The 71,142-nt window shown below is 44.8% G+C and overlaps 3 protein-coding genes and 1 pseudogene across 10 annotated transcripts; 2 read left to right on the forward strand and 2 right to left on the reverse strand.

Annotated features, from left to right (window-relative positions):
• Window positions 1–6,706: 6,706 nt before the first annotated feature.
• Window positions 6,707–18,290, forward strand: ZNF667 (zinc finger protein 667). Its single transcript, XM_066372612.1, is given in 5 exon segments — window positions 6,707–6,739; window positions 8,796–8,922; window positions 12,490–12,582; window positions 16,724–17,893; window positions 17,896–18,290. Coding segments are annotated over 5 exon segments (1,818 nt in total).
• Window positions 18,291–24,103: 5,813 nt separating this feature from the next.
• LOC136399462 (zinc finger protein 583) lies at window positions 24,104–38,336 on the reverse strand. Of its 7 annotated transcripts, none has more exons than XM_066374646.1 (5): window positions 38,198–38,336; window positions 36,184–36,284; window positions 29,341–29,430; window positions 28,195–28,290; window positions 24,104–25,758 (listed from the first exon to the last, which is right to left on the reverse strand). In XM_066374646.1, the coding sequence occupies exons 3-5, from the start codon at window positions 29,375–29,377 to the stop codon at window positions 24,281–24,283; spliced, it is 1,611 nt and encodes a 536-aa protein (XP_066230743.1). In that variant the 5' UTR covers window positions 29,378–29,430; window positions 36,184–36,284; window positions 38,198–38,336; the 3' UTR covers window positions 24,104–24,280. The 7 variants fall into 7 exon arrangements, with proteins under 7 accessions (XP_066230743.1, XP_066230738.1, XP_066230741.1 ...); XM_066374641.1 differs by having other exon boundaries at window positions 28,195–28,293; window positions 29,304–29,430; XM_066374644.1 differs by having other exon boundaries at window positions 28,195–28,293; window positions 29,304–29,430; window positions 38,294–38,335.
• Window positions 38,337–55,358: 17,022 nt separating this feature from the next.
• Window positions 55,359–66,643, forward strand: ZNF582 (zinc finger protein 582). 2 transcript variants are annotated; one of them, XM_066374666.1, is made up of 5 exons: window positions 55,359–55,385; window positions 57,332–57,420; window positions 58,757–58,883; window positions 59,141–59,236; window positions 63,288–66,643. In XM_066374666.1, exons 2-5 carry the CDS (start codon window positions 57,412–57,414, stop codon window positions 64,607–64,609), a joined length of 1,554 nt encoding a protein of 517 aa, XP_066230763.1. In that variant the 5' UTR covers window positions 55,359–55,385; window positions 57,332–57,411; the 3' UTR covers window positions 64,610–66,643. The 2 variants fall into 2 exon arrangements, with proteins under 2 accessions (XP_066230763.1, XP_066230764.1); XM_066374667.1 differs by lacking the exon at window positions 55,359–55,385 and having other exon boundaries at window positions 57,329–57,437.
• Window positions 61,482–62,230, reverse strand: LOC136397195 (solute carrier family 25 member 36 pseudogene; annotated as a pseudogene).
• Window positions 66,644–71,142: the final 4,499 nt, after the last annotated feature.

Here is a 71,142-nt window from a genome sequence, read left to right on the forward strand (position 1 = left end):
GACTGTAAAGTTATATCACCTGAAAGAAAGTCAATTTTGGGGAGCAGGTTCTTTGGAGCTACTAGTCCGGCATGCTTTGCTGACTTTTAATAAAATCTCTTTACCTCTAATAAAGTGATCTGAGAGGCTATCCTCTGTCTGGCCGCTTCCCGCTACACAATAAGGACACTTGACCACAAACACGGGGTCACACGCGTTCACAATCACAAACACACACACACACACACACACACACACACACACGCCTCCACACAGTAGTCAACCCAGGCGTCACCATGAAAACGCGTCGCAGGGTCTCCTGGGAAATGGAGTCTGGGGCGCCGCCAAGGCTCCACGGAGCAAAGGGCTCTAGGGCTCCTCGTTTGATGAAGGTGAGAGTGAGATTCCACTCCTGGGCTGAGTACCGTCCCTCCGCTTCCCTCGAGCATCACTTAGTCAGTGTCAGTGTCACAGACTGGGTGGGGTGGCCGTGCCACCCAGTGTCGGTGGATTTGCAGTTGCGAGTGTGTCATTGTGCTATCCTGGCATGCATATCTCTGCCTGTCACTGCAAAAAGGGGGGGGGCTCGGGATAGGCAGCAGGTGTGCTATTATGAGAGGCTTGCGTCTCGGGTGAAATAGGATGGTGACAGCACTTGCCTGGGTGACAGGTGAGACACACCCAACAGAGAGCCGGCCCTTGCTAAGCACTGGGTCGGTGGGAGAGGTCACTTAGATCCGCTGTCCTCGGTTTCACGCGCAGAATGGACATGCTAGTGCCAACAATCCCCCCCCCCCAGGCTTGCGGTGAGCCCGAAGAGGAACTGTCACCCATGTAAGTAAGCAATGCATCAATAGACTATTGCTTTTAATATGGCATCGTAACCACAAGGATACCCAGAGAATCAAATCCACAGGAAGAAAAGCAAAAAAGTGCAGCCCTCCCCCTCCCCCAGAGGAAAGGTTTCAGGACAGAGAGAGAATACAACCTGAAAGTCTTAGGTTGGAGCTCAGATTCAGAATTTTCTAGTTGTGATGTTGGGACCGCAGGAGCAGGGTGGGGAAGGGGAAACCAGGATGGGAGAGAAGGTCTTCTTGGATGCAGATGTCCCTAGGGAGCTTGTGGCAGGGTGGTGTGTGGGGGGGGGATGACCTGAGTTAGGAAGTGGCAGGGTGTCGGGAGCCGATCAACGACTGCTGGCTGACAAAGTCACAGCAGAGAAGACCCACAACTGCTGGCTGACAAGGTCACAGCAGGAGAAGACCCACAACTGCTGGCTGACAAGGTCACAGCAGAAGAAGATCAAAAGCTGCTGGTTGACAAAGTCACCGCAGTGAAGACCAATGGCTGCCAATGGCTGCAGGTTGACAAAGTCACCGCAAAGGAAAGGCACAACGATACTTCCCCCTTTGACCTTTTTGAATTAATCTGGCCTTATATCCCCCCTTTTCTGGGTGTGTGCTATTATTTATGGCACAGGGATAATAGTACCATGCTTTCCCTATAGATTCGTAGTAATTTCTTTGAAAATGAGACAGAGGGTGTGAGTTCCACAGAAAAGCTTGTAAGCCCCTTGAACTGGGCTCATAAACATAAGAGGCTGGCTATGATATCCTTCGTAAAGGGTTAAGTTTGTAGGAGAATTTCTTCTTATTAATCATGTTAGAAAGAATAGATTGTGACTTGTGAATGGGTAGGAGGCAGTGGCTGTGCACAGAGCACCTTTCGGCCTTCACTTAATTCATCATTTTTCCTCCCTAGCCTTTTCATGTGATAGAGAAACTTTCCTTTCTTCTTGCTTACCTGACCTGCAGATGGTGGAACACTCTGAGAAGAATATAGTTAGAACTTAACTAGTGTGTGAATATAGTAAATAAATAAAATTTGACTAGACAATAGAATCTTAGATAAGGTGTAATGGAATGGCCCATTGCGTGGCCTAGGATGGGAACGCAGTCGGCAAGAAAAGAATGTTTTGCTAAAAGACTTGTTTTATGACTGAAGGCAGTTGCTGGGCTTTCTCAGTGAGACATTCTCATGAGATTTATGTACTTTCCAAGATTTTTCCTTCAGATAATGAGAGAAATGTGGGGGGATCCATAGAAGCAATAGCAATTAATGTCTTCTGAAATTATGTTGCTACTAAGCTATCTTGCAAGTGCACTCTATATATCTTTAAGTAAAAGTTACTCTTAATGTTCTGTCAATTTCTTAATGGGCAAGCCTTTTGAAATCTTGTGAGAAAAATTAGGACACTGCATAAACTCAAGGCCATTTGCCTGAGCAAGAGGTGGTCCTTTGCTAGTCCTTAATGATTTCGTCTAATCTCTCTCTGCCCCTTGACTCACAACAACAGTAAAGTTGAGTTATTAGTTAGAACTAATCCTTTAAAAGCTTTTACCAATGTTGTTATCGCTATTCAAGTTATTTTAGAGTTGTACTTTGAGTGATTTGCCACCTGATTTGTAGTTTATAGATATAAATTAACTGTTATCTAGAAATATGTAAACATAGTGAAACAAAAGCAATGATTAATACCATGTAATTGTAACTTAGTGTGTGTGTATAAAAAAGAAGCTATACTAGCATTTGGCAGAGATGCCTGGCAGTAAATGCTAACTAGAGAATAAAGAGAAAGAAAAGAATTCGGCTCTCTCACTCAATTTCACCAACGCCGTCTCTTCCTGTGGGACCCCTGGATTCCCCCAGGGGCTGGACCCCGGCAGCAGGGCCCAGGGGAGAGGGGTGTCCCCATAACACAGGCTGGAGATGGATCTCTAGACCAATTTTATCCTCTTCGCTATGGATACTTTGGGTCAAATAATTGGGGGTGAGGGTCTTCTGTATTGTAAGATATGTGTCATCATCCCTGGCCTCTACCCTACTAGACACCAGGACCACATGCCCTGCCACAGTTGTGAAACCAGAAATGCTCAGACACTGCCAGATGTCCTCCAGATGGCCAGATCATCCCAGTGAAGAATCACTGGTGGACGGGACCCTGATTAGGGCACACCATGGGAGGTCCCAAGATGTGAAGGAAAAGGAAGAGAGTGAAGGGGCAGGCGGGCGGAGAGAGGTGATAAAGGGATAATGTCCCAAGATGAGAAGACAGGGTGTCTGTGGCCTGCAGCCTGGGTAGGCTCTAAGCTGCCCTCAACGCATTCATTGGTCACGTGCCTGCAATGGGCCAGGTACATGTGCTGGTCAGCTGACAAGACAGACAAGGTTCCGGCTTGTCTGGAGCTTGCATTCAGTAGGGAGACCACAATTAGATTTAAAACAGGTAGATATGAGTGTTTTGAAATGTAAAATTAGGTGAAGGGAGGGTGGAAAGACAACAGGTGTTGTTTTCAGATTTAACATGCAGGCTTCCCATGAGCATCTCAGTAAACCCCGAAGCCAGGAGAGGCCGCCATCAATGACTATGTATGTAATCCCTTGAGTTTATCCGTCTTTTCTCTTCCAACGTTGAAGTACAGGCTTCAGCAGGAAGAGGTCAGGTCTCTGGCCCCACCCTTGAGGCTCAAAGACTGGGGGCTTTATATAAGCTTCACCTTGGGAAGCTTAAAAAAAAGAGAGTCTCAGATTCAGTCCCCAGAGATTCTGATTTAATTGGTCTGGTATGGGGCACAGTTTGACCCAAAGTATCCATAGCGAAGAGGATAAAATTGGTCTAGAGATCCATCTCCAGCCTGTGTTATGGGGACACCCCTCTCCCTTGGGCCCTGCCACTTCCTAACTCAGGTCAGGAGATTCTGATTTAATTGGTCTGGTATGGGGCACCACCCCATCACTATTTATTAAAAAGCTCTCAAGAGCCTGACCAAGAAGTGTGGTGCAGTGGATAGAACATTGGACTGGGACACAGGACCCAGGTTTGAAACCCTGAGGTCGCCAGCTTGAGCGCGGTGGGCTCATCTGGCTTGAGTGTGGGCTCACCAGCTTGAGCATAGGATTGCTGGCTTGAAGCCTAAGGTCGCTGGCTTGAGCAAGGGGTCACTCGCTCTGCTGTAGCCCCCTAGTCAAGTAGGAGAAAGCAATCAATGAACAACTAAGGAGCCTCAGTGAAGAATTGATGCCTCTCATCTCTCTCCCTTCCTGTCTGTCTGTCCCTATCTGCCCCTCTCTTTGTCTATCTCACTGTCTCTGTCAAAAAAAAAAAAAAAAAGCTCCCTAGAGATTCTCATGTACAAGTGGGGCTCAGAGCTACAGCTCTGAGAGCTCACAGGCTCCTCTAAAGCTTCTAGAAGGAAAAGAAATTACTGTGGTGATGCAGGGAGAAGATGTGTGACCAGAGCTTTCAACGTCTCAGCGAAGGCGTTCCTGACAGCTGTGCTTCCCTGAAATGGGGACATTCGCAGCCCCGTCCTGCAAGTGAGGAAGTCTCTTCCCATGCAAAGAAGAGAAATGGCGAGGTCTGCATTCATGGTGTACAGGCGTGTTTTCTGTTGTAGCTGGACTTGAGTCTTTAGAGAGAGTGTCTTTGGATGTCACTGGCCTCTGGGGCTGGCAGGTTCAGAGAAGGGGTGGTCTTTGAATATCTGATAGGCTCTGATGGAAAGGAAGCAGGGAAAAGGAGAGAGAGAAAGAGAGAGAGAGAGAGACTGTCCATGCATTAAACAGCTGGCTTTCCAGTGTCAGGACCCCTCATCCCGGGTCTCTTCATGACTGTCGATCGTACAGCAACGACACAGCTGTGTGCTACAGGTTTCTGCTCATTCGGTCACAATAGTTCTGCGGAGTCGTTGTCATTGGATCCATGTTACAGTTAAGAAAGTTGAGGCTCAGAGGACACAGAGAACGTGAGGTCACCTAGAGTAGGTGGTGGAGTGTGAACCCAGACAGCCGAGCTCCAGGCACCTGCCCCTCACGGCGGGCTCATCCCGCCTCTTCCTACAAACCGTGCCGGTCTGTCATGTTACACAGTGCGAGGGCATCTGAAGATAAATGCCAGAAACCGGGTTGCTGGGTCAAGGAGTCTGAGCACCTTCAGACGTGGAGCAGTGGCCGAATCGCCCTCCTTTGAGGCAGTGCTGCTTTCTCTCAAGCCAACACCGAATGAGCACTCAACCAAAGCCTTTGAGTGCTTGCTCCCAGTCTGCCTCTGCTTTGGGGGGCTTGGTTTATACTGACTCAAAAAAGTAAAAGGATGGCCCTGGCCAGTTGGCTCAGCAGTAGTGTTGGCCCGGTGTGTGGAAGTCCCAGGTTCGATTCCTGGCCAGGGCACACAGGAGAAGTGACCATTTGCTTCTCTACCCTTCCCTCTCTACTTTCTCTCTCTCTCTTTCCCTCCCACAGCCAAGGCTCCACTGGAGCAAAGTTGGCCCCGACACTGAGGATGGCTCCATGGCCTCTGCTTCAGGTGCTAGAATGGCTCCCATGAAATGGAGCAATGCCCCAGATGGGCAGAGCATCACCCCCTGGTGAGCATGCTGCATGGATCCTGGCCAGGCACATGCGGAGTCTGTCTGTCTGCCTCCCATCTTCTAACTTCGGAAAAATACAAAAAAATAAAATAAAGTGACACAACTACTAGTTAATGCTGCTCTTCTTTCTCCCTTCCTGCTCTCTTTCTCTCTCTCGCAAAAAAATAAAGAAAAAACTAAAGTAATCATTAAAGTTAATTTTGATAATACATTTTATTTTATTACAGAGACAAAGAGAGAGTCACAGTGAGGGATAGACAGGGACAGACAGACAGGAACGGAGAGATGAGAAGCATCAATCATTAGTTTTTCATTGCGCATTGTGACACCTTAGTTGTTCATTGATTGCTTTCTCATATGTGCCTTGACCGTGGGCCTTCAGCAGACTGAATAACCCCTTGCTCGAGCCAGCGACCTTGGGTCCAAGCTGGCGAGCTTTTTGCTCAAGCCAGATGAGCCCACGCTCAAACTGGCAACCTCCGGGTCTCGAACCTGGGTCTTCCATATCCCAGTCTGACGCTCTGTCCACTGCGCCACCGCCTGGTCAGGCTTCATAATACATTTTATTTAACTCAATGAATGTGAAACATTACAGTTTCGGCTTCTACTTCAAGCCAGAGACCTTTGGGCTCAAGCCAGCAACCATGGGGTCATGTCTATGATCCCACGCTCAAGCCCGCGACCCCGCTCCCAAGCCAACGAGCCTGTGCTCAAGCTGGCATCCCCAGAATCTCGAACCTGGGTCCTCCACGTCCCAGTCCGGCGCTCCATCCACTGCGCCACTGCCTGGTCAGACCTTTTTTTCTCTGTATCATAACGATCTCAGTTAACACTGTTCCGTGTAAACTTATCTCCCCTGCTGGAGTGCGGTGCGCCGGGAGCTGGACTTACCCGCTCTAACCCACTACTGTCCCCCAGCACCCAGGACAGCGCCCGGCACCCAGTCGGCGCTCCGTGCGCACTTGTCAAGTGGATGCACCAGCGTCCCGGCAATTGCCTTCTGATCCAGGGCCTTCTGTGATCGTAGCAGCAGGTAGCATTGGCTGTGTGGCCCCTCCCTGCCCAGGAAAAGGAGCAGGAATGTTCCAGATGATATTCTGACCCCCTCCCCCTCTGTGTGTCTGCATGTATGCAAGCACGTGTATGTCCAGGGGCTGGGGCTCTGGGGTTCTTACCCTAAAGACTCCAGGATCCCACTCCCAGAATGCCAGTCAGCCTCCTGACTTCTTTCCCCCCACAACATCCCCTTCCTAGCGCGCTGCGCTCCCCACATGCGACCTTTCAACCCGGAGGAAGCGATGCCTGCCGAGGGAGAGAAGTCCAGGGCCAAGGTAAGCGACCATTCCTCTTCCTTCACGAACGTTCCATCTTGTAAGACTCGGACCATTTGCGTAAGACTCGGACCATTTGCGTAAGACTCGGACCATTTGCTCTCTCTTCACGGATACTTCCTGCGCAACAGAAACTCAACCGGGGCCCAGGGCCCCTGGGTCCCTCCCCTGGCCGCTGAGGGTAGGAGCATGAGAAGGCCCCCCTCTCCTGTTTCTCAGCATGCGCATGACCTCCCCCCTGTTCGTGCAGCACCTCGAGGGGCTCTGCCCGCCTGGGGAGAAAGCCCCCCACCTCGAGAGACAATGACAGCTGCTGCTTTGTCGCTGTGGAGACGCACACCCGGTTGAGGCCTGAGGTGGCAGGGGGGACCCTGTGCTGCGCCCCGGAGCTGATCTCCTGATGTCGCTCCGTTTCTGCTTGTGCACCCCGTTTTATGAGGAGGGATCCTCTCCAACTTGAGTGACTGCTCAATTGACTTTGTGGCAACCTGGCCATGGAGTGGTAATGTCAGCCTTCTGCGATGAGACATGCCTGCTCCTGGTGTTTTTTGACCTGTTCACACATGCCGACTAGTGAAAACAGGAGAATTCTTTCTGGGACCGCCAAGGCAGAAATTGCCCTGACATAAGTGACTAAAGCCATTGTGTCTGTATTCATCATACAGCGTCAGGGTGGTGAACTCTTTCGCAGCACAAAATGTCTGGGTGCACCAGTTCATGGGCTGGCGGTTAAAAACATGACTCTAGTCTAGACCATCAAGTTATTTTCTCCAACATGCATATTTTTGTATTTTTCTGAAGTGAGAGGTGGGGAGGCAAAGAGACAGACTCCCACATGCACCCTACCAGGATCCACCTAGCATGCCCACCAGGGGCAATACTCTGCCCATCTGGGGCGTTGTTCTGTTGCAACCAGAGCCATTCTAGCGCCTGAGGTGGAGGCCATGGAGCCATCCTCAGCACCCGGGCCAACTTTGCTCCAATGGAGCCTTGGCTGTGGGAGGGGAAGAGAGAGACAGAGAGGAAGGAGAGGGGGAGGGGTGGAGAAGCAGATGGGCACTTCTACTGTGTGCCGTGACCGGAAGTCAAACCCGGGACTTCCACACGCTGAGCCAATGCTCTACCACTGAGCCAACCAGCCGAGGTCCAACATGCATTTTGAAGTTAATTTCTCATAACAAACAGCTTCGTCCTCTGAGTCATGTGTGGTCACTCCCTGTTACTGTCACAACGTAACTTGGCCAAGTTATCATCCGGGTTGGAGCTCCAGCATGGCATGACTTAGCTGGGGCCTCTGGTTTGGGTCTCACAAGGCTCAAATTGAGGTGTTGGCCTGTGTCACCTTCATTCATTCCTGCTCCTGTTTTTCATTTGGCCCCATCCTCTTCCATCTTCACATCCAGCTCATGCCTCCGATCTCCTCAATTTCCCTTTCTCTCCTCTTCTGCCCACCAGCTGGAGAAGTGTCTGCTCTTATGGAATCCTCTGGTCCCTGCAGGCCCACCTAGAAATTTTCAACAAGCTCCCTGTTCCAAGGTCCACAGATTAGCAAAACCTTTGATGACATCTGCAAAGAGCCATTTGCTACGTGGGTTCTATTCATGGGCCCTGTGAGTGAGCAGGTCCTTGGAGGATGCGGCATGGGGGACCCAGTTCCTCTATTCAGGAGCTTCAAGAATGTCAGCAGGTCCCCTTACCTCACGGTCGTCTATCACAGCGCTAGGATCCTGTCAACGGGGTCCCGGTCCCTGCTCACATGAGCACTGAATGGACCAGTACACACAGGTGCTTAGGAAAATGCCTGAGGCTCTGTCAGCACCCAGTAAGTCCCAGTCAATATGCTTTTCATATAACACAGTCTTGAAGATCATGTCGCCCTGCGTTTTATTTATGTTAGTACCCCCCTTCCCCTTTTGGCCCCAGAGCACCAGATGTTTCCTGAGGACATTCCTGGCAGCTTGTTTGTCCCGTGTGTGAGGGGACAAGTCCACTCTGTGCTCCAGCAGTGTGGAAACATGAGCCTACTGTGACTGGAGGTGCGATTCTCCCGTTTCAGGCACTGGTGACGTTCGGGGATGTGGCCTTCTACTTCTCCCAGGAGGAGTGGGAGTGACTGAGCCCCACGCAGCAGAATCTGTACAAAAAGGTCATGTTGGAGAATGACCGGCATCTGGTCTTTCTCGGTTCGGCCCTCTCCTTATCCTCCCCTGACAGCAGGCCCTTTGAGGGGATGGGAATCAGTCTGGGCAGGAAGACAGAAGCCACTCCAGTTTGGATTTTTGTTTTTAACAGTGTTATTGAAATATACACTGCTCAAAAAAAATGAGGGGATATCTCATTGCTTTCTATTCATTTTGAAATATCCCCTAACACTAGTGGCTCACAAAAATTAGGGCATATATCAGGGGTCAGGAACCTGTGGCTCTTTTGATGGCTGCATCTGGCTCGCAGACAAATCTTTAATAAAAAAAAATAATAACGTTAAAAATATAAAACATTCTCATGTATTACAATTCATTCATTTCCTACTGCTCATGTTCATGGTTGCGGGTGGCTGGAGCCAATCACAGCTGTCCTCTGGGACAACACCAAATTTTTATTGGATAATGCATAACGTACATGGGTCGTTGTGAGGTCAGGAAGTAAACTTCCCTCCTCTTAATCAAGTAGTCAGCTCGCTAATTGCAGAAACCCTTTAGATCAAGGGTCTCAAACTCAACTCAGCATGTGGTCCGCAGAGCAAGATCACAGCCATTCGGTGGGCCACACTAGGTCTACAAAAGGCAACTGTTATGCAACACTTTTCTCACTGCAATTGAAAACAAAAAAAAATCAGTACAACATTGTTCGGCGGGCCACATGCGGCCCGCAGGCCGCGAGTTTGAGACCCCTGCTTTAGATGAAGAAGATGGCTAAAAGAAAAAAAGATGAGGAGTATCCTACTTTTCAGCAGGAATGGACAGAGGAATTTGCCTTTGTGGAGAGAGCAGGTTCTGCAGTGTGTCTAATATGCAATGATAAAATTGCATCGACGAAACAGTCAAATATAAAGTGGCACTTCGACACAAGCCATACTACATTTGCATAGAAATATCCAGCGGAGGACAGCAGGAAGAAGACATGTTAAGAGCTACTGTGCAGAGTGCAAGCTAGTCAGCAGCAACTCTGTGTTTAGACCCAACAAGGTGACTGGAATTCGGCTAGCTTTGCTGGTGCTTTAGCAATTGTGAGAAATGGAAAGCCATTCATAGATGAAAAGTATGCCAAAACGTTCGTGCTTGACGTTGCCAATGAACTTTTTGACGACTTTTTGGATAAAGACAAGATAATCAAATGAATAAAAGACATGCCTCTGTAGGCAAGAACTGTTCACAATCGTACCATCATGATGGCAAATCAGATTGAGGCAACACAAGTGAAGGACATAAATGCAATACCATTTTTTTCACTCGCTTTGAATGAGTCAACAGTTGTAAGCCATTTATCCCAGTTCAGCGTGATTGCAAGGTATGCTGTTGGTGACACACTACATGAGGAAAGTCTTGCTGTTTTGCCTATGAAAGAGACAACAAGAGGGGAGGATTTATTCAAGTCTTTCACTGAGTTTGCTAAAGAAAAAAATCTACTGATGGATAAACTTATTTCGGTGTGTACTGATGGTGCTCCGTGCATGGTGGGGAAAAACAGGATTCATAGCGCTTCTTCGTGAACATGAAAAGAGACCCATCCTAAGTTTTCACTGCATCCTACATCAGGAGGCGCTTTGTGCTCAGATGTGTGGCAAGCAGCTTGGTGAGGTGATGCCGCTGGTCATTCAGGTGGTCAACTTTATTGTAGCCTGAGCTTGAAATGATCGCCAGTTTAAAACACTGCTGGATGAAGTTGGGAATAATTATCCTGGTCTGCTTCTGCACAGCAATGTGCGTTGGTTGTTGAGAGGAAAGGTGCTCAGCCGTTTTGCGGCTTGTCTGAGCGAAATCCGGACTTTTCTTGAAATGAAAAACATCGAACATCCTGAGTTAGCTAACCCTGAGTGGCTCCTGAATTTCTACTATCTTGTGGACATGACTGAACATCTGAACCAGCTCAATGTGAAAACGCAAGGCGTTGGAAATACAGTCTTATCCCTTCAACAAGCAGTGTTTGCATTTGAAAACAAGCTGGAACTCTTCATCACCGACATTGAAACAGATCGTTTACTACACTTTGAAAAACTGGGAGAGTTTAAAGATGCATGCACAGCAAGTGACCTTGCTTAACATCTTGATCTCCAGCAGCTAGTGGGCTTCCCATCTAATCTCCCGCAGTCATTCAACGCACACTTTGAAGAATTTCGTGAGCGCATTCGTCTTTTTAAGTTCGTCACCCATCCACACGAGTGTGCAGTGGACAGCGTCAACCTGAGTTACATCACCAGTGTCTCCGTCAGAGATTTTGAGCTACAAGCTGCTGGCCTGAAGGCCTCAGACATGTGGGTGAATAAGTTCAAGTCACTGAATGAAGATTTGGAAAGACTTGAACGACAGCAAGCAGAGTTGGCGAGCAAACACAAGTGGGGAGAAATGAAAAAACTTCAACCCGCGAACCAACTGATTGTCAAAACTTGTAACATGCTTCCCGTCACATACCACACACTGCAGCTTGTGAGTATTGCTGTACTGACAATGTTTGGCTCTACATATGCATGTGAGCAGTCTTTCTCACATCTAAGGAATGTTAAGACCAACCTACGATCACGTTTAATGGATGGAAGTCTCAACGCCTGCATGAAGCTTAACTTCACCACGTATCAACCAGACTACAAAGCCATCAGCAAAACCATGCAGCACCAGAAGTCGCATTAATGGTAAGAAGTACTTTATTCAGCATTGGTTAGCAATAGCATAACAACATTATTAAAAAGAATTCAGAGATTTATTGTACTTTAAAAGTGTTGGTCTTACATAAAATGCACACAATTACTTGTATTTAGTGTTAAACATATTGTATGGTTTTCACGGAATTATATATATATATATATTTATATATATATTTATATATATTTATTTATTTATTTTGTATTTTTCTGAAGTGAGAAGCAGGGAGGCAGAGAGACAGACTCCCACATGCGCCCAACCGGGATACACCCGGCATGTCCACCAGGGGGCAATGCTCTGTCCATCTGAGGTGTTGCTCTGTTACAGCTAGAACCATTCTAGCGCCTGAGGTGGAGGCCTCAGGTTGGCAGTTTGGTCCTAGTGTCCTCAACACCCGAGCCAACTTTGCTCCAATGGAGCCTTGGCTGTGGGAGGGGATGAGAGAGATTGAGAGGAAGGAGAGAGGAAGAGTAGAGAAGCAGATGGACGCTTCTCTGGGACTTCCACACACCAAGCCGACGCTCTACTGCTGAACCACCAGCCAGGGCCTGTAACTGAATTTTTTAAAAACATTTTTTTATTTATTGAAAGAGAGAGACAGACAGACATTTATTTGTTGTTCTACTTATTTATACATTCATTGGTTGATTTCTCGTATGTGCCCTGACCAGGGATTGAACCCACAACCTTGGCGTGTCGGGGACGACGGTCTCACCAGCTAAGTGACTTAGCCAGGTCTGCCACTGAATTTCCTTGCTGCTCATTCTCTACCTGCCGTCAAGTCCCACACACTCCCTCTGTGCCGATCAATCCCCCTGGCCGTTGACACAAGGCTGGGCTTTCCACCTTGTGCCGTCCACATCATGCTCAATTCCAACGTGTTGCTCTCTGCAGAACTTTCCTGTCAGAGGCCTAATGTGATCACCCTGTTGGAGAAACAGAAAGCACCCTGGACGGTGGAACCGGCAAGAGGCCACGGGGGCCCGGGTGAGTGACAGGACCAGGGCTTAGAAGTTGGCAGTTTGGTCCTAGTGTGAAAGCACTCTCCATCTGTGAGAGGGAAACCCCTGGGAGATAGCACTCAAGAGCCACTTTTCCACCCGAAAGACCCTAGGCTTGTGTGGAGAATTCAGTTCCCTTTGGTAAGACCCCCACCCCACCACCACCCCCAAAAGAAAATAACCAACTTCCTCTAAGCCCCTTACTGGGTATCAGACACTTCTCAATACAGGTTTCTCCCTACAACGCTGTGCTGTCCGTACCCGGTTCCTAGGAGGAAACAGTACCAGTGTACTTGAGTGACTGTCCCAGGCCTCCCAGCCAGGAGGTGGGGGTTCAAACCCCAGCTTTTAGTCTCACAAGCTCAGGTCTTCCACCCTCATTTCCACCCCCCCCATTTCCCTGCCTCTGCTTCTGTGTTTCCCTTCAGAGAAGGTACATTCTGACTTCTTCCGTGACAACACATACCCACCTGCATCATTTTCTTCATTCCTTAACAAGAATTTAAAATCTTTTCCGTAACTGTTCATTTTAACTTCTCTGGAAGAACTCGTTCTCTTTTCTAATAGATTCCTCTTTGATTCTCTCAAGTGTGTGTGTTTGTTTATACTTCTATGAAGTTTATTCATTGCGGTGCAAAAGTACAGCATGAACTATCCGACCTTAACCATTTTTAAACGTGCAGTGAAGTGTAAGCACATTGTTATGCAGAAGGTCTCTAGGACTTTCTCAATTGCAGTAATGAAAGTAGGTGCCTTCTCAATATTCAATACTGGCCCCCTTTACCTCCCCCAGCCCCTGGTAACCACCCCTCTGCTCTCTCTTGCTGTGATTCTGATTACTGTGGATACTTCATATGAATAGAATCAGACAGCATTTGACTTTTCTGATGAGATTGGGCGCGTTCAGGGTGGTATGGCCGTAGACCATTTGACCTTTTCTGACTGGCTTTGGTTACTCAGTCCTTGAAGCCCAAGGTTGCTAGCTTGAGCAAGAGGTCACTGGCTATGCTGTAGCCTCCCTGGTCAAGGCACATTTGAGAAAGCAATCAATGAACAACAAAGGAGCCACAACAAAGAACTGATGCTTCTCATCTCTCTCCCTCCTGTCTGTCTGTCCCTATCTGTCCCTCTCTCTGTCTCTGTCAAAAAAAAAGTTTACAGGAGGATGTGTATAGCTTATTGCAAATACAGTGTCATTTTATCATATATAGGAGACCTGAGCATCCATGGATTTAGTATCCATGGGGGTCCTGGAACGGATCCCCCAAGGACACTGAGGATGGCTGTACCACGTTTTTAAAAATCCATTCCTCTTTAGATGGACATTTGGGTTGCTTCTACCCCTCAGCTACTGTGAATAATACTGCAATGAATATGTGAGTGCAGCTCTCTCTTTCAGATCCTAATTTCTATTTCTTTGGATATGTACCCAGAAGTGGGATCATGAGAGCAAATGATAGATCTAGTTTTAGTTTTCTGAGAAGGCTCCATACTGTTTTCCACAGTGGCTGCTCTGTTTCTCTTCCTCACCAATGGTGCATGAGGATTCCAATTTCTCATCTTGCCAACAGTTGTTACTTTCTTTCTTTCTTTTTTTATTTTATTTACTTTTTCTTTCTGTATTTTTCTGAAGTGAGAAGCAGGAAGGCAGAGAGACAGACTCCTGCATGTGCCTGGCCGGGATTCACCCAGTATGCCCACTAGGGGGCGATGTTCTGCCCATCTGGGGTGTTGCTCCATTGCAACTGGAGCCATTCTAGTGCCTGAGGCAGAGGCCATGGAGCCATCCTCAGCGCCTGGGCCAACTTTATTCCAATGGAGCCTTGGCTGCAGAAGGGGAAGAAAGAGATAGAGGAAACGGAGAGAGGGAAGAGTGGAGAAGCAGATGGGCACTTCTCCTGTGTGCCCTGGTTGGAAATCAAACCTGGGACTTCCACACGCCGGGCCGATGCTCTACTGCTGAGCCAACTGGCCAGGGCATGGTTTGTGGTTTTTGATCCATGCTGTCAATGTTTTTTAATTGGTGCATTAAGACCATTTACACTGATAGTGATTATTGACATAGTTGATAGATAATATCAGAAATGAATATGGAGTAACCATATTTGTTACTGTTCTCTACTTGTTGCCTTTACTATTGGTTCTTATTTTTGCCTGCCACTCCTTTTCTGCCTTTTTTGGGGTTATTATTTTTTCTATTAAAAAATATTTTTTTCATTTCTCATGATTTTACTTTCTGTCTTTCTTAGCATATCAATTATACTCTTTTTTTAACTTACTTTAGTGAATGTCCTAGGGTTTCCAATATACATTTACAACTAATCCAAACCCGCTTTCAAATAACACTGTACCACTTCATGGGTAGCATGAGTACCTTATAATAACAAAATGAGGCTAATTCCTTCCTTTTGTTCCCAGTATCGTTGCTGTCATTCACTTCCTTTAAGATAAATGCATAAGGGCCCTGGCCGGTTGGCTCAGTGGTAGAGCGTCAGCCTAGTGTGCGGATGTCCTGATCTGATTCCCAGTCAGAGCACACAGGAGAAGTGCCCATCTGCTTCTCCACACCTCCCCATTTTTTCTCTTTCTCGCTTTCTTTTTTTCTCTCTTTCTCCCCCTCCTGTAGCTATGGCTCAATTGTTTAGAGCACATTAGCCCCAGGCACTGAGGATGGCTCCATGGAGTTTCCACATCAGGTGCTAAAAAAGCTCTGCTGCGAACATGACCCCATATGGGCAGAGCATCAGCCCCAGACAGGGGTTGCCAGGTGGATCCTGGTTGGGGTGCATATGAGAATCTGTTTCTCTATCTCCTCTCCTCTCATGTGGAAAAGAAAAAATAAATAAATAAATAAATAAATAAATAAATATATATATATATATATATATATATATATATATATGCATAAGCACACATAATCAAATACGTTGTTGTATTATTATTTTGAACAAACTGTTATCTGTTGGATCAATAAAGAATAAGAAAAATAAGGGGTTTTTTGCGCCCACTTATTTCTTCTTCAGTATTCTCCCTTTCTCTATGTAAATCCCAGTTTCTGATCGATACTATTTTCCTTCTCTTTTGAGAAGGAAACACCTTTTGAACATTTTTTGCAAGGCAGGTCTCCTGGCAACAGATTCCCTCTCAATTTGTCTGATAAAGTCTTATTTCTCTCTCACTTATGAAGGATATTTTTACAGAATACAGAATTTAAGGTTAGTGGTTTCTCTTTTCAGAGGAGAGTTCCCAATGGCTCATGTAAAAATGAGTATATAGTTAAAAGCCCACCATGCCTCAAAAAAATTAATCAGCCTAATGAAATTGAAATTTTACAGTATTATTTTTTTTTCTTAACATCAATTCTGGGAAAATATCAAAAGGGTTAAGGAGTTTTAAATTTCTGATGCTTTTCAAAATCTTTACTACTCTTATCACTATTTTAGCCATTTAAAATGACTATTTTATATTCATAAGGAACATGCACATTTTAGAAAATAACAAAAATTAAATTAAGGGAAATATTACTGCAATCTTTTGTCCCAGAAACACTTTCTGGCCCTAGCAGTTGGCTCAGTGGTGGAGTGCTGTCCCGGCATGTAGATATCCCAGGTTCAGTTCCCGGTCAGGACACACAGGAGAAGCGCCCATCTGCTTCTCCATCCCTCCTCTCACTTTTCTCTCTCTCTCTCTCTCTCTCTTTTCCTCTCATGCAGCCATGGCTCAATTGGAGTAAGTTGGCCCCGGGCACTGAGGATGACTCCATAGCCTCCTCAGATGCTAAGAAAAGCTCAGTTGCTGAGCAACAGAGCAATGCCCCAAAGGGACAGAGCATTGCCCCCCTAGTGGGCTTTCTGGGTAGATTTCAGTCAGGAAGCATGCAGGAGTCTGTCTCTCTGCCTCCCTCCTCTCACTGAATGGAAAAAAATAAAACTACTTTCTATTGAGGTACACAGCTACTATGTATTTTCAACATATAAAATGGGATCATTCTTGCAAAAAGGTTGACAGACTAGTTTTCCCCTTATATTCTAGAAATTTTTCTGTGTTGATTCAATTTAGCTTCTTACATGCCAATTAAAAAAAACAACAACAAGGAAACAAATACTTAATGTGTTGATTTCTTTCAGGCTCCAGGTCTAAATGTGAGACCAAGAATTTACATCCAAATCACTACAACAAATCTGGGCAAAGCATCTATCAGAAACCAGTTTCTGCAGCACGAAAAGGTCCCACGGAAAAGAGAGGCTGGAAGAAAAAGTCACTCCTAATACAACCAAAAAAAGTGCATCCGGGGAAGAAATCTTTCAGATGTAATGACTGTGGGAAGATCTTCAGTCAAAGCTTGTCTCTTAAACTTCATCAGAATTCTCACACTGAAGAGAAGCCTTTTGAATGCAGTAGTTGTAGAAAAGCCTTCAGACAGGTCTCATCTCTTCTTCTTCAGAGGCTTCACAGAGGAAGGGAACACCATGCCCGTGATAAATGCAAGGAAAGCTTCATTCAGAGAACAACCTTTATGCTGCATGAGAAAATTCATGACGGAAAGGAAACCTTTGACTATGGGAAGGCCTTGAGTCAGTGCCCGTCCCTCGGAACACATCAGAAAATTCTCCTTGTTGAGAATGCCCACGGGTGCAGAAGATGTGGGAAAGCTTTCATTCGAAGGTCTTCCCTTTCACTTCATGAGAAAACCCACAATGGGAAGAAAATACATAAATGCAATAAATGTGGGAGAGGCTTCAGTAAGAAAGCAGTCCTCATTGTGCATAAAAGGACTCATACTGGGGAGAAAAGCCATGAGAACGAGAAGGCCTTAAGTCAGTGGAGACGTCACCAGTTCGAGAATCCTTATCAATGTAGAAAATGTGGAAAATCCTTTCATAGGATTTCATCCATTATGTTTCATCAGAGGATTCATGCCCCGGAGAAATCCTACAAATTTGCTAAGTGTGAGAAGGTCATCAGACGGATTTCAACCCTTACTCTGCATCTAAAAATTCATAACAGAGAACAACTGTACAGATGCAGCAAATGTGAGAAGGCCTGTACTCGGCATGCATCCCTTATTCAACACCAGAAAGTTCACACGAGGAAAAAGAAACGGTTTGCATGCAAGGACTGTGAGAAGATGTTTTCTGAAACAGCCAACCTTAAAATACACCAGAACATTCATTCTGAAGAGAAACCTTTCAAATGCGATCAGTATAGTAAAGTTTTCAGCCACCAGTCCTTTCTGATGGAACATCAGAGAATTCACATTGAAGAAAAACCCTATCAGTGCGAGGAATGTAGGAAAGCCTCAGTCACCGAATATCTTTCAGGTGACATAAGAGAACTCATACGGAAGACAGACCCTATGAATGCGGTCAGTGTGGAAAGGCCTTCGGTCAGAGTGTACACCTTATCCACCATGAAAGAATCCACATGGGAGAGAAACCATACACGTGCTGAACATACGGGAAGGCCTTCATTCAACGCACCTCCCTTATTCTCTATGAACGAAGTCATACCGGAGAGAAACCCTATGAATGTAATGAGTGTGGAAAGGCCTTCAGCAGTGGCTCAGACCTTATCTGGCATCAGAGAAGTCATTCTTCAGAGAAACCCTATGAATGTAGTCAATGTGGGAAGTCCTATAGCCGCAGCTCGTCCCTGATTCGACATCAGAATATACATACAGAAGAGAAAACCTAAGGTTGGGCCCTGGCTCAGTGGTAGAGTGTCAACCTGGCGTGTGGAAGTCCCAGGTTTGATTCCCGGCCAGGGCACACAAAAGAAGCATCCATCTGCTTCTCCACCCTTCCCTCTCTCCTTTCTCTCTGTCTCTCTCTTCCCCTCCCACAGCCAAGGCTCTATTGGAGTGAAGTTGGCCCTGGGTGCTGAGGAGGGCTCCATGCCTCTGCCTCAGGTGCTAGAATGGCTCCGATTGAAGTGGAACACCACCTCAGAGGGGCCAAGCATCGCCCCCTGGTGGGCATACCAGGTGGATCCCAGTCGGCACATGCAGGAGTCTGACTCTCTGCCTCCCTGCTTCTCACTTCAGAAAAATACAAAAAATAAAAAGTAAAAAAATAAAGGAAAGGGCACCAGAGAGATTGGCTTTTTCAATCTGCTCGGTCAGGACACAGGAAAAAGACAGCTGTCTACAAGCCAGAAAGCCAACCCTCACCAATATCCAACATGCTGGCACCCCAATCTTAGATTTTCAGCTGAACTAGGAGAAATTCCTTTTGTTTTGTTATGGCAGCTCAAACTGACTAATACATGGGGATAACCCTGGATTTATGTACCAGGCTCTTCTCCTGTGAGCTGTTCACCATTAATAGCTTTTCATCTCTTTCTAGCTTGTGAAAAATCTGTAAGAAGTAAAATTGGAGTTTTTTGTTTGTTTGTTTGTAAACAGGTTATACAGTTGGATGCTTCTGTGTATGTTTTCCCTGTGCTAAAGCTGTATATGAGAACGTCCATATCTTGTTAAGACCACCTCGTGCAATGTATGACCATACAGGTTAGGTCAACTCATCCACCGAGTGACATATATTAATTCCTGTTGCAGTTTATTTTGAAATGGAGGTAACTCATCTTTCTTTTTTTCTTTTCGTATTTTTTTCTAAAGTGAGAAACAGAGCAGAGAGAAGCATGAGCCCAACTGGGATCCACCTGGCATGCCCACCAGGGGGTGATGCTCTGCCCATCTGGGGCATTGCTGTGTGGTGAGTGGAGCTATTCTAGCACTGAAGCGGAGGCCATGTCAGCGCCATGGCCATCCTTAGCGCCTGGGCCAACTTTGCTTCAATGGAGCCTTGGCCATGGGAGGGGAAGAGAAAGAGAGAGAGAGAGAGAGAGAAAGAGAGAGAGAGAGAGAGAGAGAGAGAGAGAAAGGATGGGCGCTTTTCCTGTGTGCCCTGACCGGGAATTGAACCTGGGACTTCCACATGCCAGGCCGATGCTCTACCACTGAGCCAGCCGGCCAGGGCCTAACCCATCTTATTATTCTGTGGACTTCGGACCAAGCTGGTGAGCCCCTTCCTTGCGCAATGAGAATCCCATTGCCCCTTATCCCTGCTTCACTGTCTGGCTGGAAACCTTTTACATGATGAAGTATTAGATAGATGATATACATAGAGACTACACTGACTTGCGTATCTGTTTTAAAGTTGGAAATAACATAGTGTTTGGTTATTACCACCATGTAATTATTCTTCTCTGAAGGAATCCAAGCCCAGCAATGTGTAGAGACCACATTTCCTCCCCTACAGGTCCAAACATGATGATATCAGTACCTACTCAAACAAGACAATTTCTAATATTTCAGTCAAATGGATTTCCCCCTCATATTCTAGTTACTTTCCAAAATCAGGTGTTATTTTACGTGGGCCGGCTTGACACAAGGACCGTGATAGCCGATGTGGCTTCTCTGTTTTTCCCAGAACCGGTCATCACCTTTCCTTTTTCCTCAGGACAAACTTGTATCTTCACCATATTGGTAAAATCCTCAGCTTCCTACTCATTCTGTTTCATGTATCCCATTCCATTCTTCCTAAAGATTTTCTTTTTTGTATTTTTCCAAAGTTAGAAGCAGGGAGGCAGTCAGACAGACTCCCGCATGTATCCGACCAGGATCCACCCAGCATGCCCACCAGGGGGCGATGCTCTGCCCATCTGGGCTATTGCTCTGTTGTAACCGGAGCCATTCTAGCGCCTGAGGCGGAGGCCATGGAGTCATCCTCAGCGCCCGGGCCAACTTTGCTCCAATGGAGCCTTGGCTGCAGGAGGGGAAGAGAGAGATAAAGGAGAGGAGGAAGGGTGGAGAAGCAGATGGGCGCTTCTCCTGTGTGCCCTGGCCAGGAATCAAACCCAGGACTTCCACACACTGGGCTGACACTCTTCCACTGAGCCAAGTGGCCAGGGCCTATGCTTACAGCCTTCCTATGGTGATCCTCAGCCATCTGTTCACATTGAAGAAGATGGTTTGATTATCCTATGACTGGCAGTTCTTCAGATACTCCCACTGTCGACCTGTTTCCCCCCAATGGCAGGGGTCACCGGGGTCTCAGTATGCAAGGCAAGGGCTGGAGAGTCCATGAGAGATTCTCCAAACTCCAAAAAGGTTTCTGCTCGGACCAACAACTCTCATTCTGACTGCCCTAGTTCACTGGTAAGTCCATTCTGTTTTTTCAGTTAAGTTTTAAAAATTATATTGCATTCCTGTTTAAAACTTCAGATGTTCCTAATGCCAAAACTTCTCATGATCAGAATATATGATCAGAGTCCCCTCCCCAGAAGAAACACGTACCAGTTGGATGTGTCTGTTCAGAACTTTTTCTAAGCAATTACCTACTTATATAAAGGTAGCAGAAATGTATTTTTAAAATATAACACTATGTATTCTGAAAATTTTCATTTTTCTAATCAATGTCTTTTAGTCAAATCCATGTCAATATTCAGCCCATCCTTTTAAACTGCTGCTGGTATTTCTAGCCTTACATATTCTGTTCTTTGATGGAAGTTTAAATAGTTTCTAGTGTCTTATGTTCTAAACATACTGCCTTCCAAAGGGGCTATAGTGGTTATTAAAACTTCATTGCCTCCAAAGTAGCAATGATAAGATACTCTTTCTCCACAACATTGATAATTTTTGATATTACATAATTTAAATTTGCATCTTAATACTAGCAAGGTTAAATGGATTTATATGTACTGGCCATCAGTATTTCTCTGAATTTTCCATTCTTATCTGTTGTCATTTTTTAAAACTTTCTAATTGAATTTACTGGGGTGACATCGGTTCATAAAACACATAGGTTTCAGGTCTACAGTTCTTTCATACATCTCTGTATATTGTGATCGTCACTCAAGTCTCCTTCCATCACCATTTATCCCCTTTACCCTTTCCTACCTCCTCCTAAGCCCATTTTTATACTTTCTTAGTTGGACTTTATTGATTTGTCAGTATTCTTACATCTCTCCCTTTGTATTACATTACAAATATGATCTACCTTTCCGTTGCCTCTCTTTTAACTTTGTTTAAAAACATGCCGACTTTTGATATCAACTTTATTCATCTTCTTTTATGGCTTAAGTTTTGTGTTTTTTCAAAAGATGGGTCCAACACCAAAGTCATAAACATACTCTAGTGTTATTTTCTTCTAGTACTTTTACACTTAGGATGTTACTGTACGGGAAATCATTTCTGAGGTTAGTGTGAAGTAAGAGACCTATTCAGTGCACTTATAGAAGACAGGGTGGCAGGGGTGCTAACATAACTTTCACACAGAGAAGCGCCTGACATCCTGATGTTAGTGCTTGACGTCCTGTCATCGTGTCTCCTCAGTTCCCCCAGCCTCTACACAAGCCAGTTCGAAGCCTGACCCTCTCTGAGGATCCTTTGCAGATGGGTTCCCATTCCTGAATCCCCGACCATGCAGACGTTTCAGGGAGCAGTTTCTTGTGCTATATTTCATGAATAAATCCTCCCTTTTACAAAATTTGACCCTTGCACCCACAGATGACCCTTGTTCTTTCTTCTTTTTTTTTTTTTTTTTTGTATGTTACCTTTCATACCAGGATATGAAGGGGAGAGACATCTGTGTGCTGTTTGTCAACTGCCAAGAAAATCTTGGTTTGCCCAGTGAAAATTTGGATACTGTTTGCCTTTCACAAGGTTGTACAGTCTGTACTTCTGTGCTGGGCACATAGAAGTATGTCCTTTCATAGGCTTTTGCAATGCATACTTTATTTGGTTTAGCTTGTATTTATTCTGATCCTAGTGAGATTCAGTGGACGTTCATCTGTCCACAGTTGCCTCTTCCTACCCTGAACCCATTGAGGAGGAAGTGTCATGTTCTAAGTGATTGTAGGAGCACGTCTGTTAAGGATATGAATTTTATGGGTTGATGATCTCCACCAATTCTGATGTAGAAACCTTTTGTTTATACCATCTTTGCCTATATAAATGCTTCTGGATCTCATGTCATGTTTAGGAAAGATTGTTCTCCCTCCATGATTTTGTTAGTGTCCTCTAATCACTGTTTTACATTTGTGTAAAAGGATGAGCAGATTGTTTTGTTCAGAGAAGTCCATTTTACCAAAACTGTTAAGCCACTGGCATGAAATGTCACCTTTATTATATTTTCTTTATATGTATGTCTGTATGAATGTGTATGTTCATGCTTACAGAAACCATCTTTCAAGCTTCAAATTCTTCTAAGGATTTTGTTAGGTAGGAGGAATCTGTAGATTCATCTGTGTAAAACTGAGTCTTCCCCTACAGAAGGATAAATGTCTGTTCAAGTCTTTCTTTCATCCTCTATTAACTTTCATCATTTTCTTTGTACCGGTAGTCATTCCTATATGAGTTAGTTCATGCACTGATTACATTCTCAACAGTCAGCAAGTAACATAAAGTGCAAAACAAGTCAGATAGAGGGAACAGTCTGAACTGTAGTGAACTAGAAAACACACGCCCATCTGAAGGTGTTCATGTTCCTTTTAAACTTGATGCATGCCAAATCAAACATGTTTGTGGGCAGCCAGTTTATAAGTATCGATCTATAGTTTTGATTTCTTTTCCCCTCTAGTTTTAGAATAACAGCTAGGATCTCAACAAATTTTTCTATTTTAAATGACATAAATGTAATATAATGCATTCACCTGGAATTAGGAGCAGGGGTCCAACCTTACACTTTCTTTTTTAGTCTTCTTTGGTTATTTCTCTTTTCAAGTTTTATATATATTTGCCTTTGTTTAAATGTAAATGAAGAATACATCTCAGTCAATTCTACTTAACTCGATTTTTAAAATCTGGCTTCTTAGAACCATTGAATATGTAATGAGGTTAGTTTTTCTTACAAAGACCGTCATATCCCTATATGCTCATGCTGAACTAGAAGCCACCATCGAACTCTTTATTATCATGTACTCTTAACATCAATCCTGCTGTATAGATACCCTGGTCACCCATCTTTAGAACAGTGACCACTGTTCCTAATCAGAAATCTTTACAACCTCTTGAGTCTTGAGGGGCTACCTTTGTTATTTCTCAGCTGATCACTGTTGAGATGATCGTGTAGTCTTTGTATACCACAGTATCTTTTTACTTATATTAACATTTACTAAGTGAACACTTTATGCTAGGCACTGTGCTAAGCACTTGACATACATTATCTCATTTAATGCTCACACTAACTTTTGAGGTAGTACCATTGCTGTTCCTATACTATAAATAAAACTGAAGCTTACAAAAGACAAAAGGTTTCTCTAAAATTAGTGGGCTAAAAAAATGGCAGAGGAAAGATTAGAAACAAATCTATTTGATGCTGGAATATAAATGCTTAATTCTGGATAAGTCTCCAAAGAATGAGATGGATACGGGCATAAGATAGCGCCTTTGTAAGGTAGACTGGCAGGGGATATTAGAGGAAGGTCTATTTAGGCTATTTTAAAGAATGTGTGCTTTAACCTAAGCACGATGGGATGCCATTGAGGAGTTTGAATGAGAGGAGTGATATGATGAAAATTTTTAATATAGGTTTGTCTGCAGTGTGGACAACTAACTGACAAAGTCAGTGGAAAATACAAGCAACCAGTTAGAAAGCTATTTCCCAGGGTCCATGTCAAGTAGATTCTTGTGCACTGGACAAGGATGATGCAGTGTAAATGATGAAAGGAGATCCCAGGCATATTTAGGAGATAAAACCTACAGGTCTTGGTAACTGATTGGACCTTGAGGGTAAAGGAGAAGAGAGACTCAAGAATGACCCCATAGTATGAATTCTCTCATGATGGGACAGGTGGGCACGCTGCCTGAAGGATTTCCTACAGTCCTTACATTCGTAGGGTCTCTCTCCAGTGTGGATTCTTTGATGCAGAGTAAGGGAACCACTGTAGCTGAAGGCCTTCCCACACACATGACATTCATAAGGCTTCTCTCCAGTATGAATGCGCTGGTGCTGGGCAAGGCCAGCATTCTGGCTGAATGTCTTCCTACATTCCTTACACACATAAGGCTTTTCTCCAGTATGACTCCGCTGGTGTTGTGCCAGCGATGAGCTGTTGCTGAAGGCCTTCCCACATTTGATACACTCATAGGGTTTCTCCCCAGTATGCACCCGCTGGTGCTGATCGAGGTAGGCAATCTGGCTGAAGGCCTTCCGACACACTTTGCATTCATAAGGTTTCTCCCCAGTGTGAACTCTCTGGTGTTGAGCAAGGTGTGCGTACTGGCTGAAGGTCTTCCTACACTCCTTACATTCATAAGGCCTCTCTCCCGTGTGAATTCTCTGATGAACGATGAGGTAACCACGATGGCTGAAGGCCTTCCCACACACGTGACAGACATAAGGTTTCTCTCCTGTGTGGATTCTCTGATGCTGGGCGAGAAATGAACCATTACTGAAGGCCTTTCCACATTCAACACATTCGAACGGTCTCTCTCCAGTGTGCACTCTCTGGTGTTGCGTCAGGTGTGCAATCTGGCTGAAGGCTTTCTTACATTCGTTACACTGAAATGGTTTCTCTCCAGTATGAACTCTCTGGTGTTGCGCAAGGTGTGCATTCTGGCTGAAGGCCTTCCTGCATTCTTTACACTCGTAGGGCTTCTCCCCAGTATGGATTCGCTTATGTTGAGCTAAGTTGGCACTCTGGCTGAAGCTTTTCCCACATTCAACACAGGCATAGGGCTTCTCCCCCGTATGAATTCTCTGATGGAGAGTAAGGGATGAACTCTGGTTGAAGACTTTCTCACACTCATTACATTTCAAAAGTTTCTTTTCTACATACACCCTCTTATGTTTCCTTTCAAGGGATTGTTTTTGGTAACGTCTCTTTTGTGGCTCATGCTTATGTGCTCTTTCTCTGCTGGGGAAACTCTGTTTTATAGCAAAGATTGCATCCTGGTGGAAGGTTCCCCAAGATTTTGTATATTCATTCCTTGGATCTTCAGCGAGGATTTCTTTATGGGTGATGAGCAGTTGACTAGAATAGACCTTCTTACTTCCCAGTTTGCTCTTCCACCAGCTCACATTTTTAGAGTCTTCTCTCAGACTGGGGCAATTAGGGCTGTACCTAAGACGGCTTCTTCCCATTGTCACTGTTTTGGAGGATTCTTCATAAATCACTTGCTTTGATGAAAAGTTGCTGTTTTTATATGCATAATCCCAATCTAAAAGATAGTAAGAAAAAAAGAGTCTTTTGTGTTTAGGTAATACAGAGAAGGACTTGTAAAACAAAAATTAGTGAACAAAATACATAAGAAGTCTGAGGATTTAATAGCTGTTAAATGCAGTTTAAAAAGTATGATATTATAAAAAAAAACACAAGAATTTTAAAAAGCTGACTAAAGATGTAAATTTAAAAAGATCTTCCTGAATATCCTTTTCTGTGAGATATATTCCCACCAAATGTCAATTTTTCAATTGATCCCTAAAGCTGAGAAGCCTTTATATTGAAGTAATTTTGTATCAAATTGCTTGATTTTATTAACCTGCCACTGCTTTCCCCTCTCCATTCCCAAATCGGATCACCTGTTCTGCTCAAGATTTCTCAATGGTTTCTCAGCACTTTTGAAATTCCTATCATTGGTTCACAAAACCAATGTTAGCACATGAACATAAATGTAAAACCTTTAATAACATTGTAGCACATCAAAGCCAGGAAAATATAAAAGCATAACCATAATCAAGTGTTGTTTATCCCAGGAATGCAAGGTTGGTTTAATAGGTGAAAATCAATGATCACTCCATCAAGATATTGAAGATGAAAAATCATATGATCATTTCAACAGATGTAGAAAGAGTATTTTACTAAATTTATTTGTAAAATTTCTCAGCAAACCAGGAATAGAAAGGAACTTCTAAAACTGAGAAAGAGCCTTTACACAAACTAACATCAAACTTTCTGGTGAAAGACTGAATACCTGTCCCCTTAAGATTGAGAACAATGCAGGTGTATCTATCTGCTCTTACCAGTCTATTCAGCATTGTAAGGAGGCTCTAGCTATTGTAATAAATCAAGAAAAACAAGGCATAAGGATCAGAAAGGAAGAAATAAAACTGTATTGGCAGGTAATATGATTGTCTATGCAGAAAATGGTCAGAAACCTACAAAACAACGACTAAAAGAACTAGATGAATCTAGCAAAGTTAAAAGCTATAAAGTTAATATAAAATCAATTTCCATTTTTGCATACAACAAACAAACAAGTGGAAGATGGAGTTCTTAAGAATTTTATTTATAATAGCACAAAAAATTAAGACTCATAAAAAATTTGTTTTTAGATATTTAAGACCACTACACTGGATACAACAGAATATTGTGAACAGGAAGAAGACTAATAAATGATTAAATAAGCCATATTCATGAACTGGAAAGCTCAATGATGTTAGGATTTCAATTCCCTCCCGAATTGATGTACAGAGTCATCATAATCCCAATCAAAAATTTTGGGTAGAAATTCTCAACTTTGTTCTAAAATTTATATGGAAATGCAAATGAGCTAAAACAGCCAAAGTGGTATTACAAATTGAACTCTCTGATGTCAAAATTTACTATATAGCTACAGATATCAGACAGTATGTTACTGGTGAAAGGATGGACATACAGATCAATGGAACAGAACCAAGTTCAGAACTTAGACCCATGCATTTATGGTCAGCCAATTTTCAACAAAGGTACTACTAACAAGGCGATATAACAGGGATTGGAAAGTCTTTACAACAAAGGATACTGGAGCAACTGAATATCCAAAAGGGGAAAAAATGAACCTCAATCTTTATTTCACACAAGGCACAAAAATTAGGTCAATGGATCATACACCCAAATATAAAATATAAAATTCCTAGAAAGAAACGTAGAAGAAAATGTTGATGACCTGGGAGTAAGCAAGAATTTCTTATATAGGGTGCAGAAGCACCAACCAAGACAAATTAACAAATGGACTTCATAAAAATGGAAAACTGTGGATATGGAAAAGACAGCAGTAAACACACACACACACACACATACACACACACACACAAAACATAAACCACAACTGGCATGCATACATATATCCCAACACACATAAATGACAAAGGACTTGGACTAAGGTAAACATCTATCCCTTACAACTAACTCAATAAGAAGAAAAACAACCCACTCAAACACGGGCAAAAATTTTGAACAAACACTTCACAGAAGATAAATGAATGGCCAAGAAGTTCATGGAAAGATGCTCAACATTATTAGTAAAAAATCATGAATCAAATAAATGAATCAATCCTTTAAGGGAGGTGAGTGACTGAAAAGGAAAAATAGAGGCATTGCTGCGTCCGGATTTTTTCAATGTGATGGAGCGACCCGGACAAAAGTAAAAAGCAAGAACAAGGAGACCCTATGACACCTGGACCCAAAGAACAGGACAGGTTCTCAGAGAAGACAGTGATGGGAGAGAAAATAAGTTGGGAAGCTCATGCTAAAGATGCCTCGGTGTTTGTCCAAGGCCTGTAGCCGTTAAGAAAAGCTACTCAGAAACCATCAGTTACAAGCTGGAACTCTCTCAGAATGGGAGAGCCTTCCTTTCTTGCAATGGCCTTGACCTCCCCAGTTCTCTCTCACTCACCAGAGCTTGCGCCCCCAGTCCTCGCCTTCTCCGCCAGCCATGGCTCTTTTTCTTGCTCCAGCAGTGAGATCACCTCTGGCTTAGACATGGAGACTCCTGCTTATGAGACATAATGGAGGAATTATTAGCCAGGCCCTCAAATCAGACTGAGTAGCGTGATGATCAGGAGGTAGTGGGGGGGGGACATTATAGAAGGGAGTCGTGGGAGCAGAAGTGTTCTGAAGAATGAGGAAGAGGAAGGTGCAGGCATAGTTGAATGAAGCTGCCTGTTCTACAAATCCCAGCCTGTTTGGGGGGAGCACCAGGAAAGAGAAGTTCAGTAAAGTACCATAGTTCCCCACATATAAAATGCTCCCACATATAAGACGCACCTTAATTTTGGGGGCCCAAAATTTGAAAAAGAAATGTATGACATAAAGTTATTGAACTCAGGTTGTTTTCTTCATAAAATTCATACAACTCCTCATCATTGACAAAACTCCCATCCGTTAGCTTGTCCTCATCTGTGTCTGAGGACGAATCAATGTCTTCAACAACGAGCACAAAAACAAGTGCGGAAAAAGCAGGAAATGCAAGTAAAAAGTCTACAACTGGCCCTGGCCAGTTGGCTCAGTGGTAGAGTGTCAGCCAGGCGTCTGGAAGTCTCAGGTTCAATTCCCAGCCAGGGCACACAGGAGAAGGGCCCATCTGCTTCTCCACCGTTCCCCCTTTCCTTCCTCTGTCTCTCTTCCCCTCCCGTAGCCAAGGCTTCATTGGAGCAAAGTTGGCCCGGGTGCTGAGGATGGCTCCATGGCCTCCACCTCAGGTGCTAAAAAGAGCTCAGTTGCTGAGCAACAAAGCAACGCCCCAGATGGGCATGCCGGGTGGATCCCAGTCGGGTGCATGCAGGAGTTTGTCTGTTTGCCTCCCCGCTCCTACGTTTGGAAAAATACAAAAAATTTTTAAAAAATCTACAACCCCTGTATAAGACGTGCCCGGTTTTTAGACCCCCAACTTTTTGTAAAATGGTGCATCTTATACATGGGGAAATACGGTAGGTCAGAGGCTTCCTACACATTATGCTGTAGAGCAGCCCAATGTGCAGATTTGGAATTATGGGGAGACCTCACCCAGGGAGACCAGGTTCCTGTAGTTCTCCAGCATCACCTTTCGGTACAGATTCCTCTGAGCAAGATTCAGCCATTCCCACTCCTCTTGAGAGAAATCTATGGCCACATCCCCAAATGTCACCACATCCTGAAATGACATAAACACACTCTTGTCCAACCAGTGTTCTTACCCTCCCATGGACGTAGTCTGAAGAGCTAAATCAGCTATGGTTTTGGAGAGAAAGACCATGTATAGTGGCATTTTCTGGAGGTATTTTACATTCTGAGCAACACAGGTCAAGTAATGGCTGGGTGACTCCCCTGTGCTTACTTTTGATGTCGCCATGCTAAGTGTACTATTTCAGAGTTAGCCTCTGCTGACAGAGAAGATTTATAGCACAAGAGTGAGCATAACAGCACTCAACAATCAAGTGTAAAATAATACGTTGTGCACACTAAATGCGAGAGCGTGTCTCAGTGTGGAAAATCAGGGTAGGTTGCAGCAGTGAAGAAGGACTTCGAGGAAGAGACAGGAATGTGAGTTAAGTCTTCCAAGATGTTGGTGGTCTAAACCTGCATTTTTCCAAACTCTACGGTGGAATATTCCAGATGTACCAGTAAGATGCATATGTGTGTGTAGATATGTGTGTATGTGTGTGTAAATAATAGTAATACATATACATACACACATATGCACATCCTAATATATACATACACATCCTATCCTATTAATGTTTATAATACTAATTTTCTAAAATTAAGTGCCGTATTTTTTGCTCCATAAGACACACCTGACCATAAGACACACCTAGGGTTTTAAGGAGGAAAATAAGAAAAAAAATATTCTGAACCAAATGGTGTGTTAAAATATTTAATAAAATACCATATTTTTCACTCCATAAGACACACAGGCATTTACCCCTCCACTTTTAGGGGGGAAAAAGTGCATCTTATGGAGTGAAAAATACGGCACATATGTAAGAAAATAGTAAACAAGTTTTGTAGTGATTTTGAAAAAATATAATTAAAACAAATGTACACCATTTACACAGAAGAAGCAGGGTCCACAAAAGGTTATCTAACAGCTTTTGATGACTCCACTGAGTTTCAAAAACACCTGGAAACCTATCATGCTCCCTAAGAGACAAAATAATAGTAATTTTAAACACTGCTAATAAACTCAGTGACTATTTCCAGTGTGATCATGAAGTACATCAGAAATACCTACAGCTCTCAATGGAGGGAAACACCCAATTTCACATGTCAATGTGCAAGAGAGTTTTTTGAATGTCACTAGATGGCTAGGTCTCAAATACTGCCACTGTATGTTGAATTAAGGTTCTTATTCACAATGTGCGACAAGACCTAATCTGCTCCCTAAAAATTCAAAATGGGTATCCTTCCTAACGAGGTACATCTGCTCCGGGTTACCAGGGTTTGCTGTATAGTTTTGGACATGCTTCTTAGATTTGGCATGTCACAGACCAAGGCCCCGTCTCAGCTGGGCTGACGGGCAGGTGGCACTCAATGGGACACACCTGGACAGGTGAACTGAGTGGTCAGATACTGAAATACCACCGCACAGGTTGGTGAACAGCTACCACATGGACCCTGCGGGCCACCATGCCAGATGTCCCCTCCATCCTGCAGTAGAGGGGGAGGTCTAGCATGCCAGCGCCTTTGAGGACCCCAGATGGAGTGAGTTCTGGTGTATTCTTGGCCTTAGTGGTTGTCAAATAGCAACATCACTTCTCCCCTTCCTGTGACTCGCAGAGTAATGCTCCTACTGACAATGTGTTTAAGCGCGTCACTGATTTCACACAAAAACCTTTCTCATCAAAAAAATTCATGTCCCTGGCCAGTTGGCTCAGCGGTAGAGTGTTGGCCTGCTGTGTAGAAGTCCCAGGTTCAATTCCCAGCTGAGGCACACAGGAGAAGCGCCCATCTGCTTCTCCATCCTCCCCTCTCTCCTTCCTCTCTATCTCTCTCCTCTCCTCCCACAGCCAAGGCTCCATTGGAGCAAAGGATGGCTCTGTGGCCTCTGCCTCAGGCGCTCGAGTGGCTCTGGTTGCAACAGAGCGACGCCCCAGATGGGCTGAGCATTGCCCCCTGGTGGGCGTGCCAGGTGGATCCCGGTCAGGCACATGCAGGAGTCTGGACAGGGGCTAATGTTCCTTTTTATTTTTAATTTTTTTTTAAAATTGACTTGAGAGAGAGAGGAAGAGGGGGAGAGAGAAAGAGAGAGACAGGAAAATCAACCTGTTCCTGTACGTGCCCTGACCGGGGATCAAACTAGCAACCTCTGTGCTTCCAGTCAATTCTCCAACCAACTGAGCTAGCCGCCCAGGGCTTAAGTTCTTAAAGACATTTTTTAGCTGCACTAATGGATCCTAGGTTTCAATCATCTTATTCACATTTTTCACTTGGCCAATGAGACTTGGCTACCTTTCAAGTATTTTTATATTTGTTTTTATGTGGTAAAACAGAATATTCATAAAATTTTGGCATCATAAAAGGAAACTTAGAAAATGATAGTCAGTATTTCTACCTTCAGTGAATTTTCTCCCTTTTTACACATGATTGTAGCCAAAAGGCCAAGAAGTTTCCCCCCCCTTTTTAAGTTAAAGAATTGGAAGTCCTCCACATCCCCACACCTACCTATCAGATAACCTTACCTCTTAGAAGTGGCCAAAATTTACAGTTAGTATATGTTTGTTTAAATGTTTCCTTATACAGGTGTCTATCATTATCTATACATATTCATTGACTTATAACATCAGTCATGTTGGGTAGATAATATCACACGGTATAAGCATGCCCTATCTTAAGTACTAACCCCTTGATTATTTTCAGTTATGTGAATCTTAATTTTTCACTCTGATGCTGCAATGTCTCTATTTTCTTTTTCTTTTTTTTTCTGAAGTTAGAAGCGAGGAGGCAAAGAGACAGACTCCTGCATGCGCCCAACCGGGATCCACCCAGCATGCCCACCAGGGGGTGATGCTCTGCCCATCTGGGGCGTTGCTCCGCTGCAATTGGAGCCATTCTAGCATCTGAGGTGGAGGCCATGGAGCCATCCTCAGCACCCGGGCCAACTTTGCTCCAGTAGAGCCTTGGCTGTGTGTGTGTGGGGGAGAGATAGAGAGAAAGGAGAAGGGGAATGGTGGAGAAGCAGATGGGTGCTTCTCTTGTGTGCCCTGGCCAGGAATCGAACCCGGGACTTCCACATGCCAGGCTGATGCTCTACTGCTGAGCCAATCAACCGGGGCTCTAGTTTCTTAAAATAAATTTTTATATGTTTTCCTGCCCATTGAGACTAGGATATCCCCAAATTACATAAACTCAGAAAAAAAAATTAAATTACACTCTTTTAACCCAGCAAGAAGAGGAGCTAACGAAAACCTGGTCTGGCTGGGAATAAAGTACTGACCTGCAGTACTTTACTGCAGAGAAATATTAAATAGGGGTTCTTCAGGTAGAAGAAACTTGAAAGCAAATGGAAGCATAGAAACAAAGAAAAAAATTAAGTACCCAAAACAGAAACTATACACCATATATAACATCTACTGACAATAGTTTCTTGGGGTCATATTGCTATAGGGTCTAATCTTGTTCAGGAAGCAGTAAGAGAATTATAGAAGGAAGATTATAGGAGGAAGAAAGATTATTACCTAATGAGTAATAGATACATATTATCCTAAAATGTTCATTAAAAGAATAATATATAGGCCTTGCTTATATATTATTTTCAGTTGTGTGAATCTTAATTTTTCACTCTGATGCTGCAATGTCTCTATTTTCATTTTTTTCTATTATTTTTTATTATTTTACTGGTTGGCTCAGTGGTAGAGCGTCGGCCCAGTGTGTGGAAGTCCCGGGTTCGATTCCTGGCCAGGGCACACAGGAGAAGAGCCCATCTGCTTCTCTACCCCTCCCCCTCTCCTTTCTCTCTATCTCTCTCTTCCCCTCCCACAGCCAAGGCTCCATTGGAGCAAAATTGGCCCCGGGCCCTGAGGATGGCTTCATGTCCTCCCCCTAAGGGGCTAGAATGGCTCCTGCAGCAACGGAGCAATGCCCTAGATGGGCCAAGTATCGCCCCTTGGTGGGCATGCCGGGTGGATCCCAGTCGGGCATATGCGGGAATCTGTCTCTCTGCCTCCCCACTTCTCACTTTGGAAAAATACAAAACAAATAAAAATAAAAAACAAAAATAAAATGAGGCCCAGGGTAGTTACGGGCTAGATCACGTAAGGCTTTATAGGTAGTGATTTCATTTCCAAGTAAAACAGAAGCCAGTGAAGGTTCTGGGGGAAGGAATGAAATGATGTGCTCCGCCCCAGGGGGCACACCACCGTTCCCTACCACTCTCTTCAAATCGTCACTCACCTACCCTCATCTCTGCTCCTGACCCACTACATACCCTACATCTTCCCACAATGGCAGTGACAGGAATCTGTTGCTTCCCTCCGTTGGCCTCTATTTCCTCATGTATAAAATGAGATTTGGACAAGCTAACCCCCAATCTTCTTCCCAGCTTTATTATTTTATGAGCTTGGACCTGTGCTGTCCAATACACTAGTTCCTGACCACGTGTCGCTATTTAAATATAAATCAATTAGCATTATAAATTCAGTTCCTCAGTCACCCTGGTACAGACAAGTGCTCCACAGCCATGTGGGGCACATTTATTTTAAATGTATTTTTTAACATTTCTTTATTGATTTTAGTGAGAGAGGAAAAAGGAGAGAGGAGAGAGAGAGAGAGAGAGAGAGAGAGAGAGAGAGACAGGAAGATTGGTCTTTCCTGTATGTGACTGGAAATTGAACCAGCAGCCTCTGTGCTTTGGTTGATGCTCTAACCAACCAAGCTATCCAGCCAGGACTACGTTTCTATCCTCAATCATTACAGGAAGTTCCACTGGACACTGCTGATTTCTGCTTCTGCCTCATCATCCTCTATACACCCATTCTCTGTATTTTCATCTAGTAGTGTGCATAGTTTTGTTTTTCAGATACGACCTACACAAGGTGAGGAAAAAATTTTTTTTTCTAAATGAATAATCCATCCCTTCTCCGCATTATATAAATATAATAAACAAACCAGTCGGTACTAAATTCCATGCAAAAAAAAAAGACAGAGTCTGTTTTAATTTACCACTTAGTCCAGTTAATATAGCACTTGGTACAGTTAAATCCTGAACAACTAACTATATGTCTAGTGAATGAGTTTTTTCCATTCTTATTTATACTTCCATTTGTTTCTAGACATTAAATACTGATCTTTCCATTTGTTCCTTCTGGCTCCCATGCCAGACTATTATTTACTGTTATAGATGGAGGTAGCCATTTTTAAATGTGGATTCAGGCCCTGGCCGTGGCTCAGTGAATAGAGTGTCAGCCTAACATAGGGATGTCCTGGGTTCAATTCCCAGTCTGGACACACAGGAGAAGGGACCATCTACTTCTCCCCACCTCCCTCTCCTCCTTCTCTCCCTCTTCCCTTCCCACAGCCAGTGGCTTGATTGGTTCGAGCATGGCCCTAGGCACTGAGGATAGCTTGGTTAGCCCAAGCATCTCAGCCTCCGGTGCTAAAAATAGCTCAGTACTCAAGCATTGGCCCCAGACGGGGTTGCTTGGTGGATCCCAGTCAGGGTTCATGCAGGAGTCTGTCTCACTATCTGCCCTCCTCTCACTTAAGAAAATAAATAAATAAACAAATAAATGTGGATTCAAGTACTCTCTACTATTATTCTTTTACAAAAATGTTTCCTGCTATTTTTCCATTTTTATTCCACTAAACTTAACTGGATGACCTAGAATACACTAGCTATAGCCAGCTACTTACTGAGGATGTCCCTAAAGCAGGACCTCATTACTCCCATGAAGTTCAACTCCTCAAAGCGCACAGCACACCTGACCAGGCAGTGGTGCAGTGGATAGAGCGTCAGACTGGGATGCAGAGGACCCAGGTTCAAAACTCAGAGGTTGCTGGCTTGAGTGCAGGCTCGTCAGGCTTGAGTGTGGGCTCACCAGCTTGAGCGCGGGATCATACACATGACCCCAAGGTCGCTGGCTTGAGCAAGGGGTCACTTGGTCTGCTGGAGACCCCAGTCAAGGCACTCAATGAACAACTAATGTGCCGCAATGAAGAATTGATGTTTCTCATCTCTCTCCCTTCCTGTCTTTCCCTATCTGTCCTTCTCTCTGTCCCTGTCACACACACACAAAAAAAAGCCCACAGCATGCCTGAAAAAAATCCCTGCCCTATCTGCCCCACATGACACTACTACTCAAGACCCAACACATTCCATTCCTCAGGATCACCCTGAGCAAGAGACCTTGTCGCATACTATGACTAAGCTCTAAGCTGGTGGTCACATCTGAATACACATCCTGACCACCATGAATCAAGTCCCTACCACGGAGGCTCTTATATACCCTCCAGGAGTGCATGTTTGCCTCTTCAGAGATCCTAACCCATAGAAGTTGCTCAATGATTTCTTGAACGAAGACTAAAATGATAAGAAAAAGAGGAAGCTGCCCAACCTGTGGTGGCGCAGTGGATAGAGCGTCCACCTGGAACACTGAGGTCGCTGGTTCAAAACCCTGGGCTTGCCTGGTCAAGGCACATATGGGAGTTGATGCTTCCTGCTCCTCCCCCCCTACCTGCCTTCTCTCTCTCACCTCCTTCTCTCTAAAATGAATAGATAAAAATCTAAAAAAAATGCATTGGCTCACTGGGTTTTTTGGAAACCCCCTTTTTACTGGACTGGAGAACATGGGGACCAGGTCACCAATAGATGGGACTTTGTTTGGCTGGGGAGTTTCAGAAGAAACCCACAACGTTCCCATCAAACCTCAATCAAGGCATTTTGGGGAAGGGGGAAGAAATGCTTCCTTACCTTGGACATGGCTTTAAAAATTTAAGAATTGATGGTGGCTCTCCTGTCCTCTTCCTTCAGGGCCCTCTGTGGTAGACAGGCAGTACCGGGAGAAAACAGAGCTGCAGAGGGAGACAGAAACCCTGCATCACCAGTCTAGAAATGCCCGTTTCCTTCTCCCCCACCACAGACCTAGGCTAGTGGTATCCCTGCATTGGTCATTTCTGTCTAAATTTACATACAGTTCTTTTTCCCAGGTGTTTTTAGATCTCAGGAACCCCATTTGAACTTCCTGTGCATAAGCCCGCTCCTTCCTGATACTTATAAACAGGAACAGTATCTACCCTTCAGAACAGCACTACCCAATAAGGATCCCCCACACACACACCCTTCACACATGATGGCTCACCAGTGAAATTATTCAAGGCTTCACGATACTAAGTAATTAAGCCCAACTGGAATCCAGGTCCAACTTTTAAAATTTTTTTTGTATTTTTCTGAAGTGAGAAGCAGGGAGGCAGAGAGACAGACTCCTGCATGCGCCTAACTGGGATCCACCCGGCATGTCCACCAGGGGGCAATGCTCTGCCCATCTGGGGCTTTGCTCCCTTGCAACCAGAGCTGTTCTAGTGCCTAAGGTGGAGGCCATGGAGCCATCCTCAGCGCTTGGGCCAACTTTGCTCCAATGGAGCCTTGGCTGTAGAAAGGGAAGAGAGAGACAGAGAAGACGGAGAGGGGGAAGGGTGGAGAAGCAGATGGGCACTTCTCCTGTGTGTTCTGGCTGGGAATCAAACCCCGGGACTTCCACATGCCAGGCCGATGCTCTACCACTGAGCCAACTAGCCAGGGCCTCCAGGTCCAACTTTTAATCTTCCCACCAGATGATGATGATGTTGAAAGGAAACATGTCCCCACTCTTTCTACAAAGACGAGAGATCAGCTACAGAGTGGCGGTCTCAGAGAAAAAGCATCTTTACACTGAGTAGGAATCAGAGGGGGCATGCGGTCTGGAAGGTCCTGGGCCATGGAGTCAGGACAGGGTGCTTCTGGTCCTGGTTTGTGACAGACGGCACCTGGGAACAGAGCTCTTGACTTTTCTGAGGAATTCCCCAGGGGAGACGTAAATGAGAGACTACCCATGAACAGTCACTGCAATCCCTTCACCTGTTCCTTCTTTTCCTCTGACCCCACTGCGTGGAGAGTCAAGCAGCATCTTCAGTGATAAGGATCACTAGGTTGGGGGATGGAGATGCCCCCAACACCCCAAGCCGGAATCACGAGCTCCGCGACCTCCCTGGGGTTAGGGGACCACTCCGAACCTCAGGAAAATGGCACCTACTACACCCTAGGAGCTATTGGCGTCATCGGGAGATATAGATGATCCTTTGTGATCTACCCGTGGCAGGCATTCTGCCTTTTGTTTTCACAAACAGCACACAGTAGGTCTCCCTTTTTCTGTTCCAGAGGGACTTAGGCGAGAGTGATGAAGAGACCTTCTTCTGCACCAGAGAGGAGGGCTGAGGTCCAGCAGCCCGGTCTAAACGATGTCCAGGGCCCAAGGCTGGGGTGTCCTCCGTGTCTCCTCCTCCTCGCCTTCCCTGTCCCCACTGCTCCCTATGTCTTCTCTGCTTCCTGTGCATGTCTGCTTCCCACCCCCCAGCACCGGCCCTCCTGCTGGCCCACTGGGGCCACGCTCCTCGCAGCGGGTCACTCAAGGCCACCTGGGGTCCACTGCCACGCTCACAGTGTCACTCTCAGTCCTAAGACCACACAATCAATCATAGCAGACTCACACGATCACACATGCATGCATACATACATGCACACACATGCATATACACACATGCACACACATAGAGCCGCCCAGTGGCCCGCTCGCTGTCACAGCCATGGTCACACACACACACACACACACACACACAAAGTGACACGACCTCACACTGTCACACCCGCATGATGACTCCCAATTGGCTCCCACACGCGGTGATAGGTCCCTTCACCCGCCCGCCCGCCGGCCCCCGGACCTCCTCCTCACCGACTCCTCCCTCCGCGCCTCGGGTACAGGCAGGGGGCTCAGCATCCCCCGGGGCCGGGGCGGGGACTCGATCCCAGGGCGGACCCGCGGACTCACAAAGGGGCCGAAGCGCTCGTGCGGGCGGGCTGCCGCCCGCCGCAGTGGCCACTAGGAAGTGTAGTCCAGCGTCGGGTACGGCGCAGAGCATGCTGGGACTGCTCGCCGGGTCCTCCATCACGCGGCACACTAAGGCGGACCGAGGTCCGCCCAGGCCTAGGTGGGTTGGTTCTACTGCGCAGGCGCATTTCGCTCGGGTTCCGCCCCACCCCCCACCCCCCAAGTCCGGCGCGCGGCGGACGGGGCCGTGATGCGCAAGCGCAGTGGGCGGAAACGGCAGCCTAGCCAGGACAAGCAAAGAGAAGAGTCCGCAGAAGACGTACGAGTGGGAAAGAGCTTGGGATGTCTCTTTCTTTTTCCTGTTTCTTCTCTCTCCTCAACTATCTTTCTAAATCATTTATTTATTCAGCGCCTCCGTGTGCCGGGGACACAACTGTGAACCCGTAGCTGACGTTCTAATGCGGGAGACATTCAAGAGAAAAATAAATAAAAGGATACTAATGTATATATTCGGAAGTGATCAGGGTTATAAGAAAAAAACAAAACAGCAGAGTTTATAGATCATTCACTTCTTCCTTCTTTCAGTCATACTCTCTGGTTTCCAATGCACCCGTCTGAAAATATTTGATAAAACTCCTATCTTTCGTTCTAGCTCCGATTTATTCATGTCTCAGTTCTGCCAACATTGGGTTGTACACTTCAGGGCTTCAACATGACGTTCCAACAAAGGCACCAATGACAAAAAGCATTACATGAGTTGGGAATTTTGATATTGAGAAAATAAAAAGAAAAAAGTAAAGTATTGTTGATAGTAACAAATTGTTGATATAAACAATAGGGTTACAAGTAGAAGGATCAAATAAGTGATCTATCCGTGTGAAAACCATAGCATTTATAGAAAGAATATCTGTGATGAAGCCATCTGTGCAAATACATCTTGGGTGCGTGTGTGTGGATGTGTGTTTACAAGTAGGAACAAAACTGCTACTATTTGCATTAAGACTCAATATGGGAAAAACTATTCTGATCTATGAATAGTTAAAGGAACACAATACACAAAAATTGTTGGTTTTGTGTCCGACGAATTTCTGCTTATCTTTCCCCTTGCTTTTTCCAAACCACATGGACAAACCTTACGCAAGTTAAAGCATACTAGCAAACTACCAGGTTTTTGCAGTCTTTTCCACATGTCACAAATGTTTGAAGAGTATCATTAGCCTGAAGATTTGTGGTAACATGTTTCATTTTCAGCCATTATCGCTTAAACTTCTACAAAGCTTAGTAATAGTCACGAAGTGAATCAAAATTTACTTTGATTTTCATAAAAACACATTTGTCAATTTCAAGTCAGCAAACAGATGACTGCATATCAAAGTGTAATGTAATAATCCAATTACATCATTTTGAGCAGTTAAGATAAAATATGGACGGGACCCATTTATTTTGCTCTCAGTAGTCACAATGAAGATGCAATACTTTTATTTTTTTATGGCATAGTATGGAGCAATTTTAAGTCTATTATCTATTCTGAGTTAATTTTTATAAATAAGATTGAGGTCAAAGTCCTCTTTTGGAGGGGGGGGCGTTGTTGGAGGCGTATGAATGGCTCCAGCACTGTTTGTTGAAAGACTATTCTTCCATTAAATTGCTTTAGTACCTTTGTCAAAAGTCATTTCAGATACCTGACAAGAACTTGTATCCAGAATATGTAAAAGACACTTAAAAGTGACTAATAAAAACAAAATAACAATTTCAAAAATGGCATTTTAATAGAAATTTCTCCAAAGACAAATTAAAAGGCACTCAACATCATTAGTCCTAAATTATGACTATACCAGATACCAGTATTTCCTCATTTAAAATTCTAACCTAGGCCCTGGCCAATTGGATCAGCGGTAGAGCATCGGCCCGGCGTGTGTGGAACTCCTGGCCAGGACACACACAAGAAACACCCATTTGCTTCTCCACCCTTCCCCCTCTCCTTTCTCTCCCTTTCTTCCCCTTCCTCAGCCAAGGCTCCATTGGAGCAAGTTGGCCCAGGCACTGAGGATGGCTTCATGGCCTCTGCCTCAGGTGCTAGAATGGCTCCAGCCGCAAAGGAGCAACGCCACAGATTGGCAGAACATCGCCCCCTAGTGGACATGCCGTGTGGATCCGTGTAGGGCCGGTACAAGAGTCTGTCTCTCTGCTTCCCCGCTTCTCACTTCAGAAAAATACAAAAAAAATAAATAAAATTCTAACCTAAAAAAAAAAAGATTCTAGCCTCGACTTTTCCCCTAAAATGATACAGTGCTCCCTCGTCTATCGCGGGGGTTAGGTTCCAGAACCCCTCACAATAGGTGAAATCCATGAAGTTGCAACCTTATATTTATTTTATTATTTATATATTTTAAGGCTTTATAAACCCTCCCCACACTCTTATAAACCTTCCCCATGCTGTTATTAACCTTTCCTACAATCTTTTTTTTTTTTTTTTGTATTTTTCTGAAGCTGGAAACGGGGAGGCAGTCAGACAGACTCCCACATGCGCCCGACCGGGATCCACCCGGCATGCCCACCAGGGGGCGATGCTCTGCTGTTGTTGTGGTTCGGGGGCGCAGAGAGAGAGATCAGCAGATGGAATCATCAAGGACTAGCAAAGGACAACCGCTCGTTCAGTCAAATGGCCCTGAGTTCATGCAGTGTCCTAATTTTATTCACAAGACTTCAAAAAGCTTGTTTACTGAGAAATTGGCATAACATCAAGAGTAACTTTTACTTAAAGATACATAGAGTACACCTGCAAGATAGCTTAGTAACAACATAATATCAGAAGGCATTAATTGCTATTGCTTCTATGGATCCCACAACATTCCTCTCCTTATCTTAAGGGATAACCTTGGAAGGTACTAAAATCTTATGAGAATGTTTTACTGAGAAAAGCCCAGCAACTGCCTTCAGTCACATAGACCTGTTTCAGTGACCCACTTTCAAATCACAAAACAATTTTCTTGGCAAAACATTCTTTTCTTGTTGGCTGTGTTCCCATCCAAGGCCATGCAATGGGTTATTCCACTACATTTCCCCCTTTTTGTTTATGCTGAATGTTATGAAGCACCACAGAAAACAGCCTTCTGTCATTCATCCCTTATTTCTCTTGCTTTGATTTGTCAACAGACTACATATAAAAGAAAACATAGAATTAATATTATTATAAAAAGTCCTACAGTGGATCCCCAAAATTCTTTAATATATTCAATAGGATTTAATTGTGATAAATTATCCATTAATCCCTTCAATATAGTTTGACATGTTAGAATTTATAATTTTCTTTGAAAAGCTTCATGAATATGTCTTTGTAATTTAATGATTTTTTTAGTTACATTATCATGATTTAACAAATGTTTTTTTAACATTTTCCTAATGGAAATAAGTATGATTTTAAGAAATAGGGTAACACAAAAAGTAGTTACATTCTAATCACATCTTAGCTTAATTTGTCTTTGCAGGCTAACAATTTGATCTCTTAACACAATCATAGTCTGTTCTAAATCATTAACTTTAGTATTAATGTTACTATTTATACGTTATTGAGAAGTTCACAGTTGTTCAGAATCTTCATGCCATTTTTGCACAAAGTCCACAGTCTGTATACTTTGATGTAATGTAACTCCAGATACAGCAGCCACGGTGGTTACAGCTATTAGTCCCATAATGGTGGCGATGATCAGTCCAACCAGTCTCTTGGTTCCCTTCAAGGACTTAATAAGATGTTGTAACAGCATCATGAAAGGGGAACCCTGCTACATCCGATGCATCTGTACTGGAATCTAGACTCCTGTTCAAGTTCTTAAAATGTAAAGACTTTGACTATTTTATTAAAAAGAATAGAAGAGTTAATACATCTACAAAAAGCACACTTATTGCAAGTTATTGAATAATTTTCAGTTGTCTATTTGGTTTCACCTATAACAAATATATAAAGCAATTTAACACAAGCAGATATGAAATGTGTTTCATTTTTCTTAAAGATTAACATAATATAATTAGAAGGATAATTTCTCCAGATTTTTCCTTTCTACACTGACATGTGTTTAAGTGCCATGGCTACTTTCCACAAATGATATTGTATAGGACCAAATTTTATATGAGGAGCTTGAGGTGACATCCTTCCTCTATGCTATATGATAGTATGATTACTTTGATTACCAGCTGTAATTAACCCATTGTTCTTATGCCACCTTAAATCAGCACCCTGCCCTTTAACTTGGGCAGAGCTATGAGGGCTTTAATCTATAACGTTTTATGTACAGATGTATTACTTTTAAATCTATATCCTTGTAACAAACGTTGTTTTTTTGTTTGTTTGTTTTCATCTCCTTTACTGTTATCTTTGACAATAGAGAGCCAAGCTTGAGCTTCTATGTTTAAACAATGTGGCTCATGTCCTATACATATAGGTAATTCCTCAACTCCTGTTGTATGATTTTCTAATTTTATGCCTTCTTTTGAAGGTGCTAAGGGACCTCTATCATTCAAAGGTCCTAGAAGCCAATTAGAGTCATTAACAAAAATAGGAAATGCACTATTTTCCTAATGAATAGCTCTACTTAATGGAGGATTAGGAACATATGCCTAATAACTAAAATTTTCAGCTTTACTTACCAGAATTGTTACCAAAGCAATCATTGCTAAAAAACAGGTTAGTAGCATTTTTTTTCTAGTAGCCTGTAGCATATTTTTACTATTAAAGGTCAGCTTTTTAAGTTGAACCCAACTTGGTATTTTAGCCTTTTCAATACCAAGCACTAGTACCTTTAAGATTCTTCTTTTGAAATTCATTTCTTCCATCTCAGCAATGGGCAGATATGGAAAGAATCTATTGTTCTTATTTATGTTGTTAGTTTAATTCTGTGAGCAGGACTCCAAAGGACTTCACCGGATTCTGCAATGACACAAGCAAATCCTCTTCCCCAATGTTGCACTACACTAGGTACCTATTGATTCAACTCACTTTTATAATGCATTGGTTGCTTTAATTTTAGAACTGTTATTTTTTGTCCAATGTCTGTAGCAGTCTAATTATCTTCTCCTGTATTTAAGAAGTTTAAAGTAAATAAAGCTTTGCATAACATAATTCTAGGGAATAATCTTCTTTCTTCTCCCCCCTTTTGTTTAAGTAACATATTTTTCAGAGTGCAATTACTGCATTCAATAATTGCTTGTTCTTGTGGATTATATGGAATTCTAGTAGTATGTTTAATATTCTAAAATGAAGATGGGCACCTCTCCTGTGTGCCCTGGCCGGGAATCGAACCCGGGACTCCTGCACACCAGGCCGACGCTCTATCACTGAGCCAACTGGCCAGGGCCACCTTTCCTACATTCTTATAAACACTTCCTATGCTCTTAAACCCTTTCTACACTCTTAAACCTATGCAATTTTAACAACATATAAAATTCTATATAGGTACTCACCAGGGAATATACAACTTGAATGATGATTTTTTAATTACCGTATTTTTCACTCCATAAGATGCACTTTTTCCCCCAAAATGGAGGGGGAAATGCCTGTGCATCTTATGGAGCGAATGTTCATTTTCTTAGCTGGTGTGGGTTCCCGAACAACTAGAAGAGTATTTGAACATTAAAGTCTCTTCTCATTTGTTAATAACAGTGGTCATGGTTGTTAATACTGCTCTTGAGTTTATATAGTTGAAATATTATTGTAGTATATTTTATTAAATATCTTAACACAACATTTGGTTCAGAATATTTTTTTTTCTTATTTTCTTCCTTAAAACCCTAGGTGCACCCTGGCCGGTTGGCTCAGTGGTAGAGCGTCGGCCTGGCGTGCAGGAGTCCCAGGTTCAATTCCCAGCAAGGGCAACAGGAGAGGTACCCATCTGCTTCTCCACCCCTCCCCCTCTCCTTCCTCTCTGTCTCTCTCTTCCCCTCCCGCAGCCAAGGCTCCATTGGAGCAAAGTTGGCCCGGGTGCTGAGGATGGCTCCATGGCCTCTGCCTCAGGCGCTAGAATGGCTCTGGTTGCAACAGAGCAATGCCCCAGATGGGCAGAGCATCACCCCCTGGTGGGCATGCCGGGTGGATCCTGGTCGGGCGCATGTGGGAGTCTGTCTGACTACTTCCCCATTTCCAACTTCAGAAAAATAAAAAATAAAAAACAAAAAACAAGACAAAAATAAAACCCTAGGTGCATCTTATGGTCACGTGTGTCTCATGGAGCAAAAAATAAGGTTTTTTTTTATTGTTTTCAATTTTTTAGGCTAGAAAATGCTTATTTTATCACAAAAAATTAAAATAATATATAAAAATACCTATATACTGCAAAATCCCACGATATTGTGGAAAATCCATGATACAGTGAGACCCACGCAAGGTGAACCATGATATGGCGAGGGATGACTGTACCCCATGTTTCTACTTGAATGTCTAACAGACATTTCAATCTATCATATTCCAAACCAAACACCCAATCTTACCTCCACAAATGTATATACTTTCTCCAGGTCTTCCTATCTCAGTAACTACTGTTTCTGTTCTTTCTTCCAAATATTCAGTTCAGCATCCCCTGGAGTTATCCTTGATGACTGTTCTTTCTCATGCTATTCCACCCAACAAATCAGCAAATCCTCAGTTCCATCTTTAAAATATATAGAGGCCCTAGTCAGATGGCTCAGCAGGAGAGCGTTGGCCTGGCGTGTGGAAATCCAGGGTTTGCTTCCCGGCCAGGGCACACAGGAGAGGCGCCCATCTGCTTCTCCACTCTTCCCCCCTCTCCTTTCTATCTGTCTCTTTCCCTCCCACAGCCAAGGCTCCACTGGAGCAAAGTTGGCCCAGGTGCTGAGGATGGCTCCATGGCCTCTGCCTCAGATGCTAGAATGGCTCCTGTTGAAACAGAGCAATGCCCCAGATGGGCAGAGTATCACCCCCTAGTGGGCATGCTGGGTGGATCCTGGCCGGGCACATGCAGGAGTCTGTCTCTCTGCCTCCCTGCTTCTCACTTCTGAAAAAAAAAAAATTTAAACTATATATAGAATTCAACCCCTTCTCACCTGCAGCTCAGCTACTATCCTGTTCCTATATTAGGCCTGAGGTGGACATTAAGTGAAAGAGGAAGATGACTCTCAGAGCCACTGTCCCTTCTGGGAAATGTAGCCTAGACCCACAGGTCAGGACAAGCCGAGAAGACAGCCCAGTTTATGGGCCTAAGATATGAGTCTTGTCTGGTCATACTTGCTGGCCACAAACATCCTGTCCTTACTCTTAGACCTCAGGTTACTTGCCTTCATACTCATTATGGTTTTGTATTCCAGCTTAAATCTATTCTCAGTTAGGTCATGGAGATGCCAAATGATCTGTCTACAGGACTGACAGGAAGCCCTGATGTTAATTTAACCTCCTATAATCATTTCTTGAAAACATGTGGCCCAGCACAATCCTGGAGTGGCATGGTGACCTGCTGTGAGCACCATCTACCCTGACACCTTCAGGCCTTCACCCAGAGTCCAGTCTCTCCGTTTGGCTGTTTCCATGGGGACTCATGGCTTCTGTGACATCATGTCTTCTGTCTCTGAAGTCCTTTCTCCAACATTCCACTTTGTTCATCCACCACTCAGAAAGCAGAGGCAGCATTACCTCCACAAATTGCAGTCACCTCAGTTTCCCAAACTGTGTCTTGCATCAACTAAGCAAAGAGCAGTGCTCTACGTCTTGGTTCCTCCTCTCTGCTTTGAGCTATTGAATATGCCTTCTAAGAGAAAGAGTTGCCTGACCTGTGGTGGCGCAGTGGATAACGCATCGACCTGGAACACTGAGCCCAGTTCGAAACCCTGGGCTTGCCTGGTCAAGGCAAAAAGAAAAAAAAAAGAGAAAGAGTTGCCACTGCAGGATATTCTTTATTTCCCTTCTCTCAGAGATCACCTTGCACTACCAGTCATATGGAAAAAAACAAACAAACAGGTTTCTTACCCATTATCTAGCCTTTTGTTTAGAGAGGGACAAAAAGTTTAGCACAATGACACCATCCTAGTTGGGGAATTCTCCCTGAAGATTCTTTTAAGCATGTCCTTGTTTGGCACAAGAAGATAACTGTTACATCCCAGGAGACAGACCACAGCAAACCCAAAGTGAATTTTATAAGTTTTATTGCAAACCTGCGCAGGGACTGCAGGCAACCCACGCAAGAGAACACTGCAGCCCCGAGCTTCTGAAATGGCTTCTTTTTATAGGGTGGCTATCTAGGCTGAGCAAGCTAGCAACGTTTACAAGGGCGGGAGAGGTGCGATTAGCTGACCTTGTTCTTGGCTAAGTCTCTAGGGTAGGGCTTCCTTGATCTGGGTACATAGAGTTCAGTGGAAAATATTGCTACATTTCTAACGGTTGTTTATCTTTTTTCCTCCAGCCATGTACTGGATGTACTCAGTTTTCATGGCTGGTAGCCTGCACCGCTTGTCCTAAGATGTCACATCCCCCCGTTTTCTTCTTACTAGTTCAAATCATTGAACTTTGATATTGCTCATCCGAACTGGCTATAATCTGGTAGGGCTGAGCTAAGACTATAAATCTTACAGTATCTATTCTTTCTTGAACAAATGCTGTGGTGCAACCGCAACAAACTGGAACTGGACCCTAAACTGATGCAATGAATTTGGGTTTTATACACTGGCTAGTGATCAGCCTACTATGCCTCTCACAATGGTCAGAGATGAGCTCAGGGGGAGAGGGGTATTTATAGGCGAAACCTACAAGGTTACAATGTTTTCAGCACGTTTGTAGAATATATTTGCAAAAGTACACAAGCACACACTGTTCTAAGATAATAAACTACTTTCCTGCAATATCTGCAGGGCTGATACACAAGGAACGTATCCTGCCTTTGCTAGCAAGATTAGATTTGCTGAGGCTCATGAGACTTTTCTACTTTAGCTGTAGCTATAAGCTAATTGGGTCAGGGGTCCTCCCGAGTATGTGCTGGCACGTTGTGTGCCCTTAGTACTACAAGCTTTACGGCTTGAATTCTCTTTTGTACATACTGCGTGAGGCAGTTGATAATACATGAACCAATGGTGACCTCCCCTACTATAAGTAAAACGAGGAGTCCGGTAAGAGCAGTAAGTAACATAGTGAGCTAAGGGGATGAAGAGAATAAATTCTCATACTAATTTCTTTCTGCCTTGCATTTTTCTTCTCTGTACTAACTTCTTACAACTTGCACAAACCTTCTGCAACTTACATAAACCTTTAATTTTTATGAACTTTCTTATCTATTCAGAAATAACTAGCTTTATAATAACTTACTTTCTCCCTTTTTTGTTCTAAAGTATTTCTATACTTTATACCTTTTATTACCAAAACTACAATTTCCTTTTAGTCAGAACTCTTAATTTTAAAAATCTTAACCTTTACCTTTAGTGACAACTAAGTTGGCAATAAGTAATTTTCTTTAAAGTATACTTCCTCTTGGAGGTGTCCTCCCTCTAAGTAGCTAGTATTTATAGGTTAAGTGTAAGTACACATATATTTTTCATTACCTTGTAGCTTCCCTTCTAACTAAGGGACTTATAGTAGTACATGTATTAACTTTTAAGACAACTTGTTCTGGCTTTCCTTTGACCTTAGTTCCCCTCCCTCTCTAAAGTCTAATTAAAAGGAGGTCCTTAGTGAGTTTCTCTAGGCATTAGCCATGCGTGGACCAGTTAACTTCTGGTTTGTGGCTGAAGCAGGGCATGCTGTCCTTCTCAGGGTCAGCTTACAAGGGTTGGCGGGGTCAGTCTCTGCTGTCCACAAAGGTGTCTCTGCTGGGACTGCAAGCTTCAGCCGGCTGCGGTGGACCTAGGCGGGTATGCCTTCTACCTTGGCAGTAGTGGGAGTGGTCAGGATCATGGTGTGTGGACCCGTCTACGTGGGAGTCAGTCCTTGGGTGGTGTACTTCTTTACCTAGACTGAGTCTGTAGGCTGGAAGGGATGTATTAGGTCTTCTGGCAGTGCTGGAATCACTTCCCGGACAGTAGGCTTTTGGACAGCCTACTGAGCAATCTGTAGACCCTGTAAGACTCAGGGGTCCCCAAATATTTTAAACAGGGGGCCAGTTCACTGTCTCCCAGACCGCCGGAGGGCTGCCACACACAGTACTCCAGTACATTGACCACCAATGAAAGAGGTGCCCCCTCGGAAGTGCGGCAGGGGCCAGACAAATGGCCTCAGGGGGCCATAGTTTGGGGACACCTGCTGTAAGTACTTAAGGAAGGAGTGGTTATTTAATTTAGTTGTTTTATTTCCTCTCTGAGTTTTGGTAGGAAGGGAGGGAGTCTCCTAAACATTATCTCAAAAGGAGTGAATTCTTCCCTGTAGGGGTGTACCTCGCCCTAAGGAGGGCTAAGGGGAGTAAAGTGGGCTACTTTCCACCGGTTTAAAACAAGTTTAAAGTTTCCTTTAAGATCCAATTCATGTTTTCTACCTGTTAATTACTTTAGTAAAATCTATTTCTAAATGTTCACCTGGGAAAGTTTTCTCTCTGTTTCTCTTTATAATTTCTTTACTTTGCTTAATATTTATTTGGGTACAGACTGAACACTTAGAAATTATGCTTTCTCTATTAGATTCTAAGTCTGACTTTTCTAATTGGTTGTAAAAAAAACCCAAAAACCTTTGGCAACCTGGGTTCTAGAAAAGTTACTAAAATTTCCTAAAACCCTACTGGTTTTAGGGCTACCTTATTGGTAGCATTATCAGCTGCTTGCTTGGTTTCCCTTGAGAGTTTCTATGGAGTCCTCCTCTCTAGGTGGCCTGGACAGTGGATGATGACCACTACTTCAGGAGAGCAGTCTCCTGCATTCTCTGGGGTGAGGGTTTGAGCCTCACCTTTGCTGGTTCTTAAGCCTGCTCCTGATGGCCCCTCTTCGACTGTGCCTGTCTTAGGTTGTTCCTGCCTTCAGGAATCTTACCCGTCTTTGGCTAACCAGCCATCTTAGGGGCCAGAGTTATTTATGGCCATGAGAGTGAGGGAGGAGCAATGTCCCTTCCAAAATGCTTAGTTTTAGTAGCCGATGTTTCTACCTAATGAAAACCTTATAATACATTTCTTTTCTAATTCCTAGAGCCAAATGCTATGTAAAGGCTAAGTTGACTGCCTTAGTATCTTCTGGCTCCTCTAAGTCTAGGGGTGTATAGACTCTGTAAGCTCTCTATAGTCTAAGAAAGCTGTGGGGGTCTTCTGAGGATCCTGAATAACTTCTGACACCTTAGATAAACTTATGGTTGTTTTTCTGAGTATCTTCTCTGATCTAGGCTAACAGAAACTGGTGGAAAGTGTCTAAAAATTTCTTCACTTGCTTGGGTGGTGGGGTCCCACTTAGGCTAGGCAATTAGAAACATTTTCTCAAGGTGGTCTCAGTTGTTGTAAGTGGGGCAGCCTATGTACAATACAGATTTCTAACAGTCCTGTTCAGGCTTGAGGCTCCTCTGAGAAAAGGGGGTTCTGAGCTTTCTAATTCTGTAGGCTACTTGGAAAAAAGAATTTAAACTATTTCTTATTTTCTCCTTCCTTGACTATCAGCTGTAATTGAACTATTGTTCTTATGCCACCTTAAATCAGCACCCTGCCCTTAAACTCGGTTGGAACTATGAGGGCTCTAATCTATGACATTTCCATAGGAAATATTAAGTAAAACCCGAGCAGTTTCACCTCTGCACTTTTCCTAATGTACTTATTTACTTAGCTGATTAACAATTGCAGTTTGATAGGGTGGTAAATCAGGTGGAGGTTCAGGATTATGTCTCTAGAGTTCTCTTTTCTACCTATTATGTTAAGAATTCTTCTATTAAACTAATCAATAGTAATATTTGTCACTCTGGATTTTGTTACCTAATATTGAACAATTAACAATTATTGAATTATTACATATCCCTTAATATTTAAACTAAAATTTTAACATTATAGGCTATGAAATAGCAAATGAAAGGAGAATTAACAAAAGACTGTTGAAATAACATATACATTTCTAACATAGAAAATGTTTTGGGTTTTTTTTTTACAACAACAGATCCTTGGTACAAAAAGAAAGTCTTTGTATTTGACAGACTATACAATTCTATATGCTCTATTATTAGTACAAATTTAGTACGATTCACAATAAGAGATTATAAACTACTATCTCTAATGAACTACAGATTTTCAGAGAAAAATAAGGAATGGTCAAAATGTAGTTACTATTTTGTGGCTTCCCAGCTGGCAAAGAGATGCTAACCCTCTTTTTTACCTATAGAGCTTTACAACATTAAGTCATTATAAGGGTCGGGGTAGTAAACTAAAAAAGCACATGATTTTATAAACTTATTTTCTTAACAGTGGGGTAATCTAGTTTACTTAAGGTCCTTAATTTCCTCAGGGACATAGTAACCCTATAATTCCCTGAGGACCCTTTTCTTATAATTCTTGACTATTATGGCTAAAGCAGTGGGTTTAGAAGGGGCCGTATTCCCTAAATCTTCTCCTTAGGTCTGGCTCCAGGTAGGAGGCAGGGATTCCCCAGAGCCAAAGCAAAGGAGGGCAGGGGGCTGTAGCAAGGTGATAATAGCCTCTAGCTTACTGAGCTGTTATCTTTTGCCTGACCAAGCAGTGGCTCAGCCCTTGAGCTAAGAAAGAGGTTTCTTTGTTATATATACTATATGGGAATCAGTCAGGATGCCTGGGATTCCCGGTGTCCAAGGGGGAGGGGCAGGTGCCCAAAACTGTGAGGGGAGCCTGCCGCTTCTTTTCTCTGCCGCTTCTCCTGCAGCCAGCTGCAGCTGGCTGCCTTTTCTTTCTCTACCTCTGCTGCAGTACTGGGCTGCATACTGACCGTGCCACCTGCCTGCGGGTGGGTGCTGGTGATAGTACGCTAGACTCTCTATGTTTTTGATGGGTCTAGCAATCCTTGGTTTGGCCAGTCTGCTCTTAAATTGGCCATTTTAACTTACAAAGAGTTCTCAATGTATCTTCTTAATATTAATTCTTACCCTTTATTTTCTAAATGGGTAAAATTTCTTTGGGTCAGTAGGTGAATATCTGAATATCTGAAACTAGTTTCTACTCGATACTTCCTCCAGCACTCTCTTAGGTCTTTAGTTAGTTTCTATAATTTGTGGGCTTCCCATCAATGGACAGTGTTACCATGGGTTCCTGGGGGCCTAACGGTATGGAACCCCAGCCCCTTCAGTCTTGATCCTCAAAGAGGACCTTAGCTTTCTGTCCCTTCTTCTCCTTTAGCTTAGGACACTCATTTTTCCAATGCCCGGTCTCCCTGCAATAAGCATATTGATTCTTGTCTAGAGGCAGTCTACTATTCTGCCCTTTCCTTTGTGGCTTTCCTTTAGCAGGTTTCTTTTGTTGGGCTGAGATTAGTATTTTTGCCACCTTTTCCGCACCTCATATCTCTGGATCCTCCCTGTTCATATAAACTTTCTGACTAACTTCTAAAAGCTTGCTTCTATTTTCTCCTTCAAATCCTTCTAACTTTTGTAACTTCTTTCTAATGTCTGGAGCCGCTTGGGAGACAAAGGCTACGTTTATGAGCCTCCTATTCTCTGGGGCATCCGGGTCTAATGGAGTATATGTTCTATAGGCTTCTAAAAGCCTTTCAAGGAAAGCCGAAGGAGATTCATCCTTTCCCTGGATGATTTCGCTGACTTTACTAAAATTAGTTGACTTCCTTGCTGCTGCCCGGAGACCCCTGAGCAGGAAATCATGATACTTGCGTAAAGCCTCCTGTCCCCTAGAAGTGTTGTGGTCCCAGTCAGGGGGGGTCGAAGGGAGAACTTCCTCTAAATCTTGCCTTCGACTAAGGCTATGTAGATCTCCATCCCCTAATGCTGCTTTAGCAGCCTCTTGGTAGATTCTTTCCGTTTCCTCAGAAGTGAAGAGAGTATAAAGAACCTGTTGACAATTAGCCCAAGTAGGACGATGAGTACGGAAAACGGTTTCAAGGAGAGAAATTAGACTCTGGGGTTTCTCTGAAAATGGGGGGTTCTGATGTTTCCAATTATATAAATCACTAGTAGAGAAGAGGACATAAATTAATCTAGCCGGGCCCCTAGGATCCCACCCTGCAGCTTCTCAGAGGGGAAACAAAGATGCTGGCTTTGGAGCTGGTGGCATACTAACATGACTATAATTGGCTCCTGTACGGGAATGGGGTGGGCTTTCCCAAGAGGGGGCCAGTCTAGGTTGTGGGTTTGCTGCGGGGGGTAGCCCTGCGGCTTTAGGCAGGTCCTCGGCTTGCTCTGGATACGGAGGAGGAATAGGATCTAGTAAGGACTCAGCGGCCCCTGGATCTTCTTGTATTACTGGATAAAGTCTGCGGGCAGGTTGTGGCTATTCTCTCAAAGTTTCTTGTTCTGGGGAGGGAAGCCTCCCTTTGCCTTCGTTTGGGGTTGCCAATAGGACAGCTTTTCCTCCTGCCCGGACTTTATCTACCTTAATATAGTTCTTAAAATTTTTCTTAACATAACCTGGTCTTCCTGTGGCTATGTTAATCCACACATCTATATATGGCATCAGGTCAGGGTGCGGGACCCGATAGACATTTGCCCTGACAGCAAAGAGTAGGAGTAAATTGAAAGTGTCCTCCGAGGGCCACCCTACACTAAAGGTTGGCCATTCTAGTTCACAAAGAGTCCGCAACGTGGCGGAATCAACAGGAGTCCCATAGTCTCGTGCCCTGCGAGAGAAATCAGAAAAGTTATCAAGCAAGCACTGAAGAGGCGTTAGGATAGCAGATTGCTCCTGACCCATGGCCCTTGACTCTCGAGGGAATCCTGTGAGGAAGCAATGGGTGAAGCAGACAAACAAACCAAATATGCACACAAAACAAACAAAACTTCTAAACCAAAACCAAAGGGAGAAGGCAGCGTCCTGCGTTCCCCGACCGACCGGGTGGGGAGAAATCAGGTGGCGTTCCGCCTGCTCCACTACACCCTTTTCTAACCAGAGCTCTGTTTCCAAATATTCAAAGAGGAAACTTCCTTACCAAACAGTCTCGAGACTCCAAATGTTTCGAATCAGCCAAATTCAGTTTCCAAACGGCAACTGCCGGAGGCTGGCCAGCTACCAATGTCTGCTGCAGCCCACTCCGTGAGGAGGGGTCTTACATGGCCAATCTCGCTGGGGCCTCCATATGTTACATCCCAGGAGACAGACCACAGCAAACCCAAAGTGAATTTTATAAGTTTTATTGCAAACCTGCACAGGGACTGCAGGCAACCCACGCAAGGGAACACTGCAGCCCCGAGCTTCTAAAATGGCTCCTTTTTATAGGGTGGCTATCTAGGCTGAGCAAGCAAGCAACGTTTACAAGGGCTTGATTAGCTGACCTTGTTCTTGGCTAAGTCTCTAGGGTAGGGGCTTCCTTTATCTGGGTACATAGAGTTCAGTGGAAAATATTGCTACATTTCTAACGGTTGTTTATCTTTTTTCCTCCAGCCATGTACTGGATGTACTCAGTTTTCATGGCTGGTGGCCTGCACCGCTTGTCCTAAGATGTCACAATAACCCCATCACTTGTCTGTTTCCAAGGGGGGCATTCTGGACATGGCTCCACAACACACTGCACCACTTGGACAGGAAAGGTTTCTTCATGCAGACAGAGTCCAGGCGTAACAGGGCTTGACCAACCCCCAGGACAGGGGTCCCCCTGATCACAGGGCTCCCCATGCTTACACACACGGTACTTGGAACTGTGGTGGCGATAGATCACTTGGCTAAGAAGTCACCCCATAACAGGAAACCCGGTGATGTCTCATTTAAAACATTTCCGGCGATTTTGCATTCCCATTCACAATTATTTCAACATAGACATGATGTTTAAAGTGGGTTATCAGATGAGCTCTTAGGCTTTTCCTCTGTCCACACCTCCTGGTACAAGGACTGCTCCACGGACATGGCTATTTAATAGCAATCATCCTCCTTTAGGGAGGACAGTCCTTTTTCAAGTTCAGTCCTCCCTCAAAAAGCATCCTCCTACATGTCTTCCTTTTTGATATTTGAAGACTAACCTGTAAATTCCCGTAATCGATTGAGTCGATCCATTGTGTGCGATGTGATGTCTTTGTATCTAAAGGGGTACCTTTTTCTTACAATTATTATTAAAAATGAATAGGTATGTAAGCATAATGACAATGTAAAATATTACACGTTTTTATTATGCATTGTTCATATTATAGTGTATTCTTGTTGCAATGAATAAAATGTTTCTTTAATTTATGATACTGGTTTTTTTTTTCTGTTTTTTTTTACAGGGAGAGAGAGAGTCAGAGAGGGGGGATAGGCAGGAACGGAGAGAGAAGAGAAGCATCAATTATCAGTTTTTCATTGTGATACCTTAGGTGTTCATTGATTGCTTTCTCATATGTGCCTTGACCACGGCCTTCAGCAGACCAAGTAACCCCTTGCTTGAGCCAGCAACCTTGAGTCCAGGATGGTGAGCTTTGCTCAAACCAGATGAGCCCACGCTCAAGCTGGCAACCTCGGGGTCTCGAACCTGGGTCTTTTCACATCCCAGTCCACTGTGCCACCGCCTGGTCAAGCATGACACTGTTTTCTTCCATTTATTTTTGTCCTGCTTTTCATTGTAAAAAAAAGTCGGTCACCTTATTAACAGGCAGTTTTTACGACAACATCCTTGTACTCCATCAAACACAGCGTTGAACCGTCCCAAACCACCGCACACGGAGCCACGGCCACGCCCACAACCGCTATCAGAGAGACGATCCCGCACAAACAGCACACGCCTCACATAAACATAGACCCGCACACAGTAACGGGCCTTCGGATCCCCTGACAGCGCACAAGCACGCACTCATGCACGTACATTCAGATCCCGCCCACAAGAAACAACGCGATATCCGGATGACGGTTCGGCTAGAGCCTTTATACCTCGAGACTACACTTCCCAGCAGACACGGCGGCGCCCAGCCAATCGCGATGCAGCATCGGCGCGGATTGGTGCGCCTGCGCCATCTTCCGGCTCCAGGCGGCGAGTCCGCCGCTACCGAGGCAGAAGCTTACTAGGGGCGGCTGGGGTCCCGCGGTGGCACCTGGACCCAAGGAGGCGGCAGGTGAGGAACTCCGGAGCTCTCCGGTCACTTCGGCACCCGTGCGGGAACGGGCGCCGCGGTTAGGCCGGCCGCGGGGCCTGGGTAAAATTGGAACGTCTCGCCCATAGGGTCGGTCGGCTGTTTCCCGTCCCTGTTCTGGACTACGTTTCCCATCGGCCCTCGCGGCGCGCACCCGCTGGCCCCTCCTGATGTCGTCAAGGTGCTTAAGCCGGGTCCACCGACGTGAAAATGTTTGCGGGTCTTTGCATTCATTCTTACGCGTGCCCTTTATTTTTATTTTTTAATTCATGGCGAACTCTTCTCTGCGAGATTCACAAAAGACTTAGAAGACCTCAAAAGATTTAGAAGCAGAGACTTTTATGCTTAGGAACGTTTTCTGTGGTTTTGTTCAGAATGTGTATCTATAGTTGGGAAAGGGTTGAGGCCATCCTGGGCCACTCTTGTAATAAAATATTACAGGTGATACTAAAACAGTGGTCATCGAAAGAAAAAAGTCCTTTGACACGGTATCCAGGGACTTTCATAATAGTATGGTGACCAACTTTTTTCAACAAAAAGGACAAAAATAAATGTAAGAAAACAGTATCGTGATAAAAGAAACATTTTGTTCATTGCAACAGTAATACAATAGAATGTGATCAATGCATAATAAAAATGTGATATTTTATATTGTCATATAAATGCTATTCATGTTTAATAATTGTAAGAAAAACATCCTCATTTAGATACAAAGACTTCACATCACACGCAATGGATTGACTCTGCATCAATCGAATACGGACATTTACAGAATAGTTTTTCAATATCAAAAAGGAGGACACTTTTCGAGGGAGGACGGAACTTAGAAAAGGACTGTCCTCCCTAAAGGAGCATGCTTGGTCACCTTAATAATATCTGACTTACACATTACTTAACAGTTAAGTATATTAAGGAAAAAAATTCAATATTTGTCACATGTTGGGCACTGTCCGAAACTTCTTTATACACAGCTGTAGAGGTGGTTAAATGACATGACTCTTAACACTTGGCCCTTTTCTATTCCAGTGATTTTTTGGAGGTCTTTGTTTGTTTTGGTCATTTTTGTTTTTGTTTTTATTTTGCCCATGTGTCTGTAGGTGGGTGGGTTTGACTTCTTTCGCTGGATGTTGTGGTGCTGCACAGAGGATCCTGTTGTGAATACCATTCATTTTCAGTTGGCCTTGGTCATCTGGCTGGACCCAAGTGGATTTGACCACTTGTGGTCTACTTGTCTACTTGTGGGCTGTTACACACATTTCAGTTCTATTCTCCAGCAAGTATTATTGTGCACGCAGCTTTGCACGCTTAGGTGTCTTCGGGGACCTGTTTATGTGCCAATGATAGAGCACGGTTCCTACCTGTTCCATATACTGTGTGCCCTGCAACCACATACCTTCTGTTGACTCAAGGCAGAGTCCACAGAGTAGTGTCTACTGGGCCCTAAGCTGGACCGTGGGGCTCTTTGTGATTTTGGAAGTTGGGGATAGTGCCAGGGAGATTTCTGAAGATGTTACATTCTGGGCACAGGAAACAGGTCAATGGTCTGGTTTTGGGAAGACTTTATTCTTGGCTGTACGGATCTGAATCAGGCCGCCTGTCCATGCTTCCTCTGGACTGAGGACAGTCTTCCTTGTCCCTGGGACACTGTGGGGAACCAGGTCCAAGGTTCCTCACCTCAGATTGGCATCGGTGACACGGTGGAATTCTTGAGGTATACAGGGGAAATAGGAGAAAAAAGGCCCACGGGCTCCATGTGTCCTTGCAGCAGCCAAAGCTAGGCTTCTTGCAGTTGGGCGAGGGCCACAGTTTGTCCCATTTTCTCTAATTCATTGGTAGGTGGGGGCTCATGCTATGGGGACTTGTAACCCTGGCGTTCTAGGGGCTGTGAGGCAAACCTGGTCACTCATGTGTGCTGTTTCCTCCGCCAGCTCTGCTGTCTTGGGACCCTGCCCTTCCCCAAGAGAGGAGCCAGAAGGAGGACCCATCAGCCCATGAAATTCTAAAAGTCATGTCCATCGTGAGTTTTAAAATCATGTAAATATTTTCTTTCCTTGTCCTGAGGCTTTCTTCCCATGCGGTCTCCATCCAAGGATCTGGTTCTCAGAACAGCCAGTTTCTAAAAGATAAAAGGACGGGGTAGCTAGTACTCTGCCATTGCTCTCTTCTATCAAAAATTGTTAGTTTGGGCCCTGGCCGGCTGGCTCAGTGGTAGAGCATCGGCCCAGCGTGTGAAACTCCCAGGTTCAATTCTCGGTCCGGGCACACAAGAGAAGCACCCATCTGCTTCTCCACCCTTCCCCCTCTCCTTTCTCTCTATCTCTCTCTTTTCCTCCTGTAGCCAAGGCTCCATTGGAGCAAACTTGGCCTGGGCGCTGAGGATGGCTCTATGGCCTCCGATTCAGGTACTAGAATGGCTCCCTTTGCAACGGAGCAGCACCCCAGATGGGCAGAGCATCGCCCCCTGGTGGGCATGCCGGATAGATCCTGGTCGAGCACAAGCGGGAGTCTCTCTCTCTGCCTCCCCCATGTCTCACTTTGGAAAAATACAATAGAAAAAATATTGTTAGTTTGGATCTGTTTGTTTATTCCATAATAGGTCTCACATGGAGAATTTATCATAGTATATGCCAAGGACAGTAAGTCATAGTTGGGAAAACTCCATTTAGTTGCACTTTACTTTTTATCCTAGACCTATGTATTAGAGCTTTGGTTTGAAGTAAAAAGGCATGTTCAAGAGGCCCTGGCTGGTTGGCTCAGCAGTAGAGCATTGGTCCAGGGTGTGGAAGTCCTGGGGTCGATTCCCAGCAGGGCACACAGGAGAAGCACCCATCTGCTTCTCTACCGCTCCCCCTCTCACTTCTTTCTCTTTGTCTCTCTCTATCTCTATCTTTATCTATTTCTATCATTTCTTTCTATATCTCTCTTCTCCCCTCCCATAGCCAAGGCTTCACTGGAGCGAGTTGGGCTCGGGGGCTGAGGATGGCTCCATGGCCTCTGCCTCAGGCTATAATAAATGGTTCCCACTGAAACAGAGCAAGGGCCCCAGATGGACACAGCATCACCCTCTAGTGGGCTTGCCAGGTGGATCCCTGTCAGGGTGCATGCGGGTGTCTATGTCTCCACCTCCCTTCCTCTCACTAAAATAAAATTTAAAAAAAAAAAAAAAGAATGTTCAGGAGCATTTGATTCACACCCATGCTCTCCTGTCATCTGCTCACCTCAGCGGCTTCCTGCCCCAGCCGTCTTTCTCACTAGAACAACCCACTCCTGCAAAGACCTCCTCCATCTCCTCTCCTCCCACCGAGAGACATTTCTGTGACGTGCACGTGTAACACACCTGTGTGTTGTTGCAGGGGTCAGACCTCTTCAGGGATGTGGCTGTAGTCTTCTCCCAGGAAGAATGGGAGTGGCTAGCGCCTTCTCAGAGGGATTTGTACAGAGATGTTATGTTGGAGACCTACAGCAACCTGCTCTCACTGGGTAAGGGCATCCGTCTTATAGGTGGGAGGTCGCCCTGGGGCATAGATAGCTCTTCCTTTCTAGTCAGTTTCAGGGGACCCTTCTGAGTGGCTCAAGGGCAGCTCCCTGGGCTGAAGTGACATTGGCTCCAGCACGGCTTCTTCCCCTGTCCATTCCGGCCGTGGCCTTTCCATCCTCAATGACCAGGCCCTAGATCTGAATTCTAGGGGCTCTGTATCATAACCGGGTGTCTTGTTTTGTTTTGTTCTCACAAACAGACCTTACCATTTCCAAACCCGATGTGATCTCCTTCCTGGAGCAGGGCAAAGAGCCCTGGAGGGTGGAGGAGGCCGCCACCGGAGGCCTGTGCCCAGGTGAGCGAGGCGTGTGCGGGGAGAGGGAAGCCACCACAGGTCACCGCCCAGCTGGTCGGTGAGGAGGCAGCAAGGCCCTCTGAGGTAGAGAATGTTTCCTCCAAAGTCACCGAACTCGGAGGTCAGGTCCTAGTCATCATCTCTTGTGGCTCTTTATGCTTTTTCTAGATGTCGGACTTGGCCTTGGGCCTCATCCTTCTAGTTGACCTTCCATTTCCCAGGACCTCCTGTTACCATGCTAAATACCGTCACTACTTGGGCTGTTCAGTATGGTGCCATGTGTATTTACTTATTTATTCTTTAATTGATTGATTTTAGAGAGATCGAGGAAAGGTGGGAGGGGGAGAGAGAGAGAAACAGAAACATTGATTTGTCGTTTGCATGCATTGGTTGACGCTCGGGTGTGCCCTGACCAGGGATCAAACTTGAAGCCTAGGCGTATCTGGATGATGCCCCAGCCATCAGAGCTACTTGGCCAGGACTGTATTGAAATTTAAACAAATTCCAATGAAATACATTTAAAACTTAAGTTCCTCAGTTGCAGTGGCCATAATTCAAATGCGGAAGAACCAACTTTCTGGCTCCTGGCACATACCTAACATCTCCACCACAGCAAAAAGTCCCATCAGAGGGCTGAGGTGGTTACCATCACCTTCGTGTCTCCCGCACACTCCAGGGGCTTGTATCCAGCGTCCTTCCCATCCTGGCCACCAGAGTGTTAACCAGGCACTTCAAACTTAACAAGTCCCACCCTGGCCGGTTGGCTCAGCAGTAGAGCATCAGCCCAGTGGGTGGAAGTCCTGGGTTTGATTCCTTGCCAGGGCACACAGAAGAAGCGTCCATCTGCTTCTCCACCCTTCCCCCTCTCCTTCCTCTCTGTCTTTCTCTTCCCCTCCTGTAGCCAAGGCTCCATTGGAGCAAAGTTGGCCCGGGTGCTGAGGATGGCTCCATGGCCTCCACCTCAGGTGCTAGAATGGCTCTGGTTGAAACAGAGCGATGCCCCAGATGGACAGAGCATCGCCCCCTGGTGGGCATGCCAGGTGGATCCTGGTCGGGCGCATGCGGGAGTCTGTCTCTCTGCCTCCCCGCTTCACACTAAGGAAAAATATTTTAAAAAATAATGTTAATAATTAGTAATGGCTTAATTTAGGTGCCTGAGTGCTCATGGGATGAACAGCGCTGTGCTCTGATTGCCATAGTTCAACAAAACTCGACTGTGTCGAGTGTCTGATAGAAAAAGTGGCAGTTTGGAGAGAGGAGTATTTTTCTCAATTTTATTTTACCATTATACTTGACGTTCAGTAGTATTTTGTACAATATTAGTTTCAGGTGTACATCTTGGCAATTGGAAGACCATACGCTTTGAGAGGAGTGCTTTTAGTGACATGTCCTCAGAGACAGCAAGGTTTTTACCACATGGCGGAAAGACCGAGGGACATGTGATCACTTTAATTTCTAAAACCAAACTTCCATTTGGGCGTACTTCTGTGTTCCCAAACCGTGTTCCGTCCACCGGGCTGAGTTTAACGTTCTGTGGTCTACTGCAGCCAGATGTTGGTAATCGTTGACTAATCAGTGACCAGTTCACTGGTGGCCGTAGGCTGTGGCCAATTCCACAGGCTGTGTTTAGAATCTGCCTTACCAGAGTTGTCAGACCACAACGAAGTCCATAACCATCCTCTTGAACATGTGAAAAATGACCTGTATATTGTGCCCTTCTCGCATCGTCTCATTCTTACAACTTCCTGTGAACACCCTCTTGTTGTGGCACAAGTTTTTGAGGATGACAGCATCCGTCCCACAAAACCTGATGCTTTTCTCACGGGCTCTTTATCCTCTTCCAATCATAAAAGTAATCTTAGATTACAGCAGTTTTTTGTGGGGTTTTTTTGTTTTCTTTTGTATTTTTCTGAAGTTAGAAGTGGGGAGGCAGACAGACAGACTCCTGCACGCGCCTGACTGGGATCCACCCAGCATGCCCACCAGGGGGTGATGCTCTGCCCCTCTGGGCTGTTGCTCCATTGCAACCGGAGCCATTCTAGCACCTGAGGCAGAGGCCATGGAGCCATCCTCAGTGCCCAGGCCAACTTTACTCCAATGGAGCCTTGGCTGTGGGAGGGGAAGAGAGAGACAAGAGAAAGGAGAGGGGAAGGGTGAAGAAGCAGATGTGTTCCCTGGTCGGGAATCAAACCTGGGACTTCCACACACCGGGCCAATGCTCTACCGCTGAGCCATCTGGCAAGGGCTATTCCAGCAGTTTTTGCTAAATACTTTTACAAATAACAATGAATCCTGGTCTCTGATACACCACCATGTGAAGCAGACATTGTCCTGCCAGGTCCTCTTGGGTATCTGTCTGATACTCTTTATGAGCACTTTGAGGAGCACCCATTTGCTCCCTTTACCCCATGCCCCATAGTTCCTTGCTGGAACCATTTATCAGCCAAGTGGGCCGGGTTGTTGTGGTTGCAATACAATGGGCTACCGCAGCCAAGACATGTACCAGGTGGAATCAGGATCAAATATGCTGTTCAGCTTTTCTTCTGGTTTGAATAAGCAGCAAAGGATGTTGGTCTGGAAGAGACCACCCCCATTAAATTGTGGTCTAATCCTCTAAACAAGGAACCTGGCCCTCCTTTTTCTAAGATGACCTTTAAGCAATGGAAGAGTCCAGGAGAGACAGGTTCAGATGACACCACCTCCAGCCATGGTGTTCAGCTAATGTTCAGAGGTAGAAAGTGCATGTCCACCCTCCCAGAAGCACACCCACGCCTTTCCCTTCTCCCTCTTCTTCCCCAATAAGTATGCATCTCCTGTGCTCTACGGGTCCCTGTGAGACTTGCCACCAGGGAAGCAGTGGGTGACAGCAACTTCTCCTGAGTGAATGTTCTGAACCTGTCTCCAGGGGCCCTTTTCTCTGACTTTCCAGTGTGCCAGAGTCACTGGCTCACTTCTGTCACTTTTACTTCCACCTGTGTCCACACAGCCCAGCATGGCGCATTTCTTTTCTATAACATTTTTAGGGAACCAAATCAGTCCTGCCAAAATTCTCTCCTATTACTTCTTCTGTCCTAACCCTTCTTTGTTTTACTGTCCCCAACTTTCAACATACTCAAAAACTAAACAAGAAAGCATCACCAGACTGGATGGTAGTTGGGTTATTACAACTTCCTGTGTACATGTGAGCATGTGAGAATGGATCCTCATGCACCAGTATGGCCCCCAGCAAACAGATACACCAGTGTGTTCCTCTGGCCGAATGAGGATCCAGACACCATCACTATGAGGGTTTTTTTGGTTGTTTTTTTTTGTTGTTTTGGGGTTTGTTTTTTTTGTATTTTTCTGAAGTGAGAAGCAGGAAGGCAGAGAGATTCCTGCATGCGCCTGACCAGGATCCACCTGGCATTCCCACCAGGGGGCGATGCTCCTCCCATCTGGGGCATTGCTTCATTGCAACCGGAGCCATTCCAGCACCTGAGGTGGAGGCCATGGAGCCACCCTCAGTGCCCAGGCCAACATTTGCTGCAATGGAGCCTTGGCTGCAGGAGGGAAAGAGAGAGACAGAAAGAAAGTAGAGGAGGAAGGGTAGAGAAGCAAATGGGCGCTTCTGCTGTGTGCCCTGGTCAGGAATCGAACCCGGGACTTCCACACGCGGGGCTGAGGCTGTACCGCTGAGCCAACTGGCCAGGGCCGCTCTCAGTTTTTAGAATCCAACTTATTGAGATGATAATCTATATTCAGTAAAATGCATTAAACTGTAATATTTTGATGAGTATTGACAAATGTATGTACTTCCATACCACCATCACAGTCAAGATAGTGGGCCTGTCCAAGAACTACTCTTATAAGCTCTGATTACCTCACTTATCTCATTCACAGTATCTCCTCTTTCTCTGTGGTATTTGTTCATTTTCTAATTGTTTAGCCACGTCCACGATTTATAGATATTAACTTGGGAGTCCAAACTTTCCAATTTTTACTATACAAGTTTCTTTTTCTGGAAAAAGCAAATAACAAACACTTTATTATTATTATTATTATTCTTTTCCAGTCTTGGAGTCCAGGTACGATACTAAGGTTTTATCTCCAAAGCGGCCCATTTGTGAAGTTCCGTTACCCCGGTGGGCAAAAACGGAAAGCCTCACAAGCTACAGTCTGGGGAGCTCAAGTTGCCAAGGTGATCAGGAATGCCAAAGCCAGTCTGACAGACCACAGGGGAATCCAGGCAGACCTTGGAGGCAAATGATAATCAGTCATGAAGAAATGCCCGCTTTCAACCCACAGGCATCCCTTACTTTTTATCAGAAAATCCATCCTGCAGACACACCCTGTGGATATAACGCACGTAGAAGAGACTGCTGGCCCGGGGACTGCCTTATGAACCCTCAAGGAATTCATACTAATGAAAAACCCTATAAATGTAAGCAGTGTGGGAAGCCCTTTAAGTATGGGTCCCGTCTAGTTCAACATGAGAACATTCATTCCGGCAAGAAACCCTACGAGTGTAAGGAATGCGGGAAGGCCTTCAATTCGGGCTCGAATTTCATACAACACCAGAGAATTCATACTGGCGAGAAACCTTACGAATGTAAGGACTGTGCCAAGGCCTTCAGCCGGAGCTCCCAATTGATCGAACACCAGCGAATTCACACCGGCGAGAAGCCCTACCAATGCAAGGCATGTGGGAAGGCATTCAACCGGATCTCACATCTCAGAGTGCACGATCGGATTCATACGGGCGAGAAGCCATATGCCTGTAAGGAATGTGGGAAGACCTTTAGCCATCGGTCGCAGCTGATCCAACACCAGACTGTTCACACCGGCAAGAAGCTCTACGAATGTCAGGACTGCGGGAAGTCCTTCAATCAGGGCTCAACCCTCATCCGACACCAGAGAATCCACACCGGTGAAAAGCCCTACGGATGTCAGGCCTGTGGGAAGGCGTTTCGGGTCAGCTCCCAACTGAAGCAGCACCAGAGAATTCACACCGGAGAGAAACCCTACCCGTGCAAGGTGTGTGGCAGGGCTTTCAAGCGGGTGTCGCATCTCACCGTGCACGACAGGATCCATACGGGTGAGAAACCCTACAGATGTCAGGCCTGTGGCAAGGCCTTCAGCCACTGCTCTCAGCTGTTGCAACACCAGGTCACTCATACTGAAGGAAAGCCCTGTGACTCTAAGGAAGGTGGGAGGACCTTCACTCACAATTCAGCTACTGTTCTGCCTCAAAAAATGCAAAGTAGAGAAACCCAGGTGAACAGGATAAATGTGGAGAAGCCTTCCATCAGTGCTTATCCTTTGTTGATCCTCAGAGAATTTATGTTGGCAAGCAGTCATATGAACGGAGGTAACGGGGAGAGCCCGTTGGCTTAGGCTAATCCCAGCTTCCTTCTTGCTTCTTGTGGAAAGACTTGGAAGAATGTAATGCAAGTCCGAATGCCCTCATTCAGACCTGCCCTTTCTCCCCAGGTCATACATTTTACACCGAAGAAATATTTTGTGGATGGAAACTATTGAAACCATGATTGTCAAAGAAGGAAGGAAGGGTTGGAAAAACTTTGTCTCTAACACATTCTTTTTTTTTCTCCTCTTGTGGGAAAGACAGAGAGAGGGACAGACAGACAGGAAGGGAGAGATGAGAAACATCAATTCTTCATTGTGGTTCCTTAGTTGTTCATTGATTGATTTCTCATATGTGCCTTGACTGGGGACTACAGCAGACTGAGTGACCCCTTGCTTGAACCAGTGACCTTGGGCTCAAGCTGGTGAGCCTTGCACAAACCGGATGAGCTTGCATTCAAACTGGTGACCTTGGGGTCTCGAAACTGGGTCCTCCACATGCCAGCCCGATGCTTTATCCACTGCACCACTGCCTGGTCAGGCTCTAACACATTCTTGATTCACCTAACCACTATACAATAATTTTAACACTAGCCAAAGGTTTTACTTTTTTTAAAAAGAAAAAATAAAAACACCAGCCACACAACTCTTAGGTTAACCAGGAAATAAATCACGCAGTTCCATAGATTGCAAATGACAAGGAGAGTGTTTACATTCCAACAGTTACAAGATGTGGCTAACGCTACTCAAAAGAGTTTTTATGGCCTTGAAATGCATGTGTGTCAGCAGGCGCTGATACTCAAATATACTAAACATACTATTCGAGAAGCCAGAAAAGAGAACATCAAACATTCAGATGATGCAAGGGCAAATGAAGACAGAACAGTGACGTAGATAGTCGCTACCTTACAGTCATCTCAGTTTTTATTTCTTTCTGATCCAAGAGTAAACTAAATTTAGCAAATGGTTTCTTAATTTTCACATTTTTTGGTTGTTTGGGATTCTCTTTGATAACCACTGTCACAGACAGAACAGGGCTGGTTGCCCACCTAGGAGGCATAGTCAATTATGCCAACCCCCTATGATGGTATCTTAGGATCTGAAGATGTCAGGTGGTCCTTTTCAGCCTCGGTGGCAGCTCAGGGTGTGGCCTGTATGTTCCCGTAGTGGTCGGTATGTTACAAGGAGCTGCCAGGCTTCGGGGAAAGCTTTTCCTCATTCAGGAGCGACAGATACTAGGAAGACTCCCTCCCTCTCCTCTCATGTTCTGCTTTTAAACATTTTCTTATGAGGACATGATGCCTGGAGCTGCTGCAGCCATCTCGGAACCAAGAGGAGAAAGCAAGTCGATCCAGAGCCCTGACAGCTGAGCCATGAGACCCAATTCTGAAACTTTCTGATGCCTTGTTATGAGAGGAAAATAAACCTGTGTTCCTGAAGTTAATTTTATTAGGATACCTTGTCAACTTGCAGCCATAAGCATCCCAAATTATAATATTTTGAACTTTGTTATGACTGGTAAATGTGGCCTGAAAATGAATACCTACTTTTTTTTTAATTTGACACTTCTTTATGGCTAAGTTAAAGATGGATTTTTGTGTATGTCCCGTAACATTGAAAACAAATAGATACTTTTTTTTGTATACAAAATTCTGTTTAAGCCTGTGGGTTATAATGATAAAATTCTCCATGTGCTTTAATCATTTGGTATATCACATCAGAATTTCCTAAAATTGAATTTGACCAAGACCATGGGTTTCCAGAGATTTTTATTTTTTAATTTATGTTGTTTGAATAGGACTTAAACCCTATTTATGACTCAGACCTTTTATCATTATATAAATCCTCTTGTGCCAGGATTGGCCTGCTGCCTGTTTTATAAATAAAGTTCTGTTGGAACACAGCCATGCTCATTTATTTACACATTGTCTACAACTGGCAGAGCTGAATGGCTATGAAGAGGACTGGCCACGAAGCCTGTGTTTGCCATCTGGCCCTGAAATTAAGTTTGCCAGTCGTGACCTAGTGTAATCTTCTTTGTGTCTTATGTTCATACTGTGTAATACTAATAATGATTTACCTATCTTTACCTGCTGTGTTTTTGCCCATCCATTTATTTTCAACTATCATTTTAGTTATTTTTTTTTTTTTTTTTGTATTTTTCTGAAGCTGGAAACGGGGAGAGACAGTCAGACAGACTCCCCCATGCGCCCGACCGGGATCCACCCGGCACGCCCACCAGGGGCGACGCTCTGCCCGCCAGGGGGCGATGCTCTGCCCCTCCGGGGCGTCGCTCTGCCGCAACCAGAGCCACTCTAGCGCCTGGGGCAGAGGCCAAGGAGCCATCCCCAGCGCCCGGGCCATCTTTGCTCCAATGGAGCCTTGGCTGCGGGAGGGGAAGTGAGAGACAGAGAGGAAGGACGGGGGAGTGGAGAAGCAAATGGGCTCTTCTTCTATGTGCCCTGGCTGGGAATCGAACTCAGGTCCCCCGCACGCCAGGCCGACGCTCTACCGCTGAGCCAACCGGCCAGGGCCAGTTATTTCTTTTAAAACATAATATAGCTGATTTTTTTAAACTTAAATTCTGGATTTTTTTCTATAGGGAATTTCATGGGGTTTTTGTGGGGGTTTTTTGTTTGTTTTTTGCATTTTTCTGAAGTGAGAAGCAGGGAGGCAGGCAGGCAGACAGAGTCCCACATGTGCCCGACCTGGATCCACTGGACATGCCCACCAGGGGGCGATGCTCTGGTGCAACAGGAGCCATTCTAGCACCTGAGGTGGAGGCCATGGAGCCATCCTCAGTGCCCGAGCCAGTTTTGCTCCAATGGAGCCTTGGCTGCGGGAGGGGAAGAGAGAGAGAGAGGAAGGAGAGGGGGAGGGGTGGAGAAGCAGATGAGTGCTTCTCCTGTGTGCCCTGGCCAGGAATCAAACCTGTAGCTTTCACACACCGGGCTGACACTCTACCACTAAGCCAACCAGCCAGGGCCAGGAATTTCATGGTTTTATTTAGTGTAATAATTCCACTTATTTTTATTTCACATTGTGCATACTATTTATATTATCTTGATCTTTTCCTTTATGTTGACTGCTTATTCCCTTTTCCTCTTGCTAACCTGGAACTTTCCACTGGGCTTACGCTGGTGGTTATCTCCTCAATCTTAATCATCATCTGGTTCGAACGAAACCCCTAGTACACTTGCTCACCCACAATTTATTTTCTTTGCCACCCTCCTCTAAGAAGAGAAACCACCCTTGTTTCCTTTTCCATCCCTTCACTGACCTAGTGAAAACGTTTAGTCCAGAGCTTTTTGGTGTTAATTGCTCTCATTTATTTGATTCTCACATTACTTATTGCCAGACCCACTCATGATTTCTGTTTAAATAGACTGAGTAACACTTGTTGCTGGTCACCATTTCCTGTCCCTGTTTCCCCATCTTGAGGAACAGTTTTATTTCAAATGCTATTTGGTTAGGCTATTTTATTGAGTATATTTATCTTAACAAACGGTTTATAGGCCCTGGCCAGTTGGCTCAGTGGTAGAGCATTGGCCTGGCATGTGGATGTCCTGGGTTCGATTCCTGGTCAGGGCAGACAGGAGAGGTGACCATCTGCTTCCCCACTCCTCCCTATTCTCTCTCTCCCTCTCCCTCTCTCTCTTCCCCTCCCATGGCCATGGCTCAATTTGTTAAAGTAAGTTGGGCTCAAGCGCTGAGTATGGCTCCGTGGCCTTTGCCTTAGGCACTAAAACAATGGCTCCCTCGCTGAGCAATGGAGCAGTGGCCCCAGATGAGCAGAGCATCACCCCATAGTGGGCTTGCTGGGTGGATCCTGGTCGGGGTGCATGAGGGAGTCTGTCTGTCTGCTTTCTCTCACTAAAATCTAATTTAAAAAGGAAAACCACAAATGGTATATAACCTGTTTTCTTGGAATTTTGTACCTTCACAAATTATGTTATTGGTTGGTAGAACATTCTTGGATTCTTTTCTCAATAATCCATAAATGTCCCTTCATTGAATTCTGGCCTTCTAGAAGAGGAACCCAAATTTGATCTGATTCTCTTAGGTTATATAGAAATATCTATTTCCTGTTGCTGCTGTAACACATTATCAAAAACCCAGTAGCTTAAAACAGCACAGATTTACTCTAGCCTGGTAGCTCAGTTGGTTAGAGTGTCATCCTGATGCAGCAAGGTTGTGGGCTTGATCCCCAGTCAGGGTACATGCAAGAAGCAATGAGTGTTGCTTAAATGAGAACAACAAAGTCTTAGTCTCTCTCTCTCTCTCTCTCTCTCTCTCTCTCTCTCTCTCTCTCTATATATATATATATATATATATATATATATATATATATATATATATATATATATATGGATAAAAATAGCCACTTTGAGACAGCAATCAACTCATAAACTGCCTTAGGAAGTTCAGCCTGGAAGTAGACTCTATGTGTGTAATGAATGTAGAACAGATTTTCAGTGGAAGAAATCCCCCTCCTCTTTTTCTTTTATTCAGTGAGCGGAGGGGAGGCAGAGACAGACTCCAGCCTGTGCCCTGACTGGGATCCACCCAGCAAGCCCACTAGTGGGTGACGCTCCGCCCATCTGCAGCATTGCTCTGTTGCTCAGTAACCAAGCTCTTCTTAGCACCTGAGGTGCAGGCCATGGAAACATCCTCAGTGCCCAGGGTCAACTCGCTCCAGTCGAGCCATGGCTGCTGGAGGAGAAAAAAGAGAGAGAGGACTGGGGTGGGGAGCAGGTGGTTGCTTCTCCTGTGTGCCCTGACTGGGAATCAAACCCGGAATATCCACTTGTTGGGCTGACGCTCTACCACTAAGCCAACCAGCCAGGGCCAAGAAATCTCTTCATAATTACCAGAAAATTCATCCTGGGTGAGAAATCTTACAAATATAAGCAATGTGGACAGGCTTTTCCATCATCATTCCTATCTTCCTAAACATCAGAGAAGTCAAACTAGGGAAAGACCCTATGAATGTAAATAATATGGAAAGAAAGGCCTTCAGTTCTGTTTCACTCTTAACAGCAGAGAATTCATAGTAGTGAGAAACCCTATGAATATAAGAATATGAGGGCAGGGGAGAGCTATTTGGCTCTCATAGTGTACAATAAGAACTCATACTTGTGGAGCCTGAGGTGTGGTGGCACAGTGGATAAAGCATTGACTGGGAATGCTGAGGTCTCTGGTTCAAAACCTTGGCCTTTGCTCAGTTAAGGCACATACAACAGGCAATGAATAACTAAAGTAAGCCAACTATGAGTTGGTGTTTCTCACTCTACCCCCCCCTTCTCTATAAAGTATTTAAAAATTTTTAAAAATAACTCATGGCCCTGGCCGGTTGGCTCAGTGGTAGATCGTCAACCAGGCGTGCAGGAGTCCCAGGTTCGATTTCCGCCCAGGGCACACAGGAGAAGCGCCCATCTGCTTCTCCACCCCTCCCCCTCTCCTTCCTCTCTGTGTCACTCTCTTCCCCTCCTGCAGCCAAGGCTCCATTGGAGCAAAGTTGGCCCGGGTGCTGAGGATGGCTCTGTGGCCTCTGCCTCAGGCGCTAGAATGGCTCTGGTTGCAACAGAGCAATGCCCCAGATGGGCAGAGCATCACCCCCTGGTGGACACGCCGGGTGGATCCCAGTTGGGCACATGCGGGAGTCTGTCTGACTGCCTCCCTGTTTCCAACTTAAGGGAAAAAAAAACAAAAAAACTCATACTGGTGGAAAACCCTACCAACGTACTGAACTTGGAAAAGCTTTTAGTCACTTACCAATAATTAATATTAGAGAATTCATACAGGATACAATTTAAGGATGGTGGAACGGCCTTCAGAGGGATCTTGTAAGTTAACATCAAAGAATCTATACAAGTGAGAAGCTGTATAAATGTAATGAATATGGGAAGGTCTCTGGTCATCTTTCATAGCTGCCTCTGCATCAGAGGATCCATACTGATGAGAGCCAGATCAACGTACTGAATGTGCAGAAGCTTTTAGTCACTTAACACTGGTTACTGTTCAGCATCAGAAGATGCATACTGGTGAAAAGCCTCTCACCCTGGCCAGTTGGCTCAGCAGTAGAGCCTCGGCCTGGTTTGTGGTAGTCCCAGGTTCAATTCCCGGTCAGGGCACACAGGAGAAGCACCCATCTGCTTCTCCACCCTTCCCCCTCTCCTTTCTCTCTATCTCTCCTCCTCCCACAACCAAGGCCACATTGGAGCAAAGTTGGACCGGGCACTGAGGGTGGCTCTATGGCCTCTGCCTCAGATACTAGAATGGCTCCGGCTGCAATGGAGCAATGGCCCATTGGTGGGCATGCCAGGTGGATCCTGGTCGAGTGTATGCGAGAGTCTGTCTGAATGCCTCCCCACTTCTCACTTTGGAAAAATACAAAAGGAAAAAATATTGCTGAAAATGTGCTGAGAGCACAGTAATCACTGGTGTTGATGTTGTGAACCATCAAAGATGGCATGAAATCAATCAAAGAGAAATTTGAAGAACAGAGACCAAAAAGTAACACTTTTTATGACAGGGGCTGCAGAACAAATCAAGCACATCCTTGC

The sequence above is a fragment of the Saccopteryx leptura genome, chromosome 3, assembly GCF_036850995.1.
Source record: "Saccopteryx leptura isolate mSacLep1 chromosome 3, mSacLep1_pri_phased_curated, whole genome shotgun sequence".
In the NCBI taxonomy this organism is placed as follows: Eukaryota; Metazoa; Chordata; class Mammalia; order Chiroptera; family Emballonuridae; genus Saccopteryx; species Saccopteryx leptura.

Excerpts from the sequence above, each read along its gene's own strand:
- LOC136399462 (XM_066374640.1), bottom strand. The coding sequence starts at position 29,442 with ATGTCATTTCAGGATGTGGTGACATTTGGGGATGTGGCCATAGATTTC. Across the intron at positions 28,294-29,303 it reads CAGGAACCTGGTCTCCCTGG|CAGGAGTCTCCATGTCTAAG; the intron begins GTGAGGTCTCCC and ends ATGTCTCATAAG. Across the intron at positions 25,759-28,194 it reads GACTGGGGGCGCAAGCTCTG|ATTGGGATTATGCATATAAA; the intron begins GTGAGTGAGAGA and ends ACTATCTTTTAG.
- ZNF582 (XM_066374666.1), top strand. Across the intron at positions 58,884-59,140 it reads CAGCAACCTGCTCTCACTGG|ACCTTACCATTTCCAAACCC; the intron begins GTAAGGGCATCC and ends TCTCACAAACAG. Across the intron at positions 59,237-63,287 it reads CACCGGAGGCCTGTGCCCAG|TCTTGGAGTCCAGGTACGAT; the intron begins GTGAGCGAGGCG and ends ATTCTTTTCCAG.